General features: G+C 40.3%; 3 protein-coding genes across 5 annotated transcripts in view; 1 reads left to right on the top strand and 2 right to left on the bottom strand.

The window, feature by feature from the left end:
• The window catches only part of ANAPC10 (anaphase promoting complex subunit 10), a 22007-nt gene extending 2133 nt beyond the window's left edge, over positions 1-19874 (bottom strand). The window contains exons 1-4 of one of the 3 annotated variants that reach the window (XM_053460871.1): positions 19845-19874; positions 17924-18044; positions 16936-17026; positions 15807-15927 (exon numbers count right to left, since the gene is read on the bottom strand). In XM_053460871.1, coding sequence (XP_053316846.1) covers positions 15807-15927; positions 16936-17026; positions 17924-18038 — 327 coding nt within the window. In that variant the 5' untranslated portion in view covers positions 18039-18044; positions 19845-19874. Of the gene's footprint in view, positions 1-15806; positions 15928-16935; positions 17027-17923; positions 18045-19279; positions 19381-19844 lie in introns of those variants that run through there. The other 2 variants (XM_053460863.1, XM_053460854.1) reach the window with 2 other exon arrangements.
• Positions 19875-21717: 1843 nt separating this feature from the next.
• ABCE1 (ATP binding cassette subfamily E member 1) lies at positions 21718-30787 on the top strand. The gene is made up of 16 exons (XM_053460807.1): positions 21718-21896; positions 22609-22694; positions 24966-25063; positions 25203-25320; positions 25704-25841; positions 25980-26049; positions 26334-26430; positions 26835-26924; positions 27276-27397; positions 27620-27841; positions 28089-28148; positions 28482-28540; positions 29034-29287; positions 29373-29495; positions 29643-29754; positions 30366-30787. The coding sequence occupies exons 1-16, from the start codon at positions 21794-21796 to the stop codon at positions 30411-30413; spliced, it is 1800 nt and encodes a 599-aa protein (XP_053316782.1). The 5' UTR covers positions 21718-21793; the 3' UTR covers positions 30414-30787.
• A 3418-nt stretch (positions 30788-34205) lies between these two features.
• On the bottom strand, positions 34206-66629 carry OTUD4 (OTU deubiquitinase 4). The gene is made up of 20 exons (XM_053460796.1): positions 66007-66629; positions 57565-57648; positions 56864-56914; positions 56541-56587; positions 54902-54974; positions 50919-51000; positions 49901-50042; positions 49462-49519; positions 48929-49040; positions 47944-48008; positions 45317-45417; positions 44545-44669; positions 44286-44460; positions 42195-42351; positions 41473-41596; positions 41107-41156; positions 40877-40991; positions 39724-39978; positions 36787-36827; positions 34206-36167 (listed from the first exon to the last, which is right to left on the bottom strand). Exons 1-20 carry the CDS (start codon positions 66160-66162, stop codon positions 35019-35021), a joined length of 3162 nt encoding a protein of 1053 aa, XP_053316771.1. The 5' UTR covers positions 66163-66629; the 3' UTR covers positions 34206-35018.
• Between the last annotated feature and the right edge of the window lie 5460 nt (positions 66630-72089).

Raw genomic sequence — 72089 nt, 5'->3', positions numbered from 1 at the left:
ATTTCTCATTGAAACAGACACAGTAGACTAGTGCTGAGAAGGGTGTGGAGTACAAACTGAACAAACTTGGTAGCAGAACTGTTGTAAGGAAGATCTTTACAAAAATTAGGAATCACGGAGAAGGATTAGATATATGGGCACATATATTTTGAACAAACATTGTACAATTAATGCAAACAGACACAATAATAATCTGGACTTTACACCAGAATACGGATAGGTTTCAATTAAAAGCTAGTTCATGAGCACTATAAACTGCCCATAGGATAAGAAGCAATGGCTAATCATGACCAAGCATTTCACATTTAGGATCAAGCAGTTAACACAGCCAACAACGCAAATCATACTTGAGTAAACAGTCCGTAAAATACTAAAAGTTCAGTCTAAATTCTCAAATATGCTATAGAGGATGGTAGCGGTTTAATGTTCAATGTATAACAGCTAATGCAGAGATAATCATTTTTTGCATTGTTTTCAATACCTTCCCGTTTGATTGACACCAATGCATACTGTGATATACAAAAGCAAAGAGTGTCAAGTGTAGAATCAAGATTGAAGGGGTGAAATAAAAAACTGAAAACAAAATTTTCATCATGTAGGGTTCACAATACCTCTATTGTCCACTACCTCCTCTATACTTGACATCCTAAATGACTATTTTACCCATTCTAATTAAATATTTACTACAGCTATTCCCATATTTCTCATCCGGCTTATCCTCGCTACATCTTGCTCCATGCTCTGGTTTGCTATCACTCATTATCTACTACACGCAAATACACCTTTTTTATTTAACTCACAGAATTACTATATACTGGCTATTTAGACATTATGTTCTACCTACTCTCCTGAGTTGTGCACATAAATGAATGCACCATTACAAAAACTATTCCTAGTACTATTAAGTATCCAAACCGCTCAATGTAAATGGGGAAAATATGTTCAGGTTTTTTTTTTAATACTTAGATGTTACATGGAACAGAAGACAATAGGCTGTTGTCATATAAACTTTACAGGCTTGTTAAAAAATTGCTGGGTTATTTCTATTAGATTAAAGCGTCAGACAAAAATCTAAAATGGCACATCTGCTTAAATGTACTTGCTAAAGAGCTCAATTCCTTTTTTGTCTAAGAGGAACAGCACCTTGAACATCAGAAGCATTGTCAGATATCCACAATGTCATCACAGATGAAAATTACAATTAACTGTGCTTCGAGTATTACATACAGTAAAAGAAAAGGGACATTTTGTACTCCCCCCTCCATCCAAAAGTAGTATACCTACACAAAGAGAAAACTAAAAAAAATCAAAATGTAACAATTTAGAGGCATTTTATCCACAGAGTCATGAAAGCAAATGCTGCCCTCTGTCTTAAACTGGCTGCAGGAACCTTTCAGTGGCTTACAGCAGCTGATTCATAAGGCATCGGTGATGTCAACATTGGAAGTAATTAAGGGAACTGCCCTTTTGGCTACTTTGCTAGTGCCACACACAACGCTACATGAAACGTCTGTGTGTGCAGACACATTAAGCATACCCTCATGGTAACTTCTAAACGCATATGAGAACAGTGTCGGGCAATATTACTTGAATTATCTTTTATGGCTTAAGCGAGAATGTCTGTTGGCTCACAGCCTTTTGACTTGGCTGTGATAAAGGAACTGACTTGTTTTGGTGTCATGTTTGGATTGTATAGTCCGTTTAGCTAAATTCTACTACACAAGTATCTAGCACCGCCCAGTGAAATTTTCTGAATATAAAATATCACTCACATGGACCATGAAGAAACACAGATAATGTGTAGTATATACCGATATCTATACGGTTGTTTACATGTAGTACTTAAGGAATTCGCTCCTTGCCCTTAAAGAGCACCCTTAATGTGAAAATATGAAATTATTCATCAGCAGATGACCATTATTACCCCCATCCAGTGTGGAATACAGAAAAATGTGCACTTTTACTTATTTTCTACATTCTCATACTTATCCCAGGTTATTGGAGTTGTGGAAGATCACATTTATTCCAAGAACGTGTACTCACCAAAGCAGGTGAGTTTCATGGGCAGCTGGAGTAGAGGTCTCAGGGCCAGCTCAGCCCTTAATGCAGGAGAAACACATGGGGTTGGTCCACCATGGTGCACTTGTGACATTATAAAAACCATAGAAATACAAAGATGGCCCAAGAATGGATGGGCAGCGTTGATCTTGAAAGTCAGGCAATATCTACAACAGCTCCGTTTTGTGGTTAGCACACCCACAATCTCCACAGTAAACAATACTATCACAGACCCTGTTTTATGAGGATTCCTTTACTAGTAAGTTGGCTGCTCCTGGGTGCTATACTTTGAAACCTCTGCTAATTTATATCAGATGACAAGTAAGTTAACATTGAGCCAAACCAATGGTCTTTAGATCTGTGTGGGAAAATGACTAATGCAAGAGCATGGTTGCCCTGCTGTTCTATGGCTTGCAGCCCGCTTGAGGACCCAACAGACTTTATTATGTGACATCATTGTTTTTTCTAAACAGCCTTGTTCGCCAACACACAGCACACATGTAAAAATATTTATAGCCCATCCAATACAAATATTAAGTAGCCCTGCTCACAAGAATCAACTTAGAGTCAAACAAATATACGAGAAAGCTTCAAAAATCCCAACAAAAGTTATAGCCAAGAGGTGCATCAACCTATCATGTGATCCAGTACCCCCAAGGAAAAAAAACAGACAGGCTGCTATGCCCATATATACATTTTTTCAGGGCAACTTAAGTTATTCATATACCTTATCCATACTTACTTTAGAGAACACTGTGTATCCCCCCCAATTATTTCCTATAAAATGCCAAACAAAACAGTAGAAGTACTGGAAACTTAATAATACGCCCTTTAGTAAATGTATTCAATAGATTGGATAGTACATACCTGTATTTGACAGTACACAGTATAACAGATTATGCAGAGACCATGTAGGGTAATGTATTATAATTTGTGTGTTTTATTTATTTTTCTTACATATTATCGAGTAAGGGGAGATTTAGAAGAGAGATTAGAGGGTACCTATGACATCAAAATCCCTGATCCCTACGTGTCAGAAAGGCCATTTTCTCTAGTATGCTAGCCTGTGGATTTTGCAATAGGTCAGCAGCCAGCATGCTTCCACTTTAAACCCCCCCCCAAGCAATTTTTGTCATTATTTGTTTCTAAAGCTGTATTTTGGCACTAAAATTTGTCCATTTATATTGTCTTAGACTAAATAAAATGTGTTTCCTTAGGCAAAGTATATGTTTATAAGGCATTATTACACCTTTAAAATCTCCCCAGTGGTCTTTAGAACATAGTTATGCACTGTAGATATAGGAAAAGATCTTTACAAATTACAGAAGCAACCTGGACTTTACTATGTAGTTTTTCATTTCAACTGCCTAGGAAGCACTGCTTTATACTTGGTGATTTACAAAAGTGTAATGCTTGTCCGTGCCAACAATCTGTATTCACTGTCTTTTGCGTCTTGGCCACCAGTGAATTAAGTACTTTGTTGAATAGTCCAAAAAAAAAAAGATTAAAATGAATAAAAGGAACATTTCAGTTTCAGATTTATTGTACGTATTTACTGCTATTTACTCTTCCAGAAAATAGGTTCAGGTTTGTATTAATCCCAATTCTAACACCACGGGTTTATTTTGACCATGAAGAACAACCATGCTGGTACTTTATTTTTTACTTGAAGATTATTCAAAATGATTTCTTACCAATAGAATAATGGAACCCCTTTATCTTTATCTTCATGGTATTAATGTTCCAGTCCAAACAATACTATAACCATGGGAGATTACAGAGTCTTCATGACAGAGACCATATCAAAGTATTTACCCTTTGGGATGTCCAAAGTACACATTTGCCATACGGCACTAGCTGCCACAATGTCTGCATTAAAATGACTTTAGTATCCATTTCCAGTACTCTATGTACCCCCTTAAGACTTGACATGTGTCTTCAGACACCTGTGATATTTGCCTTCCGACTCTTGCACGACATTAAGGAGTTGACTCCTCTTGGGCGTAAACGTTAGTAACTCTACCCAAAGCGCCCTCTTAAAACTTACTTCTCTACATCATCTTAACTGATCAACTAACGACATGTTGTTTTCCTGAATTTAACACTTTTAAATTTTAGGTATTAGAAGTATCATTTTTAGTACTCTAGTAACGCCCAATGCCAGCAATAATTCTTTAATCATGTAAAATTTTGACTCATTTTGTTCCCACGAATACCAACCTGTGACGCAAAAGCATGAACTTTGGCTTTTGTCAAAGAAACTTAAATGGCTTCTGTTGCATCTCAGTAATTACATTTTGGGGAGACAGAAAAAAAAGATATTGACTAAGATCCCTGTGCTTTAGCATGCCAAGTAAAACGGCAACTTTAAATACAGCTTATTAATTAAATACATGGGTATATGGTCATAAAAGTATTATAGAATATGGAATTCAAGTAAAAATAATGTGCAAGATAATTTGTTGTAGACTAATTGCTTTACTGCCTTAAAGAAAAATAAATATTAACCAGTAACACAGTTATAGTAAGGGGAATGGTGAAAATGATGCGTGAACACAGCAGGCAATGATGTTCGCACAAGCTTGTTGCATACAGCCCAGCAGGCAAGTTAGCATTTTCATTTTATTTTATTTATTTATTATTATTTTTGGATAATGCTCATAAGACATTGGCACAATGCAACTTAAATACACTGTTTATTACAGTGGGTGCCAATCTCTAAGATAACAGGTACTAAAATGTATGTAAATAAAGAGTGTGATAAAATGCATTCATCTCTTCTGCTCAAAAGATGTGGTTTCTAATCACATTACTTAAAAGACAGAACCGATAAAAAAAAAAGTGCAGAAATAACGTAACGTTCCAGAGGTTCATTTTACAAGGACCTCACACTAAGTTCCCTTTTCTTCCCTTTTTTGTAACTCTTGGTAGAAATTGCATTATTTGCTAAAATGCTAATAGTTGCCAGAGTCCATCAGAATAAATGCAGATCGTACTGTTACGCATTTAAAAAAAAAACTAAATTGCCTATAATATGTATTTAGGATAATGCAAAATAATAAGAATTATGCTACATTTTAAATAAAAAAATAAAAAAAGGAAAAACACATGCCACCATAAACAGTATTTCAGTATCATACTTTCTAATTAGACTCCTTTCAATGGTTTGGGGACACTTCTAAAATAGCCTCGGTTCACATGATAGAACAATGGGAAACTTTTACGAATGGCTGAGCGCTAACCCTGACAAGTGGGGAGAGCCAACTACAATACATTATATAGTAGCGTAACCAGCCACCCACGTTGCGGAGAGAGAACAACTTTCGAGGACATGCACTGAGCTGTTAAACCACAAAATCCCTTATTACACATTGTATCGCTCGGTTTAGGTAAAAGACACCGTTTTGTTTCTCCTACGGTCTCAGCGTTTATTTTTAGTTTGTGTAAGTTTGGGGTCGATTCAATTGCAGTAAAGTAATCTCCAGCTTCGCCTCTATTTCAGACTTGTCTATTTTGTCCCGGAGAGGAAAACAAAAGTATCTTCTTGCAGAAACATATTGAGGTTTGACATCTGCTACCTAATTTTTGCTTTATTTCCTATCGGGCAGAAAGCATAAACAGGATAATATTACAACCACTCGGTGCTCCTTACCGTTTGTTCCAAGCAACTATTTAAGATAATTCAGAAAGATAAAGTATGTATATAAAACAAAAAAAGAGAAAATTAATCTGGTTTTACTACGGCCGGGATGCGATTAACGTGTATTGATCTCAATTTTAGTTGTATCTTAAAAAATGTTACATTTTTAAGTATTTAAGTGTTTATCGCTTACATGAAAGCAGAGAATGCAACAATTACATTTTATTTTTTTTTATCTTTTCAGAAGCTTTCAAGACCTTGACCGAGAATGTTTTATTTTTCTGGCATGAATATCCTGCATCTAATTATGTTGAAATATCTTTATAAAAGTGTGTGAAATTTTCTGGTTAATAAATAAATGTGTAGGTGGTATGCGTGGAACCCAAGTCTAGCTTCCCCAGGATGCCTTTCCGGAGTCCCAGAGGAAAAACAGCCAAAACCGGCTATAAAAGCGTCACTGTTTATGTGAGTCTAATTTAACCAATATTCGCGCATGGTGACAGTACAGAGTGCATCTGGCTGGCAGTTTGTATTGAGTTTATGTGCCAGTGCAGGTGGCCACCAACGTTTTTCACAAGCCAACAAGATTTTTTTTTTTTTTTTTTAAGATGAAAACAGGGAAGCAATACTTAACACTTACATATCAGACAGGAGTACCAAGTATTTGTTAAACATTGCATTACTTTATATGTTTTATATACATTTAGGAACTAGAGACCTTTGATATTAACTTATTTTACCTTTGTTTTAATTTGTGAGCTCAGAAAACTACAGTAAAGTCTGCTGTCAACAAACCGTACTTGCGGAAGTTCTTCGCTAAATCCCACCACTTTTCAATAAGACGTTTTTATAAATGTCAGCAAGGTACCTAGCAAAAAGTGCTATTTTAAAAAAAAAATATTAATTGAATAATTGAAGCAGGAACATTTTTATAAAGTTTTGCATAGGGGGTCCCTAGTTACATTCAGTGTTACAGTTGTGTGTTGGTTTTCCCAGCGGCACTTCGGGAAGGTAATAGCCCGAGCAGATATTGGAAGCACTCTGTGCTAAATCAGAGTATTGCCGCAAATAAAAAAAAAAATCGTGACAGCACCTGGCTTGTGCGAGTATACTAGACCCCAACATTCATGTTTTCATGGTTACATGGCATGCTTTGTCACGGGAAGCAACGAGGTGCCTTGTTCCCATCTCCCATTAAGAGGCTAGCAGGTCGCAATAACTTAATAACAGCTTCACAAACAAAAGTGAATCACGGGTAGGTGACTGCTCATCTGAAACAGAAATAATACATGTATTTATTTTATTATATTACATACTTATTCCTTACAATCACAGAGCAATCTGTTTGGTAGGAAAAACGTTAGGCTATTGGGAGGGGGCAATGTGGGTGGTATATTCCTTATGGTCTACTCTATGTATTCAGCTTGCAGCATGGTTTGATCATTTGAAATTTGCAAGATCCAAGTGAAAGCTCCATGTGTAACCTGCTTACACCATACAGGCAGAGTCAACATAGCATCTTTCTAGCTGGGCTGGGAACTGAGATTTCTCAATGCTAGATTCAATTATGGTTTTATTCATATGAATAATTTCCACTTTAATCATGATAACTAAATGGATACGTTAAAAAAAAGTCAGTGGCAGGGAAGTACTTCCATTGATTACTCTCTTGTCACCGATTGACAGCTTACGCAGCCAATTAGTGTCAGGAAAGTGTTCCCACTGAAATCAATGGGAAGACTTTACACACTTACGTTGGAGTCTAGGACCCGGCACGCAGTGTTCACCAGAGTCAGCCCCGGAGTCCAATATATCTCCTGCAAAGCATTTAGCTGGGGAGGTGGGGAAAGGGGCAAAGGGATTTGTGGGGGTTCAGCAGAACCCCTCATGCATCTGCAAAACAGACCACAACTAATATTTAAAATGAATATGATTGAATATGACTGAGATTTTATAAACACGTAAAATACCATTTGAGGTAAGCTAGATATAAGGTAATCCCCTCTGCTACCCAAAGGGTTAAACAATCGTTTTAGAGAACTTTTAACAGATTATCTGCTATCCTATTAGAGATTTACATTTCAGGGAAAAACATTTGTGTAACTGGTGTATTCTTTGGTTTCTAAGACGTGTTGTAAATGTATAGCTTTGGGTTTAGACAAAGTATTTATCTGTCAGCACACACACTACTCCACCCGCATTACAACATATGGCTTATCAGCCAAAAAGTCTTCCATCCTCAAGTATAAAAAAAATGTATAAGAATAAAAGCATGAACATATTCTGAATTTCCGACAAAATGAAGACCGACTATCACATTTACGTGAGCAGGTTTGACTGCTATATTTGCACCGATGATCACAACGGTCTACCGTCTTGTGATAATGTCATAAAAATGTGTAAGACCATAATGGTAAAACCAATAAACAATTGAATGTAAATCTACGTAAACACAACAAACATCAAATATGAATGATATTTCAACAACACACGTGGAAAATTAAGACTGCTGCGGTTAGCGATTTCTTTTAAATCTTCCCTGGCTGCATGGTCTATAATGACCAGGGAACATAAATATAACAATGGAGACAGGAAAGAAGATCCCATAAATAGGAGAAACAGAATTCATTGGCACTCTATCAGAAACCACAAGGCTGGACTTATTTTGGATTGTCCATTCTCCCACACATATTTTTATTATACATCTCCGAACACACTCACGTAAATGGATAATGCTGTCACACTCAATTTCCAGAAAGCCCATAAACTGTAAATGACTCTGCAACAGTTTCAGAGACCAAGTTTTGGGCCCGTGGAACTGAATATTAAATACCGTAATTCAAATTGGCATCCTGGTAACATAACGCAAAACATAAAAAAAGTTCAATAAAATACTCTACTATATGGTGATGGAGTCTGCCAGGCCAAAATATAATGATTTAATGGATAGTAAGCAGTCAGAGGAACAAGGTCTCAGAATCCAACTTGCTGATCTTTGGCCATGGATTACAAAGTGGATCACTGGAGATCACTGGAAATCACTTGGGTATCGTAAACTAAAGTTGCCTTTCCAAGCTTTAAAGAAATCACATCTAAAAACATTACTATTCTGTTTATCAGAGCTCAAATCAATGTATCAAGCAGGTTACTGCTACAAAACTTTTTCCCCCCTCTCTTTTCACTAAAAGGGGGAGTTGTTGGTTTCACTATTCACTATGAAGGGCAAAGTTCTTCCTGCAGCAGAAGCCAACTAGGTTTGGCCCTTCATAATGAATAGCGAAGTCGAGGAGCTTTCCCCTTAAGGACCAGGACATAGGGGTTAAGTCACTTAAAACTGGTCCTTTTGTGCACCTGCCGGACTAAGTACCACCAGGTGCAAGGGAGCTCAAGCTGTCAAATGAAAACGGGTCTCCGCTCTGAAAATTGAATTCGGCGGCGCTCTGAGTACCGTTACATTAAAAGAGGAGAATGCTACCTACTGGACTGCATAGTGCCTACTGTAAAGTTTGGTGGAGGAGGGCTAATTGGAGCGTTTTTTCAGGGGCAAAAAAAGGTTGGATGGGTTTGGTGTGAAAGAACTTGACTGGCCCACACAGATCCATGACCTCAGCCTCAGCCATCCCAACACCTTTGGGATGAACTGGAAAGGAGATTGCAAGCCAGGTCTTCTCATCCAACACCAGTGCCTGACCTCACAAATGCTCTACTGGATGAATGGGCAAAATATCCAACAGAAACTCTCCAAAATCTTGTGGAAAGCCACTCCAGTAGAGAAGACTGGTATAGCAGCAAATCCGCAAATGGGGGGGGGGGCATTGTCCTATTAGCTCATATAGGTGTGATGGTCAGGTGGCCACATTCTTTTGAAACTATATAAACATATAGTCATAGACTATATGACCAAAAATAAGTCCTACTTGTGTCTAAACAATAAATCTAATAGAGGAAAATTACAGATGGACAGAGACGATAAAAACATCCTGAAGGGGTTAAAACAACGCTTTTGTCAACTCTCTCTCTTTACTGAATAGACCCCTTTTTTTCTCTCTCTCTCTCTCTCTCTCTCTCTCTCATATACAGTACCGTTCAAAAGTTTGGGGTCACACACACAACCTTTTCAGAGTGTCCAGTACGGCCGGGAGGCGGCCTGCTTGCAAGCGGCAGTGTGGAGTGCTGCGAGCCATTGCAGAATCTGCCGGGGGGAGCACGGGTAAGTGTTTCCAGTAACATAAATGCAAAAAGCTTTTCTAATGATTTACCTTTTAAACTTTGATTAGTGAACACAACGTGCTATTGGAACACAGGAGTGATGGTTGCTGATAAAAAGCCCCCATTAGCCTATTGAGATATTCCATCAAAAAGCAGCATTTTCCAGCTACACTGTATTTCTGGTCCATTTGATGCTATTTTAATGGACAAAAATTTGTGTTTCTTTCAATAACAAGGACATTTCTAAGTGACCCCAAACTTTTGAAAGGTAGCGTGTATATATTTTTTTCTTGCCTTCTAACACCACTTTTGATGGCATTATCTGGCGACAAAATGAAACAAGCCATACTGTCGTGTAATGTTTCTGCTTGGCTATAAAATGCTATATGTAATACAAGGACATTGATTTGTAGAGTCTTAAACTTCACTATTACACTTATTCACTCTATCATGCCAATTCTCTAAATGATGCCTGGGTGTAGTTGTCAAAATCCATAGATATGTTAAATTTCAAAAACCTGTGAACTATGGTGAACATGGGGCTTAATGCTCTACTGATGGTAGAGGAGACCAAATCAATATCTTTTATATGACAGATCTGAGGGGTCTTCACATGGGAAGTCCCTTGGAAAAAATATTTATTGAGCATAAAATACAGTGTTGTATACAATAATATAGGTATTGGATAAAAAAAATGGTTTAATCCCCTCTTGTTCTGTGTCATCTGTCATGTTAGTTAAGATGGCATCAGTCATTTATAGTTGTCACAATACAAAAAAATATTTTAGAGATGGGAGAGGGAAAAGGTTTATATGTAAACAAGTGTCTTTTTTTCTTCTTCAAAATTCACTTTTTTCCGCTGATATGCCTATTCTGTTTTAGCCAAGGGGTGCCAAGTAAGTTAGGTCTCCAGAAATTAGGTTTAAATATTGTATCATATTTCATACATGCCATAAGAGTATGTTGTGACCCCATTTTAGCCATAAAAAATCAGAATAATTTATGAATAAACAATATAAAATCAATGAGAGAAGGTGAAGGGCCTTGCTCGTATAACAGTAACTTGTTGCAAAGGAATTGGGTTTCGATCTTGTAAACCAAAGCAATCCTGACATCTAGTGGAGGACAGAGGGGAATGTCCAGCCTCGCTCACTGTCAAATATTTCAAGCAGTATTAATGAGCTTATAACAATATCAATCAGACTTTTAGACAATACAATCAAATATTAGCCCCCTCTAAAAAAGTTAAAGTTGATTAGAAGTAGTAAGTATTGCAGGTCTTTCGGCTGATCTTGAGGTAACCCAAATCTTACTTAAATCATCTGGCAGCAGTTGATCTTGTAGTTGACCACACGTCATAACAAAAGTTTTGCACTTGTATTCAGTTTCTCATTAACAAGATCCGTCTTAGTAAATTTGTCTTAAGGTGAAGAATGATAGACCCACAATGCAAGCAATATCTAAAATGGGAATCACTCTCAGATTGCAATTGATCTACAACTTTCAGCATCCCAAATAAAGGTTCGGTTCATGGGCAGAGCACCATAAGAGTTGAAATTGCTCAAAAGCACAAGAGCTACCTGTTGGCCATCCCTGGTCTAAAGACATTAAGGTGAAAATACAGGAGAAGGGCCTTTTCACCAAAGTACATTTAAATTCTTCCTTGAGAGTGATTCTCAGAATATTGGTATCTTCCAAAGGCTTCCGAACTCTTTGCTTGGTATCACATGACAGTATGAATATCTGTATACACAGACATAACCATTGCCAAATTGGCACCCGACACTGTCCTCTCCTAGTATGCATTTAATATCCTGTAATCCACTTTCTTGTACATTTCATATCTTTGTCTCTTTGCATTAAATTGCAGAGTAATGAATATTACGGTTATTTTTCTCCCCAACCTATACCTAACGCAGTCTGTGTACGTAGAATTACTTTTTAGTAAGATATCGTTCACATGGGCAGGCCACAGCTGTGTGTACCAAGGATTCCATTTGACTATTTATTTTAATACTCTGCGTACGCTGATAAATCCCCAGTGACGTACAAATAACAGCCGGGCCTTGTGATACACCTGAAACGCTGCTTCTTTTCTATCCGTGCAAAAAGTACTTTTCAGGCTGAAAAAAAGGCTTTCCACTCTCTTGTGGCTAAAACATGGTGTTTATGGGCTGGATGAAAATACATAGTCAACCATGAAGCCCCCCTTCCAACAGCGGCTATACGAGTGAGAAAAAAAAATGAAACTGGATTTTTTTTTTTAACCTAGAACTAAAACAATGTTTTGATAGCTGGGCAGTATTGATATTTTCAAACTTGGAGGCCATCTTTGTTAAGCAAATAAAGTCAAATAGCTTGATATTTGCACTTAACACCTTTCTACAAAACATACAGAAACAAATGCTACGATCCAAGTTGAGGTGTAAATGAGACATTAAAAACAGAAATAAGAGCAAACCAGGACAGATGAGCGAAGGAAAAAACAAAAAAGAAAAAAAGAAAATTATATATATATATATACATATATATATAAAAATATCAAAAAAGATGTAAAGGGAAAAGAAGATCTATGATAAAAAAAAAAGTTAAAGGGAAATATACTTAATGGTAATTGTAATAAATTAGAATAAAATGATAATACATTAGGCCTGTAATTTCAAGAAACTTTTAAAGACAGGGTGTCAGACTGGTTATCCTCATTGGTGGTAGTTTATAGGCTTGACATCTATCCTCTCTGGAAATGGATACAAAGTCATTCTATGACCCTGAGACTCCAGTGAACCTCGGTGAGAGCAGTTATCTACAAATGGAGAGAACCTGGAACCATGGTAAACCTTCCCAGGAGTGGACGGCCCACCAAAATTCCTCATCACCTACTCATCTAGCAAGTCACAGAAGAACCCAAACGAACATGTAAAGAGCTGCAGGCTCTTAATGCAACAATAAGAGACTATAAAAACTGCATGAATGTGAGAGTTAGAAGGCAAAAACCACTGCTGACCAAAAAGATCAAAGGCTTGTCTCACATTTACCAAAACACATCTTTGGGGGAACCATGAATTCTGCTTTCTCCCAGTAAATCCTTAAGGAGAATGTCCGGCCATCAGTTTGCGACCTAAAGCTCGAGTGCAGTTGTTTGTGTTCTTCGGATCATTGTCCTGCTGCATAACCCAAGCCTACCTCTGAATGGCTCAAAAGAAACAAAATGAAGGTGTTGGAGTGGCCGAGTCAAAGTCCTGACTTGAATCTGAGTGAGATGCTGTGGCATGACCTTAAAAAGGCAGTTCATGTGCAAAACTCTCCAAGGTGGCTGAATTACAATAAAGACAAGCGGGACAAAAGTGTCTTCCACAGTGACGGAAAAGACTCATTGTCAGGTATGGCAAAAGTGTGATTGCAGTTGTTGAAGCCAAAGGCACAACCAGCTATTAGGTTTAGTGGGACGATAGCTTTTTCACATGGCTGATACAGGTTTTGATTAACTCTTTACCTGAGTGCTTACTCATGTTGTCTTATATTAAAATTATTTGGATGCTCTGAAACATTTAAATATGACAAATAAGCAAAAATAGAAATACCGTATTGGCTCGAATATAGGCCGCACTTTTTTCCCCCACTTTAAGTTTTTAAAGTGGGGGTGCGGCCTATATTCGGGCTCTAGCGCCCGACGCCCGGGACATGCAGTCCCGGGCGCCGGGCAGGCAGCGGGGTTAAGATACAGATCCCCCGCAGCGGTGCAGGGGACCTGCATCCTACTCCCCGATACGCTCAGACAGCCTCCCCTGCCAGCACTTCCCACGGGGGGGGGGTGCCGGCACGGGAGGTTATCTAAGCGTTTTACCTCTGCCCACCCCCGACTTACCGGAGCAGACTCCCGGGTGTCTTGCGGGGCCGGCGGGAGACATTTACGCAATACGCGCATGCAACTTCCGGTACCGGAAGTTGCATACGCGTATTGCGTAGATGTCCCTCGCCGGCCCCGCAAGACACCCGGGAGTCTGCTCCGGTAAGTCGAGGAGGGGGGGCAGAGGAGGACAGCGGCAGCGGATCGCGGGGAGGGAGGACAGCGGCAGCGGATCGCGGGGAGGGAGGACAGCGGCAGCGGATCGCGGGGAGGGAGGACAGCGGCAGCGGATCGCGGTGAGGGAGGACAGCGGCAGCGGATCGCGGTGAGGGAGGACAGCGGCAGCGGATCTCGGGGAGGGAGGACAGCGGCAGCGGATCTCGGGGAGGGAGGACAGCGGCAGCGTATCGCGGGGAGGGAGGACAGCGGCAGCGTATCGCGGGGAGGGAGGACAGCGGCAGCGTATCTCGGGGGGGGAGACAGAGTGGCAGCATGTTTTTTTTGGTGCTTTTTTAAAGAAAAAAAACTTTTTCTTTAAAAAAGCACCAAACTTTTAGGGTGCGGCCTATATACGGGGGCGGCCTATATCCGAGCCAATACGGTAATTGGGAAGGGGCAAATACTTTTTCACAGCACCGTACATCTGGGGTTGTTGGTTCCCTCATGCAGAGGAAATTTGACTTGATGTTGAACTCTAGAAGACTGATGGAGGCATTTGACTTAAATGCTATTTAAATGCTGTTCCCAACCTCCACCGAGTTAGTCTGTTTGGCATATCTTTTCAATTATGGCAAAATCTCTTTAGAATCTGGGCCAATTTTGCCATAAAACATCTCCAAATATATCTGATTATCCAAATATAAGTCTGATTCAGTGACTTAACTCAGCTACAACCCAAGGAAACATACTTGGCAGCAAGCTAAGGCCTAGTTCAACAATTTATATATGTATATAATAGTAAGGTCCAAACATACATTGTAAGTAGTGTACTGGGTCCCAGCACGGCATCAATCATTCATACACTGATGTGAACAAAGAAGCGGTAACCCTCAAAACAGCAAAAACAGGTGGAGTGAAACCTGAGGATGACGGGGTGATAGCTAGAAAGGGATTCAACAAAGGTCCCAGGGATAAGGGGGGAACAGCAGAGAGGGGGCTGGCATCAATTTCCCTCCTCTTCAAGACTAATATTTCAGCGCAGCTGTGACAGAATATAGCATTGGACTAGTTTGGGTCCAAAGTGGTCAGTACCCCAGAGAACTAGCAAACCTGGGACCCTGTACAGGTGAGAGGATGTAAACATATGTGGAATGGGCATAAGGCCATTATTACATTGCATTTTATTTATACAGCAGCTTCTGTAGTGCCATTACAAAAGTAAAGTGAAAACATTAAAATAAACAATATACAACATAAAAACATGTTATGAATATTCATACAGACTGTCCTTGCAAGTTTGCTCCCTTGTTTTCTTGCAGATGTCCCATGATCACAAAGGTCTGATAAGACGGTCCCTTTAATATGTAGCAAAACTCTTGACATTTTGAATTTTACATTGTATTAATTCTCAGGTCACTGTAAGAAAGAGAGGCTACTATAGTGGACATATTAAACGGGACAGCCTTATCAACAGAGAATGCACTAAAAGGCTTTCAACTATATTAGTCTACAAACAATTCTTCAGTCCAGTATTTAAGCAAAATCTATGTTTGCTAACAATCCTATTAGCATGTAAGAAAGCACAAAAAGATATTGATTCACATCATATTTCAGGAATGCCATCTGTTTATAGAATTAACCGGGACCCTACATGTAACATCTAACAGAAGTTAAAATCATCTTCTTAACAGCAAATGTTTTGTCAGTTCTGAGTTGAGTTCCAGAGTATATTGGAAGTGGTTACAAAAATAAAGATTCAGTCCAAACCTCATGATTCCAGGTTTGAAACACTAGGAGTTTACATGTTCAGCAGAGCGTACATTATACTGGTAAACACGAAAAACAATCAGTCTGTGTTTTTGGAGCAAAATCAAAACATACAAATCAACCTACCCGAATCTCCTGAAGGTTGTGAAAGTTGTTTCCCACTCTAACAGAGATTTTACTTGGTGTGTAGCTCTCATCTGACTTGTAGTCTGCATAAATACATAAAGCTTTCACAGTTGTCTTCCTTCTGCAAGTTAAAAAAAATAAAACACTTTGATGATGAATATATATATATATTATATATATATATACACATACACATACATATATCGTACAAAGTTTTGTAGAAAATGTGTTATTTTGTGGTTAGAAGAATGTAACACCTCTCCAATCAATATGATAGAAAAAGACTAAGAGAATCTAAGAGAATCCACTGGCTGTTTTTCATTAATGATGATGTTGTTTGCATTCCTACTGAGTAAAGTGAATTTCTTTTTTTGAAAAATGTCTTTATTCGTCATTGGAAAGAATATAACAGTCGATATACAAGGTTCCATAAGCAGAATAATTCAAGGAAGGTACAATAGTCATCTGCCATACAGTGCAAAGAGATTCACCCAACCAGCCAAGTTTGGCAGCAAAATGAACCATTGAGCTGTGAACACCCACCACATTTTCTACATTTTCGAGTGAAGCCAATTTCAGTTTTCATTGCTTTCCTTGAGTTACTCTACCCACAAACCAAAGGAGGTTTTCGGGAATGTCTTGCACAAGCGGATACTAAGCTGTGGCTCGGTAAAAGCATGTTCTAACAGACCTTGCAATAGTCAGCTATTAGAACCATGATTTATTTTTCCAACATCATTAAAAATATTTTAAAAAGCCTTCTTTTATAGATGCCGTTAGATGTAGTGTAATCAGCAGTAGTAGTATTAAAACGCAATTGGGGCTCTCAGTGAATAGTCCAGTTATTCTGCCCAAAGTGAACACGTTCAGCCATTCATTGGTTAAAAAATGAATAGAAAATCTGTTTAACAGGCCAAACACTACAAAAGTTCTGTTCACAACAAAATAAACCTTTTCATGTCAATTTTGCAAAAGTACCAACCTGGCTTGACCAAGCTTATAAGAAGGATAAAACAGAATTGTTCCATCAACACAACTCTCCATCTTGCATGGTCCTTTAGACGATAATGTGTATTAATCTAGTGGCTTTATAACTTCATGGATATATAAAATAGTAAAAATGCTTTACCTAAATTGAATATTCACTAAATGAGGCTGAGATCCATCCGACTGCCAGTATGTTTCTAGATTGTCATCTCGTAACTGGTCAACTCCAAATCCTTAAAAAAAAACAAAAAAAACCTGAGACCTGTTAAAACGTATCAAGGAAAGTGTTGTTATATGTGTGGGCAATCGCAAAGAGTCGAAATAACTACAAGAAACAATGAAACTATATATATTTTGGCAGCACACTCACAAAAGCATAACGAGTAAACTACACTGCTTTACTGGTTACTTCCTCTTATTCAGTCTCTGAACTTGGGGCTATCAGCCGAATTCAATCATTCTGTAATGCTTGGCTTTCTGCGCATGAATGCACAAGCATTCACTCACTACCAATCCATTCGCTCCTATATACTAATGTTATCTTGTGGTGCCAACAGCACATTAGCCAATTTTGCAATAAAAGGAACATTCATTATAAACATGAATGAATGCACATAATTAACATATAAATGAATACATTGGAACAAAATGTATATCATTTACTGATAACATTGTTTCCCATTTTTCTACAGCAAGCTGAAGGTCTACAAATGTATCAGGACAGTGATAATGTGTAGGTAAATCATTTCTGTATTAAATTTAAAAACAAACAAAAAATAAATAAAAATTCATATTTGAAACGCAAGCATATTCCTCTTCTATGGCTCTAAAAGTAATTAAGGGGCTTGTTTTTGATCATCCAACATCAATGCACAAAACTCTCCATTTTGTTCCATTAATTTCACTATCTTAAATACATAAAAAAACATTTTTAAATGCCATTTAAACAATATATAATTTGTGTGGGTACACTAACTGAAAAAGAGGGACATTATGGTTGAACAAAGCCATAGTAGAAAGACAAAAATTGCTGCTGTCCTGTAGTGTAAAAAGCCTTGGTCCTTAAGGGGTTGCAAATCAATGACATTTTAATAAACTGCTAAGTCTAGTAATAACTATGTTGCGCATACCTGGCTTACAAGATGACAAAGACCATACAGCTTGAGATCCAATTTCACGAACAGTTCCAGTCCTTTTGAGCTGGTTGGGATCAGCACCAGGAGGCGTTTTGTTGGGAGTTGTCATTTTCTACTATTAAAAAAAAAAAAAAAAACCATAAATATATTTTTTGGGTACTTTCTATCCAAATATCTTATCTTCTGAAGATGAAAACCTGCAACAAAAATGTACAGCTGTGTTTCAAAGTATGCATTATACAATGGACTGTTCAATACATGTCTAATACAGCAATGGGTGATCCTGATCTGGAAGTAAAATGGGCTTAATGAAATGCAATACAGAATTCTTAATTTACATTTTTTTATAATATACTATTGGAGGGGGGGGGGCTGTTCATTTCAACTTTTTGAGGCAGTAGGAGGGAATCTATTACAATGGTCCCTTATGTGTGCATTGAGTACAAGTTTAACCACATATGAATGTTGACAGATTTTACACATTTATCAAATGAGGAAAACATTTTTCATGATCTAATGCACTCTTCTCCAGATTCCCCTCCTAGACTTTTAAATGACCAAAGGATGTCTAAAAAGCTTAATGGATCCATTGCAGCTGATTAGCTTCCAGGCCCTCAGTTGGAATATTTGTTACTATCTGTTAATTGCGGGGGAATCTGCTTCTGATATTCACAGGCTTATAACCTCTTAGGAGGGGAAGACCCATGGGGAAAAAATATCTCCTTGAGGATAAAACAAAGGGTTGTATACAGTAATGTAGGTTAATACTGAGAAGGCAAGGAGGCAGCCATCGGTGTCAGTCATGCTCAAACACCACACTGAGAGATCACAAGCAGTACTATTAGATGGGTGTTTGTCTAATAAACAGGACCACGATAACAGCTAGAACGCATGCAAATGGCTGATTATAGAGTTGGTTGGAAACATTATATACTATATTTTGAAACAATATATGATGTTGAATTAAACTCCTGTCATCCACACAATACAGAGGAAGAAAAGGGCACCCAGATCCTCCTAGTATTCAGCCTGCTAAAATAGAGTAGCAAGATTTGGTAAATGTAAATAACTACAGATGCCTGTTTAATAAAAACTTAAAAAAAACTAGGTTTTGCATTAAATCACCTTAATGGAATTATAATTTGTTTTGTTATATAAGTTATAATTTAATTGTTTTGTCAACAATATGTATACCTACAGGATGTTAAAACATCTTATATTTTATGAAATACAAAACCTGTAGCCCAATAATGACATAAATATCTAAAATTAGCATTTTCCCGACGGTCAATACATTTACCCACATCTCATAACACTACTGTTAAAGATTTGTATAGGCTAGGTTCTCACACAGGCGCTTCCCCGTCGTATTTACTTCATCGTCAGGAATGATACATACAGTTCAAACACCCTCCTGCCAAACTGCCGGCCCTCCGTTTCTTCGGCGCCTTCTGATGACGTCGCAGCTTCGGTGCAGTTCTGCGTTCCAGTGTGAAACGCAGCGCTTACGTCGTCTCCCCACGCCAGGTCTGTGGGAGGGGCTGGGAGCCATCTTGACCGGTTTCTCTTCGTGCTGCTTGCACGTTGGCGGTCGGGGAGAAGCGTGAGCGACACCGCAAAGGAAAGGAGAACGGGAGGATTCGGACTTGTCTCCAGCCCCCCTTTCTCCTATTAACCTCTATAGGCATCGCCGGTTGATCTTGCGGAGATCCTTTCCTCCTCGCATCCCGGTAAGTTAATGTAGGAGTCATGCTTCGGCCCAGTTTGGCTTCCATGCCCATCTGGAGTTGGCTTCGTTAAACGAGGCTCCCGTACTCTGTTATCCGGGCGCCCGCTCTGTACTGCGAGCCAGTGCGGGGTGGGAATTACCGCCCTGCCGCAAAATAGGTTTCCAGCCAACACGTGAAATACGTACCGTCTGTTACTCCGTTGGTTCGTTCGAAGCGCCTGCCACGATCTGCATATCACGCTTGTCAGCACTGCAGTCGCGATAGTGTCGCACGGAGCACGCGCGGGCAGTGTTCTAAATGTATGCACTAAACGGCGACCCCATCACCGGAAGAATGGTGACATATTGGACAGGGCTTTACTAAAACGGGGGAAACCCTAAGACATCAATATTTATAGCTTGGAGGAGAGATGTGATGGAAGCATTTAACGAAGTACAGGCGATAACGAGACGCTGTCATCTAAAACAAGAAGGGCAGAAGCGTAGATCTAATGTAAGAGTGTTGTGCTTAGGAGTGATAGATGAGTGAAACTGCCTCCCAGCAGGAGTGGTAGATGCTAACACATTGAGGGAATATTAAGCATACATGGGGATATGTAGGTGGATCCATAAAGATCAGAACAAGATGGAAGGATAGGATTTTGGTGGGTTAGAGGTTTTAGGGTTGTTCTGTGACTTTACTGTATTCTGGGGATATAACCGCTGCTGTTGTGTGATGGGTTAATGCTTGGACCAAATTTAGTGTTTATATCTGGAGCATTGCGTCTGAAGCTCCCCTGTATTCCACGTAGAGTTTTCACTAGGATTTGATGTACTCCTGTCAGTGTCACGCCGTATGGCCGTGCGTTCCCACACCATCCCTCTGTAGCTCTCGATTATAACCATTGGCCAATACGTGTGAAAATGAACATTTTTCTGAGCTTTAGGGGTCTGTATTCCCCGGAATTATGGCCGATGGGAAGGCTGAGTGTCGGATCAATGGGTCAGTGCCTTCAATTCACGTTAAGCGCTTTTCTGAGCTGCTAGCCTGAAAATGTGCAAAATCTACTGAAATACATCATTTAATAGATATTTCTATGTGTTTCCCACTGTAGCGTCACGTAATGCTTCTAAATGCAGTCTGCCGTTTATTTTATGGCATTATTATTATTATTATTATTATTCAGTGGGGGTTTGACATGTTATGCACTTATGGTATGGGTTGTCTTTTAGTGTAATTTTATGTCGTAGAAGTCATCCAGTGTAGCAGATCTTTAACGTTAGTCTTTCATAGAACGTTATTCCGTTTACACATTAAGAAACTAACGTTTGCTGTCTCTCGGTGCAAACTTGGGTGTAATCTGATTGCCTCTCCCGTGGAAATGGTTGGGGTATATAAAGACCAATGTGAATTTTAGACTTCTGGTTAAATGTTTTTGTCCATTGTTCACCTGCATTTTTTAACATACTGTAAAAAAGTTTTTTGTTTTTTTAAAAACCTTTTAGATGTTTGCTAAATATCTGCTGAACGCTGCGCAGTTTCCGATCACGCCCAGGTTTTTTTAGGCTTACAGCAGATAACGTTCAGATGGCTTTTCTTCCCACCAGCCTGGGAGAAACACAACTAGTTCGTAAAGATAAGTTCCTTAGTCTTCCGTATAGATGTAAAACTGCTTAACATTAGCAAAGATGGCCAAATCATTCACAAATTATCTCTATTAGACTGGCGCATTGGGGCTAATGTCCTCTTTAATGGATGTTATCAAGATAGAAAGTACCTTATTCGATAGAACGTGAATGAAAGTTGCCCACCCACAATGGGTTTTAGGGTGATCCACCACATATTACACAGGGATGGTTTAGATCATAGCTTTATTGGCTTTTCAGTGAGGATTGATCAATAGTTACATGGTAAGGTTGACAAAATGTCCCTCTAGTTTATCCCAACAAGCCATTACCAAACAGATCAGGGCGCATTTCCCATTTGTATCTTCTGTACATGGCGATGGAGAGGGTGGCGAATGTCATAAGCTGTCTGTACTCGTCTGGTCGAAACTTTAGTGTAGTTTGATGACTTGCTTTTCCCTGTAATGTCTCGTTCTTCAGGCGTGGATTTTAATTGGTGTCAATAAACGACTGCATCAGCATCGAGCAACATGGCAGACAAGCTCACAAGAATCGCTATTGTAAATCATGACAAATGCAAGCCAAAGAAATGCCGCCAAGAATGCAAGAAGAGTTGTCCTGTTGTACGAATGGGTAAGCAACTACAAGAAGTGTATTCCGTGACTTCTTCCGTACACTGTATGACCAAAAATATGTGGAAACCTCTCAATGTAATATGCTAGATCTGCCTCTATCCGCTGATAAGTGCTGTTATTGTCAAGTGGAAGCATCTAGGAGTAACTGTAGTGTTTGGTCTAGGCCCCTTGGTTCCAGTGAAGGTAATGTTAATGCTACAGCATACATCTTAGTCAATTGTATGCTTCGGGCTTTGTGGCACCAATTTGGAGAAGGCCTTTTCCTGCTCTTGCCTGACTCTGCCCCAGTTGGAGGAACTTGACTGGCCCACATAGAGCCCTGACCTCAACCACATCAAACACCTTTGGGAAGAATTGCAATGGAGATTGTGAGCCAGACCTTTTCGTCCAACATCAGTGCCTGACCTCACAAATACAGTTTTGGCTGAATGGCCACAAATTCCCACAGAAAACTTCAGTCTTGTGGAAAGCCTTCATAGAAAAATGGAAGCCCACTCCATATTAATGCCCAAGGCGGTCAGGTGTCCACATACTTCGTCATATAGTGTATGATCTGTTAAAATTTGTAAACCAAATGTTCAATTTCAATATACAAAAGCCGTGAATGAATGCACTTTATTTTTAGTTCTTGCATAGCGATTATTTCTCACATTTATGAAATAAATACCTGCATACCTGGAAATGCTAAACTTTTAAAATTTGACATGCAGGAAAATTGTGCATAGAGGTGACTCCGCAAAGTAAGATTGTATGGATTTCTGAAACCCTGTGTATTGGTTGCGGTATCTGCATCAAGGTAAGAAACCCGCATTCTGTTGGCTGCTTCGTTTTTTTGTTTTTCTTTTAAGTATCACTTATTGTTTTATTCAAATATAACCTCTAATCTGCAACTTCGGTGAACTTGCCGACCATAGGTTTCATACCCAGAATTCATTGCCCAAACTTGCCGGTATGCAAAATGGGCCTTCACTGTTTATTCCAAGCGTTGCGATTTTGATCCCGTTCTAGCACACCCTTCAGGCTTTTCATCTCTTATGTTCTGTATTTTGAGCAACCAATCCGTTAAAGAGTATTTGTCACACAACTTTAGAGCTGAAACAACGAATCGATAAAATCCATAATAATCGATAACGGAAATCATCGATAACGATTTCCGTTATCGATTAATCGAGTGATCAATTCGTTGTTGGAGCACTCGGCTCCTTTTACTTACCTCCGCGAGCGTTCCCCGCTTCTGCTACACGCTCTGCAGTCTCCGCCTTCTAGCTACGTGACGGATGTGACGCGTTCCGGAGGTAAGTATTCTTCATGTCTATGTGCACGGATCGCACAGAGCCACTCGCACAGAGCGAATCGCTCTGTGCGAATGGAGCCACTCGCACAGAGCGGTTCGCTCTGTGCGAGTGGCTCCACTCGCACAGAGCGGTTCGCTCTGTGCGAGTGGCTCCACTCGCACAGAGCGGTTCGCTCTGTGCGAGTGGCTCCATTCGCACAGAGCGGTTCGCTCTGTGCGAGTGGCTCCATTCGCACAGAGCGGTTCGCTCTGTGCGAGTGGCTCCATTCGCACAGAGCGGTTCGCTCTGTGCGAGTGGCTCCATTCGCACAGAGCGGTTCGCTCTGTGCGAGTGGCTCCATTCGCACAGAGCGGTTCGCTCTGTGCGAGTGGCTCCATTCGCACAGAGCGGTTCGCTCTGTGCGAGTGGCTCCATTCGCACAGAGCGAACCGCTCTGTGCGAGTGGCTCCATTCGCACAGAGCGAACCGCTCTGTGCGAGTGGCTCCATTCGCACAGAGCGAACCGCTCTGTGCGAGTGGCTCCATTCGCACAGAGCGAACCGCTCTGTGCGAGTGGCTCCATTCGCACAGAGCGAACCGCTCTGTGCGAGTGGCTCCATTCGCACAGAGCGGTTCGTGAGTGTGGGTGCAGGGCAGAGTGGGGGTGGGGGTGCAGGGCAGAGTGGGGGGTGCAGGGCAGGAGACTGGGTGCAGGGCAGAGTGGGGGTGGGGATGCAGGGTGTGAGTGTGGGTGCAGAGCAGAGTGGGAGACTGGGTGCAGGGCAGAGTGGGGGTGGGGATGCAGGGCAGGGTGTGAGTGTGGGTGCAGGGCAGAGTGGGTGCAGGGCAGAGTGTGAGTGTGGGGGCAGGGCAGAATGTGGGGGCAGGGCTGGGTGCAGGGCAGAGTTAGAGACTGGGTGCAGGGGCACAGTGCAAAGTGCTGGGTGCAAAGTGCCAGTGCTGGGTGCAAAGTGCCAGGGCTGGGTGCAAAGTGCTGGGTGCAAAGTGCCAGGGCTGGGTGCAAAGTGCTGAATGCTGGGTGCAAAGTGCTGGATGCAAAGTGCCAGGGCTGGGGCAAAGTGCTGGGTGCAAAGTGCTGGGTGCAAAGTGCCAGGGCTGGGTGCAAAGTGCTGGGTGCAAAGTGCTGGGTGCAAAGTGCAAAGTGCTGGGGCAAAGTTTCTTGAACAGTAATAGTCCACCTCTTTTCAGAATGTTTGGGGTTATTTTGTTTCATAAATATTGTGTTTGGGTTCTTGTACTTTGAAAATATTGTTTTTTATTACATCATAACAAAATAAGAATGTTAATGTAAATTTTAAGTTGTTTTTTAACATCCAGTTCATTAAATTCTTTTAAATAAACGAAAAATTTGCATATTGTTTTTTTTTATCCGATTAATCGATTAATCGAAAAAATAATCGGCCGATTAATCGATTATTAAAATAATCGTTAGTTGCAGCCCTACACAACTTCATCTGAACAAGGACAGAAACACCCAACAGGGAAGTCTTCACAATATAATGAACCTTTTTGTTTTTAGCTGCTCTTGGTCCATTTTTCTGTTCATAAAAAAATAGTTGTTAAAAATTCTCACTAGTGGTAAAGCCGATTTTAATGTCCTGTTGCATGTAAAAGACGCTTATGGTAAGATTCAGTCTCTAGAAGGGCAAACATAATGTTTAGAACGAGATACGTCCGTTCCAACCCACAGTATAGCGTAGAAATTTTGGCTGTCAAGTTTTCTTGGTTCTGTCGTTCTATATGCCTGATAATGTTAATATATTTCTTTGTAGAAATGTCCATTTGGGGCCTTGTCCATTGTGAATTTACCAAGTAATCTGGAGAAAGAAACCACTCACAGATATTGTGCCAATGCCTTTAAGCTTCACCGGTAAGCAATCTGTAGTATTTTTTTTCATTCTGACTTTATTTCACACGACTAGATACGTTGTAAATTGTGAGAGTGAACTTGCGCCTCAGTATCGGCATAAGTATCTTCGAACGTGATCAATGGGATGTTTCTGTTGCAGCTTGCCTACTCCACGACCTGGTGAGGTGCTGGGGCTGGTTGGTACCAATGGTATCGGGAAGTCAACGGCATTGAAGATTTTGGCCGGGAAGCAGAAACCTAACCTTGGGAAGTATGATGTAAGCATATTCATCATTTTAGCACGTAATTAAATTATAATCCAATGTCGAAACATCTTGGCGTGACGTCATACAAAGTTATTCTGCTCTTCATTTGGTTTCATTCTGGGCAAGCAAGTTTTAAAATGTATAGTAGCCAATTAGGGCAGGAATCTGTTGGATATCAGGGTGTCATCTGGAGTTTGGCAATAGTAGGTCATAGCTTATCTTCTCCTTTGAAAATGGACCCAGTGAGTCAAAACTGTAGGAACCCCTCTAAATAGCACGTCTTTTTGGACAAAGCCTTGGGTTTGAACAATTAATTGGAACCGCTAGACAGCATACACCTTGCAAGGGAGAACAATTTGTTTTGATGGCTCAGCATCTGTTCTTCATCTTTAAAGGATCCTCCTGATTGGCAAGAAATATTGACGTATTTCAGAGGGTCTGAGTTGCAGAACTACTTCACCAAGATTTTGGAAGATGATTTAAAGGCAATCATTAAACCCCAGTATGTGGACCAAATCCCAAAAGCTGCTAAGGTGAGCAATATTTTGTACGTTGCTAAAATCATGACGCATCAAGGTACACTAGACGTAAATGAATTTGGCATTATATGTTCATAGCTGATTACACTGTAGCAGTGAAACTTTATTTTTTTTTTTATTTCCAATCCATAGGGCCCTGTGGGAACCATTTTGGATAGAAAGGATGAAACAAAGACTCAGACAATTGTATGTCAACAGCTCGGTAAGCAATGTTTTGTTCTCCCTACATTAGCTTTGTAGTAAAATATTTTGAAAATGGTTAGGAAAAAAGTGTTACCCACATAATATCATTTTTTGCAAAGTTGTATAGATAATTGGTTTCACTACCTACCCCTGCCCCTTCATTTGCTTTTTTTTTTCTAAACTTCATTTTGTGCCATTTAAGAATTGCGGAGCCTAAGCATTTTACATTATATAAACTGTATATGTATAATCCCTTTTTACTTTACATTCTTAATTATTCATATAAAATGGTTGCTCTTTCAGATCTGTCCCACCTGAGAGACCGAAACGTGGAGGACCTTTCTGGAGGAGAGCTCCAGAGATTTGCCTGTGCGGTTGTATGTATCCAGAAAGCTGATATGTAAGAAAATATTTTCTTTCTTATTCCCATGTATATAATGGGTGGTCTGTTTGCGCTTTTCACTTTAGATTGTCTTCCGTCGCTTGGACTTTTTAACAGTATACAAATAACTGCTTCCTCTATATAAATGATTCCAAGGTATATAGATGAGGTCTTCTAAGTGGGTGATCGTACATGTAGGTCTCCATTATGATTGCTTTATACCTGTTCAAGCCGTCTCATGGATTTGTAATTTAAAATTAAGGTTAAAATTCAATGGGCTGATAAGTTTCATTAAAACAATAGTAACAGTTTTGGGTTTTTTCCCCCCCAAAACATCCTTTGGATGGTGTGTGATGTGTTCTTTTGTGCTATGAAATGGGGCTATGAATATTAACTTTTTTTTTTTTTTTTTACCCCAACAGCTTTATGTTCGATGAACCATCTAGTTACTTAGATGTGAAGCAACGTCTGAAGGCTGCCATCACCATTAGATCTTTGATTAACCCAGATCGGTGAGAAACATTACTTATTGTATTGTCTACTCACGTTACATACTTCTTGGTTTTGGGAGAAATCTTCATTTTTAGAAGTGCTGGGGGCAGTTTAACTGTTACGCATCTTTCAGAAAAAGATTTGGGTTCACGGTCTAGTTTTTAATACATTGACAAAACATAAAAAGGTATATGACATCAGATATTTGGTTCTGCAGTAGAAGACCTCTTGACTCGTGATACTGCAGGTTTGCTTTGCGTTTGGGGTACATTGTCTAGCAACTTTCTTTACTGTAAATCTTTTTGTCTCTGGCTGAATTACAGCAATGAAGTAAGATGTATATAACAGTTTATACTATCTTTGTCTTTCAGTTACATCATTGTCGTTGAACACGACTTGAGTGTGCTGGATTATCTTTCGGACTTCATTTGCTGCTTGTATGGAGTGCCAAGTGCTTATGGAGTTGTAACCATGCCTTTCAGCGTCAGAGAAGGTATTTGTTTTTCTAGGCTAAGCAGAGTTTGAGGTAAAAAAACAAAAAAAAAACATTTTACAGAATTTAAACATTTTTACAATGTTTGTTCAGTCATGAGCCCCCTCTTCATTTTTGGTGTACTTGTGCATTTCCCCTTATGATATGAGTAGTTTTAAGAAAATGGCTGTTTTGGTGCCATCTTTTATAATTACATAATTACAACTTATTTTTGTACAACAGGCATAAACATTTTCTTGGATGGTTACGTCCCAACGGAAAATTTAAGATTCAGAGACACGTCTCTGGTATTTAAGGTGGCCGAAACAGCAAATGAAGAGGAAGTAAAAAAGATGTGCATGTATAAATACCCCTCCATGAAGAAGCAGCTGGGTGACTTCAAGCTTGGCATTGTGGCTGGCGAGTTCACAGACTCTGAAATCATGGTCATGTTGGGTGAAAACGGTGAGTTTTTTCTGTTCTTAACCTTTCAATAGGCTCTATTATTAGTGACCTAAAGCGAAACGGCTAATATATGTTTAATAGTCCGCTCAATCAGAATTTTTTTTCTAATGTAATGCCGTTGCCTTAAACATTGTAACTTTTTAACATTTTAGTTGTCCTGTTGTATGGTGGATATAGCCCTTCTGCAGAGCCACTCCACGTTGAGATCATATATCTTGATTGTGAGTTTTTATGATTGCTTTAACAGGAACCGGGAAAACAACCTTCATCCGAATGCTTGCTGGAAGGCTGAAACCAGATGAAGGAGGTAAAGTTAAAAATCTCCCAGTGATTAAATATGGTCACAAATCCAAACTGCTTGACACCTTTTCTATATATAGTTTGCGTCCAGCTTGCAGGGCACAGTTCTTAGACGGTGAGGCACGTTGTGACTGTAATAGTTCTGGTTGTCCATCTACAGGGACAGCAAGTGACCAGAAGAAAGGCTGCAAAAGCTATTCAAAATTTTAGAAGAGTCAGCACCTTTTTAGTTATTTTACAAATACATTTAAATATCAATTATGGGGGCGTCATCTGAACAATTAGGAACGGAAAGTATTTTCTGCCTGTTAGCATGTTTAATCATGTCGTGCTGTTTCAGGTGATGTGCCGGTACTTAATGTGAGTTATAAGCCACAGAAGATCAGCCCCAAATCCACTGTAAGTATTTCAGTCCTACTCTTGGGTAGGGGTATAAAATGTGCCGCTAATTCAAAGCTAAGCATGGTCTTGAGTTTTGTTTTTTTGTATAAAGAAATCTGATCTTCAAAGCAGTTTATTTTCATAGTCCAAATTGGTTATTGCACAAAATCCTCCTCTACAGATTCATTGTATTTATATAGCGCCAGCAGAATCCATAGCGATGTTACAGTAGTCGGTAAAATAATTTAAAATCACACAGTATAAAAAAAACTAGTACACAAGGAGGCCCCTGCTCTCACAAGCTTTAAATCTAGTCTGTGATTAAGGAGGAAGTGAAGCAGTAGGTTTGGTGCAGATGCATGGATGTAGACAGTACTGATAACATGCAAAGTATAAATGCAATCGTGATCACACAATCCAGATGCTCCAGGAATATTCATTGATTACTTATTTGAATATGCACAATGTGCTGTTTTTTGAATTCACGTTTTCATTTGTTTTGTTTGAGTAGGGCTCTGTACGCCAGCTACTGCATGAAAAGATCCGAGATGCTTACACGCATCCTCAGTTTGTTACTGATGTGATGAAGCCGATGCAGATAGAAAACATCATCGATCAAGAGGTGCAAACATTGTCTGGTGGTGAGCTGCAGCGTGTGGCTATGGCTCTGTGTCTAGGTAAACCTGCAGATGTCTACCTAATTGATGAGCCTTCAGCTTACCTGGATTCTGAACAACGTCTCATGGCTGCTAGAGTCATAAAACGGTAAAAGGCCTACAATATACATACCATATGGTTCTTGCATGTCTGTGGTGTGGGGAAAATGATTTATTTATTTTTACTTCTGTAGATTCATTCTCCATGCCAAGAAGACGGCCTTCATTGTGGAACACGATTTCATTATGGCTACTTACCTTGCTGACCGTGTCATTGTATTTGATGGTATCCCTTCCAAAGACACCTTAGCAAACAGGTACTGCCCTGATGGCTATATACATAACATTTACATCTGCGTGTTATATTTCAGCAGTAGCTTAAAGAATATGGATTTTTAACTGTATATATTTTTAAACATCAACTTAATGTACATGTTTGTGTCCTTTTTCCTCCCCATCTATAGTCCCCAATCCCTTCTGGCTGGTATGAACAAATTTTTGTCTCAGCTGGAAATCACATTCAGACGAGATCCTAACAACTACAGACCAAGAATAAACAAACTTAATTCCATCAAGGTAAGAACAATCACATTATCGTTTACTAAAACTGCAGTGTTCTGCAGCTTTGAATAAGTTGAAATCCCGCACGCATGACGCATAAGGTTGGTTTCAGTTTAGAAATATACTCTTACCTTTTGCGAGGTTCATGCTAGTAACTAAAATGGTAACATCGTATCTAGCGTGGGCTGTGCCTGCTTGTTTGACACCATGACATTATTGTATTCAGCACGGTGCTTACAGTTGCAATATGCACGGGTGCTAACAATCCAAAAAATATATGCAGCAAATAAAGTTGATGCACTCAGCGGGTCTTTTAGAAAATTTAGAAAGGCTCATTGAGAGCCGAAACGTTGGACCTTCACCAAGTTAATACATTTTCTAAAAGAAGACCTGGTGAGTGCATCAACTTTATTTGCTGTAATTATATATATATATATATATATATATATATATATATATATATATATATATATATATATATATATATATATAACCAGAATTATTGAAATGTGTTTAGAAATAGCGTATTACTCATATGTGAAAAGAGCCAGTTAAATATGTAAGAAACACTATAAATCAACCACTAGCCCTTTTGAGCCATTGATATATATTTTTTCCCCAATTAGGATGTGGATCAGAAGAAGAGTGGAAATTACTTTTTCTTGGATGATTAACACCGTTACAAACTCTCCACCAAATTGAAATAGAAAGCCTCTCGTCTGAAACCTTTCAAGGTTTTAACAGAAGAACCCAAATGGGTCAGATATGCTGCCGTGTGCCGTTGTAGAATTGCACAGTGCACATCCCAAATACATCCTTCTGCCTGGGACGTCTTTCCATCCTCTGTCCTTACCCCACTGGGAATAATATTGGTATGTGGGTCAATAACGAATATAATTTATTCATTTCTCCAGTATGCTGACAAGTTTTCCCAATTTTAGACCTTTGAACTGTATTTCTTGAAATTTTGCCATAAAGATACAATCTTATTTTAAAGAGGGCCCTGAACCTCAAGAGGTTTTGAAAAATAAATATCCATCTAAAAGTGGCTGTTTTGTGTTTTTATTTGTATTGAACACCAGCATCTTTATTCAAATGATGAGGAACCCTCTTTCCAAACTACTTTGCAAGATCTACATTCATATGTGATCTTTCAGTGCAGTGCGCGCGTATCGCTTTGCTCATAACACAGTACACTCAAGATATTTAATACCTAATGCAAATATAATTTTCTTTTTTTTTACTCATCAATGAGGACAACGTTGTAACACCTAGAAAACATTGATCTTTAGTGCATGTGCTGCATCTCCTATGAGTAGGATTAGTGGGTATACTTGACAATTATTCAAACTTGTGAGTACCCCTTGAAAAAAAACTCCAAAAATGAGCGATCAATATTTGCTCGATTATAAGACACCCCCCAAAATCTAATATTATTTTCATAAAAAAAAAGAAAAACCCTATAGGAAGTTTTACTAGTAAATATGAATTCATGTAAACTATTTTTTCATATTTAATAAAAGCTATGATTGAGACATTTTTATTTCCTTTCATTTGCCAACCTGCCCCTCCCAGGCTTGCCCCTCTGCCCCCAGAAATGCCTTATACCCCCCCTATAGGCCACTCTGCCCCCAGAAATGCCTTCTAACCCTCCACATGCCGTTCTGCCTCCAGAAATGCCTTATACCCTCCTATATGCCAGTGTGCCCCATGATATGCCTCTCTGCCCCACTCTGGTATATAGGGGATTAAAAGGCATATCATGGGGCAGAGGGGCATTATATAGGGGGTTAAGGGGCATTATATAGGGGGTTAAAAGGCATTTCTGGAGGGATATATATATGTTGGTAACTGCAATCACACTCCTACCAAGCCCAGGAAGCCAGTACATGCTGGAACCTGGGGACAATAGGAGTGCGATTACAGCCTCCTTATGCCATGCTACCCCCCCGCCCTTACACCTCCAAGCTATCACACTCACACATTCAGAAACATTTAAATACTCATTCCCTTAATCACGCATACTTGCTCATAAACCCTCCCCTATCCCTTACCTGAACTGCAGATGTCTTACTCGCAGATTTCTGCAGGGCCCTGGCTGCTTCCCTCTGCAACTTCTCTGGCCCCACCCCTAGAGGAAGGAGGGGGACAGAGTCATGTGACAACTTCTGGGTTCCTGTTCTCCTGTCTAGTACAAGAGTCGCTGCTCGCGACCAAAGCAGCCTGGCCCCAGCAGGCATTTTTTTCCAGCTATTTGAGGTCCGATTAGATGACCTTGATTATAAGTCGAGGGGTATTTTTCAGAGTGTTTGCATTTAAAAAAAAAAAATAATAATTCTTCTTCAGAAGAGAAACTAAACACCATAAATCAATCAAATTAAACTATCTCGCTTCTTATACGATATTGTGTCACTATAAGAAAGATGTTGCTGCATAAGAGTAACTTGATCAAAAAAACAATTGTTATGGTAAAAAAATAAAGCCAGATTTCATTTTTATTAAATTATTTTGTTCCATTCTTTCAAATATCCAGCTTTCCTACAGTGCGGTTTGGTAATCAGATGGAGCAAATAAACCGGAACCGTATAGATTCGAGACATGGGTGAAAAATGATCAACTCTGTTTATCCTTTTCTAGTTTAACTATAGAAGGCGTATGCTTTTTATAGTAGGTTATTAGATGTTGAATTCCGATGTGCTTACTTGGGCGCAAACTCATTAATTTGTTAGCCCTGAAGATGTTTTTTAATAAATGCAATTTATAAGAGATTAAATAACAGCTTTTCACTGGGGTTATCCTCTAACACAAGAGTTGGCAAAGTTTCAACCCCCTGACACAGACGTGCATTAAGAAGGGCTGAGCTGTCACTGGATAAAGCATTGTTCGATGGGTGAGGGCGTCTAGCGAATATCACTGGTTTACCCGTGTGTTTTACTGGGCCAGACAAGCTAATCTTACAGTAGACACTCAGTGGTTGACCCTTCATAACGTACAGTGGAATAAAGCCACATATAATCCTGCACGCATAGGGGGCATGTGCATTAGACCTGGCGGAGCGTTACCTGCCCGCGGAAGTGCAGCAGCCCCCAGAAAACAAACTTTAAGGAAAACAACTAATCGACTGATGCTACTTCTCTAAGGTATGTATTCATTCCCTGCCACCCTTCGGTCTCATCTGGTCCCCAGTCTCTCTCTCATCCCCTCAGTCTAATTGTTTGTAGCACTAAGTTAATTGATTTTAAATACATTTTAAATGTTTTAAAATCCAATTAATCAAAAAAAAAAAAAAACAGCCCTTATACCACCTGGCACCAAAAACATTAAAGGAGCTTGCTGCTGCTAAGATCTAGGTATATAGGAGATATGATTCAGTGTTTCCATTATGGCAAAGTTCATTGGGTTATTGTAGTCCTGGAATTTGGCATGCAGTCCCCTCACTGCTTTGATACCTGAAAAATGTGTGATTTAACATCCCTTTCAGTTGGCGATTAGTGAGATTTTCTCTTTAACTTTTATATAATTTTCTAGGACTGGTATCTTCAAATTTGTGTTTGATGAGCAGTTCAGGGTTCATAGAATAGAAGGAACTGTATGTACAAGATAGGAGCCTAAATAACAGGGCAATTGTTTTTAATACAAAATGTAGATTCCTCCATAAAACTATTTACTTAGTAGCACTGGAAAGTCTCTGAATGTATGAAGCCACCTCTTCCAGTCATTCAGGACAGTATTTTTCAGATATGTGATTGTTATTCGTCAGGGTGCATGTACAAGTGAAAATCTGTTTGCAAGGGCACAAAAACACCAATCACACCCATGGATCAGTAGCTCTAAATTAATTTTAATGTTATGGATATAGGAAATAAAAACAGACATGTAAACATAATGACAACTAGCCATTCCCTAAACACACTGCACTCGGCAACAACTTATGCAACTATAAAGAAAACCGATCAAGTATAACGTACAGAAATTGTCAATGATAATGAAAACAGTGGAGCAATTACATATGTCACCATGTATACACACACACAAAAAAAAAAGCATGAAACTCGATACAGTTTAAAAGGCCAATAACCAAACGAGGAGTAATAAACGGCTTTGTCGGCACATTGAAAAATAAAACACTTGACGTGCTTTAGACGTCTAAGAAAACTCAGTGCAAAATACAGTATTGCCTGCTCAGCTTCTCTCGTTATGTGCGAGAACAAGAAGCGTGAACGCTTTATTGTAGTATTTATGTTGCCATAGCCCTGCAAACAGCATGGAGCATAATATGGAGAGCATTAGTGCCAACATAAGCCCTTAGCAGGGTACCACAGAAGGATTACGCATAATGAAAGGGAACAAAATCGGCATCCGGTATAAAGCCAGTATGTAACTGGAAACTTTGGGTAGTCTTCTTCTTGGGGTGCTTATGGAAGCTTTAGGCTACGGGAGCACCCTAAACATATAGCATATTCATGGTTATTGGAGATTTCAACCTCTTCAAATTTGGATTTCTGTACCAGAAGCAGGGTGATGGCTGCCTCCATCGCTCTATCTAAGAGGGGCTAATATATCATTTGAAAAACAGCCTGACATATCGATGAGAATGGTGGCAGCAAAGACTATGCATAGCATGAATATAATATAACCCCTTTACTTTTCAGATACTATTTCCCTTTCTGCTTTTTTTTTTTTGTTTTTTTTTTTTTAGATAGACATGCGATTCACTTCAATTATGTCCACTGAGGATATACCAAAACTGTTTGCTATTAATCACATCTGCTGTAAGAAATAAACTTGCAGATTCAAAAGCCTGTGAAACGGAAGCACATTCAAGAACATCGTATATACCAGAACCGGCAAAACCATAAGGCATTTTTATATGCCCCAAATTAACACTTATATTTGGCGCAAGAATTCATTTTCCGTTGCAATAACATTCAGAGAAAACATTTTTAGTGCTTAAAAAAGTTTGCAGCAGACCATTGCTGTCCCCACACAGTAGATAAGTATGACCCGTCAAAATAGAAAGAGGACCTTTGCTTTATATGGGAGAGAGAAAAAGACCCCCACATTCCAATGTCCTGTTTGCCATCATATAAGTGCTATGGGAAAATATATATAAATATAAACCCAGTCAAAAACCACAGGATATATAGTCCAGGAGTATATGCTGTACCCTTCTTAAACCTTTCCCAGAACCCAGTTCATTATATCAGTTTTATCTTCTCTGGGAAAATACTCCAACTGAATAAATTAAAGTCTGTTTTGCAATAGCATAGGAAAGGCCACTATTCGTGCTGTGCTCTGAAATTCTCCCCCATCGATCGTCTTCTGTATGGTCTGCCTCTGAAACCTCTGTAATGTGGATAGCCATCCTCTCTTCCTCTTTGTCCTCTCCAGGCATCCTCATTACGTATGTGTTGGTAGCCTCCTCTGCCGGGCTGGTAAAACTTCTCATTTCTAGGCCTCCTGACGCCATATGTCTGGTTGTAAAAGTTCTTTGATCTGCCACTATTCAGCATGTTGGACACTTCCCTCTCATCCTCGGAACTCTCCTCCCTTGCCCTCGGAGACTTTTCGTCTAGACGGTTCATCTGACAGCTTCCCATAGTCAAGCCTTTCTCTGCCGACACTTTACAATCTGCCACAGCGCTGCCAGCTTCACTAGTTATGGCTTGTGTTAACATAGGCGTTGCACTATTGTCAATCATCTTTGCTGGAGGATCTTGTTGGCCAGCCATAGTTAAAGGAACGCTAGTGGTTATCATTTGTGCCTCCTGGGAAATGACTGAACCAGTCTGATTGTGTATTGCTCCAGCCAGGGTAGGGGGCACACCAGGTTTGGTTGGACTCCCTGAATCTACTAGCTGCTTTACTGCTCCTTGAACGGACAAATTATTTTCTATAGCCCCTCCTGATGAAATATTCTCAGGCACTACCCTGTCCTGGGAGGTTATGAAAACATTATGCTGGACAACAGGATTCTCAACGTATGCTTGATATGGGTATCCATACCAAAAATGAGGGAAAAATGAAGGAGCCATAGGAAGAGTTCCCATGTATGCACCTTGCCCGAATGCCGGCTGTGGGGTCATTGACTTGGCCACACTTTCAAAATTTCCACTTTGAGGCCCATCTTGATTCTTCATCTTTGATCCAGGCTGATTAGGTACTTGCTCTGCTATTTCAGGGGTTTCCAGTAATGCAGGTACCAGTGTTGGGGGGACAGTTGCTGGCTGAGGGTGTTCATCATCTGCCCTTAATTCCCTTTGGATAAGAACCGGAGGATCTACTTCACTCTGTGCTACGGGAGCCTCTGGTATCCAATGGCCTTGTGGGTACAACTGAATATTTGGGTACACCCTGTACATGTTTACATACGCTTGCTGGAGAGGGTACAGGTATGATTGTGGAGGCCACATGTTATATGTATATGCCTATAAGAACATTGACATAAGTGTTAGCGGCACATCACTTTCTTAAACTGTATGCAATATACACAGGAAATAAACTGAGATTAACTAACTTGCAACCTTGGATGTAGTCATTCTTTAAATATACAAAGATTTTCAAGTCAACAGTAAAAGACTGACAACTTACCATTAATGCTTCAAAATGCAAAATTTACCTAAACAGCAACACTTGTTGGCAGGTTGGAACCGTTTGAGCCCACCTAGTCTGTCCATTATGCCTGCTGTGCAAACCTAAAACTAGTTATTTATCAGTCTTTACTTATATTCAGGATGATGTTACGCCTATGCTGTGCATGTTTAAATTCCCTCAGTGTATTTATCGATACCAATTCTACTGGAATGGTGTTCCATTTATCTAGCAACTTCTTGGTGAAGTGAAATATCCTTAAATTTTAGCTGAGCCTCTGGTTGCTGGGGGTCATGCATACAAAAAAAAGTAGGTTCCACTACACTGTATGATTTGCATTAAACTGCATATTACAATATGATGTATATTAACAGTGACAAATATTCACATTTGTATATTTAACCACCTTATAAAACACCAACAATACAAAGGAGAAAAAAAAATATTAAAACTCACCTTTAAGCCAAGGTTGAAAAAGAATCGTAAAATATTTTTATCTGTATGATTTAATAAAAAAGAAAAAAATGTTATCATTGAAATGTGAAAGATTTAGCAATAGGAATAATATCAAAAATATGATAAATATATAAAACAATTAAATCATACTTTTGTATTTAATTGCAGTGCTATATTTAACCCCTTTATGACCAAGGGTTTTTCAAATTTTAACCTTTTGTTTTCCATTTTTACTATGTTTGTCCAATCATGACTCCCCTTTTCCTGTTCTAATATTGATTAGCAGTAAGATTTTAAAACACTGTGAGCATGCTGAACATAAATTGGTCCAAGTAACCTCCCCAAGTACAGTAATATTTCACGTCTTGGCTGGCCAAATGCTCCCATACATAGACTACTTTTTATATATTTGTAAAACGTTTAGGTTATACATACATACATACATACATATATACATACATATATATATATATATATCAAATAACAGATGGAATAAGTATCTTGTGATAATACCTTTTTTATTGGACTAACAGAATTTAGGAATGACAAGCTTTCGGGAGCTCTTCTCCCTTTCTCAAGTCTAAAGCATATGCTTTAGACTTGAGAAAGGGAGAAGAGCTCCCGAAAGCTTGTCATTCCTAAATTCTGTTAGTCCAATAAAAAAGGTATTATCACAAGATACTTATTCCATCTGTTATTTGATATTGACACCACTGGACTAATACGGCTACAACCTCTACTATATATATATATATATATATATATATATATATATATATATATATATATATATATATATATATATATATATATATATATATATATATATATATATATATATACCGTATTTGCTCGATTATAAGACGACCCTGATTATAAGACGACCCCCCAAAATCTGAATATTAACTTAGGAAAAAAAGAAAAAGCCTGAATATAAGACGACCCTAAAGGAAAAAAGTTTTACCAGTAAATGTTAATTCATGTAAACTATTTTTTTTAATAAAAGCTATGATTGAGAAAAAAATTTTTTTTTGTTTTTATTTCTTGTATTTTCCAACCTGTCCCCCAGTTACGCACATCTGCCCCCAGGCTTGCCACACCAATATGGCACTGTGGCCCATGATATGCCTTTTAACCCTCTATATGCCACTGTGCCCCATGGTATGCCTTTTGACCCCCTATGTGCCACTCTGCCTCCAGAAATGCCTTATACCCCTATATCCCATTCTGGCATTTAGGGGGTTAAAATGCATATTATGGGGCAGAGTGGCATATAGGGAGGTATAAGGCATTCCAGGAGGCAGAGTGGCATTAAGGGAGTTAAAAGGCATTGTATAGAGCACTCTGCCTCCAGAAATGCCTTATACCCCTATATGCCACTCTGGCATTTAGGGGGTTAAAAGGCATATTATGGGGCAGAGTGGCATATAGGGAGGTATAAGGCATTTCAGGAGGCAGAGTGCACTATTAAATGCCCCCTTAACGCCACTCTGCCTCCTGAAATGCCTTATACCTCCCTATATGCCACTCTGCCCCATAATATGCCTTTTAACCCCCTAAGTGCCAGAGTGGCATATAGGGGTATAAGGCATTCCAGAAATGCCCTACACACACACACACACACACACACACACACACACTTACACTTACCGGTGCTTCCAATTTCCTGCTGTATTGCCGGGGCAGCGGGTTGACGTCTCATTCCGCGGCAGCCGGAAGGAGGTGGAGTTGGCAGCGGGGGTTTGTATGCGTCCGTCGCAAATACCTTCCCCGGCTGTCAGAGATCAAAGTTCCCCGCACCGGTGCGGGGAACTCTGATCTCTGACAGTCGGGGAAGGTATTTGCGACGGACGCATACAAACCCCCGCTGCCAACTTCACCTCCGGAAGCACCGGTAAGTGTGTGTGTGGGGGGGGGGGCGACGACAGGAGGATCCAGGTCCCCTGCAGCGGTGCGGGGGATCTGGATCTTAGTCTCATAATCAGACCTCTATTTGAGGTCTGATTAGAAGACGACCCCGATTATAAGACGAGGGGTATTTTTCAGAGCATTTGCTCTGAAAAGAACCTCGTCTTATAATCGAGCAAATACGGTATATATATATATATATATATATATATATATATATATATATATATATATATATATATATATATATATATATATATATAATTTCTTTAGTTTTTTCCACTCGTTTCCCCTGCTTCCTCTGATCACGACTGTAGCTTGTCAACTAGTGATCAAAAGCAGGACTCAGCTCTGCCCTCCTGCAGTATGTGTGATCAGCCACAAGGGGGAACGGGCAGGCACATGTGTCATTATGTAGATCCACTATGGCAGGCATGTCCAAACCTTTTTTCGAAGAGTGCCAGATTTGATGAAGTGAACATGTGCGAGGGCCGACCATTTTGCCTGACATTCTTTGAACCATTAAAATTAAATTCAAGTTAACTATTTTATGCAAAGTTTATTGAAAACGGCATACTTTTCATTTTGTGACTTGGATGACAAATCTAAACGGGTGTTAAATCACTCTGCCTTTAATATCAAAAAAACAGATCTATATTTGGGCAACTTATCTGTGGGGCCTTATCAGTCCGGAACGCGGGCCGCAATTGGCCCTCGGGCCAGACTTTGGACATGCCTGCACTATGGTCTCTACTACTTGGATCTGTGCAGAAACATTGATGGCACATTCTAAAAGTGTACCGGCACTTGTTCTGATCACCACTACACCAAAGCGGACATTTGGAAATCAGAGATGCTAGCTCCAGCTGACAGAGAACCTCCTCTGTCAGCAAGACAAAAAAGCTGGATGTACTATTTCAAAAGTGTCATCTTGATACCAAACAGCCCTTAAGTGATAATGGACAGGCAAGTGCCATCATGAAATTTCAACAACATAATCAAAACTTTTAAAAAAGCAAAAAAACTTACCCATGGGAAGGTCTTCCCCGGTCTTGCAAAATGAATAGGGAGGTAAAGTGGCACTTTCACCCTTTTCATTCAAAGGGAAGCCAGGATAGAGAGGGTCCTGAAAAGCACTCAGTGCCTGAGGTATAGGCAGTAAGGGTTGGTTAACAGCTGGTACTGAAACTGGAAGCTGCGTGAATGCAGGTGATGTTACCTGAGGTTGTAACACACTAGAATCTGGTCCTGCCCCATATGGTGCAGGTGTGGGTGCTGGAATACCTGAAATGTGAGACACAACAAAATCAGACGGGGTTATCAGAAATGTAAATGTGCGTTTACATTACTTATAAAGACTTCCATTGTTCAAAGATACATATGTATTTATTAGACAGGTATACATAGGAGCCATTTATAAAAGCAGCACTTTGGAACCACAAATCACCCTGGGGTCCCCAAGGGAATTGAACAGGAGGTCGACTTGACTCATCTGAATGATATCAACGGGAAATCCATATAGTTAGATATTTATGCCGTATTTGCTATTTTTTTCCCCACAAAAATACCCCTTGTCTAATAGTCAAGGTCGTTTTATAATCCAACCTCAAATAGAGGTCTGACTATAAGACTGAGATCCAGATCCCCCGCAGCGCTGCAGGGGATCCGGATCCTCCTCTCTGGCAGCCAGTGGACGTCTGCCTGATGTGCACAGACAACCTCTGCTGCTGAACCTTCCGGCACTCCATCAAAGAAGCCCGGGCGGAAGTGCGGGGCAGCAGCAGAGGTTGTCATATTCAGGCTTTCATATTCAGGTAGTCATATTCAGGCTTTTTCTTTTTTTCCAAAATTTTGGGGGGTTGTCTTATAATCAAGCAAATACGGTATGTTAAAATTGGGCATGTGTAAATTCAATTAAAAAGTTAACACAATAAAATGTAGTAGTTTATCATTGCTAAAAAAAAATAAAAATAAAACAATACATACTGTTCTGTATACTGAAACAGAAAATACCTAAATGTTTATTATAGGTAACAATTCTACCTTAGTAAATATAAAGTGTTTTCTTACCAAATGTATCTGATAAATCAGGCAAATATGCTAATTGTTTCAGAAAGTTATAACTACTTTGGAAGGCTGAAAATACTTATGTGGTGGGCCGTCAATGATACGCCAGACTAACCTGACCATTCCGTTTCAGCCGGGGATGCAGAAGGCACTGTGGTTGGAGTAGGAAGCTCAGCAGGGGATGGAAGAACAGAGGCAACGTCTGAGGTAGCAGGTGTCTCAGTTACATTCTGTGAAGCAGACATCACTTAGTAAGAGAAGTTGGTATGGGATTTGTTAAATGCCAACGATGGGACATTAAGATGCAGAGAAGTATCGCACATTTAAAAATAATTCTGGGCTCACCTCAGCTGCTTTCTGATCCTTCTCTTTTGTCGACTGAGCCAATTTGGAAGCTGAAACGAGAAATAAAACTGCTTCCAGCAACACTGCTAAAACTCTGTGCCTCTAGTTGACACTCTAGTTTCATAATCAAAGCATCTAGATATATACCGAATGCCTGGAAAATGGCCAACGCACAACAGGAAGTACAACTTGTTAATGCCTAACAACTAGACTCCAGATTAACACAACTATGCGAGTGGTAACAAAGTGTACGAATTTGGTACCTTGGCATTTTTCCTTACAACAGTCTGTCGTTCATTGATTAGTTGACAAAATGCGTGTGACTAGTGTGTCTAAGAAACATATTAAATAGAAAGTCTTAAAAACCTTTCTGTTTGTGATCTTCCCCTTCAGATGTTTTCTTCGTGCTTTTTTCTGGGTTTGGATTTAGGGCTTTTTTTGCAGGGAAGCCCTCACTACACTGAACTGCAGTCTGGTCCAGAGAAGGAGCCTACGATGGAAGAAAACAGATCTTCAGTCAGACCAGGGCCCTATACAAATAAACCCAACTAATGCACAGTAACAAACTGAAGATGGAACAGTAGCCAGACACACAATTTGATAACTCATCTACATCAATTTACTCTTAATTTAATTAGAATTTAGGTTGCGATTAAAATTAAAAATGATCATAAGATATCTCCTAGCTGTGTCCAAAAAGGCAAATTTGGAGGACTGAACAATCTTGGGACATGGAAAACACAGCTGAAAATCCTTGATTATGTTTTCAACAACAAAATGATTGCTTCAAATCAACCAGCAGGGATCCCCGTCAGAACACTTATATTTTTAAGCAACCGCAAAGCATTAAAATAAAAAACTGAAAATAAATGTATTTAAAAAAGGTGTACATTTGTATTTACAATTTGTATTTACTATGCAGAATAACTACACAACTTTCATCATTATCCAGAGATCCAAGTGAAAACCTCTTCTCACATGATTGCAGGCAACTGGGGTATTTTTCTTTCTAAGCAAGATTTCCCTTATTATACAGGGTTATGCCTCTTTCCTATAACAGAATTTCAGTATCCATTCACAGGGCTTACCGAAAGGGCCGGAAATGCATCCTGGTCCCTGCTTTGCAGCTCGTACAAAGACCTTGACTCCTCGATGACTTGTCTCTCCTGACGCTCTTCTGGAGTCAGACCAAAATGGACACTCTCGCGTTTGAAGTAACAAGATTCTTCAGTTCGCTCAAGCTTCCTGTCGACAGTGATCGAGGTGATTTAAAGCAGACCATGCCTGATTCATTCACACACATGCCCAACATCTTTTAAAACTACAGGGCTTTCTGTATTTTTCTTCCAAAACCATTTTTTTCAGTGGCTCTGATAAGTAACTTAAACAAAAAAATAAAATATTAATTTACTATTAATATTATTAATATTTAATGAAAAACAAACTATTCTACAATAGTACCCTTTGTTTACCAGCGTAAAGAAGAGTTATATCTCCGTGTACATTACAAAGTCTTACAATACTTCATGCATTTTACAATTCAATTTATTCCAGTCTACTACAGCTGCTTCCAAATCTCATCAGTTACTGTCATTTATTCTTTGTGAACAAATATACAATCAGAGTGGTGCAAAAATAATTAAACATGAACATCATAGTGTATATTAATCAGATGTGTAACGCACTCACAAACACAATGCGATAAGGAAGCCTTTCAAACAGCAGATGGGGTCAGATCTTCTCAAAAATATTATAAAAACAAAAGTGCAGATGCCTGATCCAGAAAAACACGTTAAGAGCCTGTAAATGTACTCATCAATTCTTTTATCTGCTGTTCTGTTACTGTGTGATTGATTCTATTACTCTATATACTGCCTTCAGTGCACTTCTTATTAAACTTAAGGGTGCAATAACATCTTGTGAGTGACTCCAGTGTTGGGCGGCTTTCCATTCCTCCTTTAAGAAGATTTTATCCCATCTGCTGTTTGAAATGCTTCCTTATCACATTGTTTTTGCGAGTACATTACACATAATTCATATTTTATCGAATTAATACGCTACACTATGAAGCATTTATGTTTTAAGTATTTCAGTGATTCTGCGCCACCCTCATTGTATATATATATATTGAACTTTGAAGCATAATGCCAAGTGATGTAGGGGGCAGCGTTTCACAGAGCAGATAGCAGCCTTCAAATTCCTCCCAAAGGTGTCCAATGAGGTTAAGGTCTGGGCTCTGTGCAGGTCACTCGAGTTTCTTCAACCCAAACTCATAAAACCATGTATTTTTGAACCTTGTGCATAGGTGCGTGGTCATGCTGGAAGAGGACTGTTGCCACAGTTGGAAGCATACAATTGTCTAAAATGTATTTGCTGTAGCAATAACATTACGAATCACTGGAACAAAGGGTCCCAAACCCTGAAAAAACAGCCCCAAGACCTTTATCCTTCCTCCACTCGTCCATCACACTTCTAGAAAGTGATTCGGGATTCGGCATCCGCTGAGCTACAGTCCAGTGGCGGTGTGCTTTATATCGCACCAGCCAACACTATGCATTGTGCATGGTGATCTTCAGCTTGTATGCGGGTGCTTGGCCAAGGAAACACATTTCATAAAGCTCCCAACGCACAGTGCTTGTGCTTATATAGCTTCCAGAGGCAATTCGGAACTCTTTAATGAGTGACGTTACAGAGAACAGGTGATCTTTATACCGTTCAGCACTTAGCAGCCCCACACTGTGTGTGCGTGGTCTACATCTTTGTGGCTGAGCTGTTACTTCTAGATGCTTCGACTTCACAATAATAGAGTTTACAGTGGACTGGGGCAGCTCTAGCAGAACAGAAATTTCAGAAACTGACTTGGGGCAAACAGTGTCGTGTTTAAAGTCACTGAGCGACCTATTCTACTGCCAATGTTTGTCTATGGAGATGGCTGCCTATGTGCTTGATTTCATACACCTGTTATCAATGGATGTGGCTGATAAACCTAAAATTAATAATACTACTACTACATATGGTTGTCTAGTGTATTCTGTAAAAGTGTTTTCCAAAGATAAGTTTAAGTGTCTCTGTAGACAAGTGCTCTGATTTCAATGGCTGTGATCTGACTCTTTAGAGGCACTGATTTCCAAGCAATCATCATTAGATGTTTATAAAATAAAAAAATATAATGCGTTTACCTTCCAGGCACTTTTGGGGGAGTCCTGCTCCGTTCCTTGCTCTCACACTGGGCTGACTGATCTGATGACTGCAATGACGAGCCTTTGTTACCAGCACCTTGCTGAGGATGGGGAGATGACGCAGCCTGTGGCTTTATCGGTTTGCTGGAGCCCCTTTGTCCTCTGTGATCTTTTACTGAAGACGGATAAAGCAAATGCATATTTTTTTCATTCAGCCAACAACTCAAAGTAGAAACATACAATGGAAACAAATGATTACCAAGCTGCACACTTGAACCACTTCCAGGGCCCTTCTTTATCTTTTTTCCAGATACAGTGCTCCAGCCATCTGTGTTACCGATTGTCAGTGAGACCGGTTTAAGGTTTTTCAGTTGAACATTATGCCTACAAGAAAAAAGGGAAAAATGAAAGGTGGCAGGGCGATGTTTGAAAGCTCAAATTACCAGTCATATGTTTGCCACATCTGTTATCACTGGGACAGGAGGCTGCAGTATCAAATTTATATATAATCAGATGCTTTGCTGTAATTGTCTAAGGTGTTGATTAAGTAGAGTTTAAAACACTGAATGAAGGCAAACATGAACAGGATAATAATAAGGTAATTCTGAACAAAAAACAAATCACAAGTGGTAGAAGGAAAATAGAAAGAAGAAAATGAGTAGGTAGCCAAGATAAACAGTTTTTAATGGCAATTCAGTTCTAGAATCATTGTGATCTCATACTACTAGAACGAAATACCTCATATTTTTGTACAAGAAGAATTGTGGCTTGGGTGATCAGGGTAACTACAAAAATAATGGCCATTCTGCCCAAAATGCAAAGATCCAAATTGATAGCTCACTGAATATCATGACAATGTTTTCACATGTCCCTGTTTATGGGCTTGGTCCACCACATAGACAATACTGTGCTGGTTACTGTGTTTTATTGATGACATAGATGTATTCACTCATATTAGTTACAGTGCTTATAAAAAGGTACCCAGACATCACAGAAAAGATTTATTTCCAAAAGAGCATTAACAAACTTACTTCTTCCCCAGCTCTTCCACAAACACAACAACGGGTCCGTTCTCCACACTAACTTCCTGAATGTGGCAATTATAAAACTTTCCACCAGGCTCTAAGCGAACCTTTAACAAAAAATATTAAGTTTACAAAAGCACAGTAAAAAATATGTAATATCTTACAGGCTAAGGCTCTGTTTTAACATTTCTACGCTGCTCGTGTTTAGCTGTAATTTTCTTCTTTCCCGTTTACTGAACCCACACACATTATATATTGTTTTTTTCAGGACAAGAAGGGCTTTCTTTAGATGACATTGTTTTGATTGTATCGTATTATTTACTATTAAAAAAAAGTATAAAATATGGTGAAACATTTAGAAAAAAATGACTGTTTCTAACTTTTAGTTGAAAAATCTTTTACTCATCTATAAAAGGTAATAAAAAAACCTGCTAAATAGATTCTACTATTTGTCCTGAGTTTAGAAATACCCAATGTTTTTATGTTTTTTTTGCTTTTTTCTACACATTATGGGGCAATAAGTACAGGTAGCGTTTTGCTATTTCAAAGCCATTTTTTCCAGATCTGGTAATTCTTCCCCCCATGTGCCATTTCGGGTATCTTTGAAGCCGGCCAATGCAATTTACCCTATCAAGTCATATATTTTTGAAAACTAGACAGCCCAGGGTATTCCAAATGCTAGTATTTTAACCCTTTCCAAGCACTTATTCTACCATCAGCCTTTGTCAAACTTTATGGTAGTAATTTTTTTGCATTTGTTTTTTCACACACATTTTACTTCAGGTATGAATAAACAGGTTCTGGTATATGTCACTATCACAAAACACCCCAATATTTGTTCAGCAACATCTCCTGAGCGCAGTGATACCCCACATGAATGATTTTGCCTGGCTGTTTGGGGGCAAAAGGGCCACATTTGGGGCATGCACATTTTTCAATGTTGAACTTTGGCATTTGGGGATCCACTGCCCATGCCCTATTTGGTACATCTTTGAGTCTGGCCATTTCAGTGTGCCCAACAAAACCATATATTTTTGAAAACTACACACCACATGGTATTTTAAATGCTGGTGTTTTAACTCTTTGCATGCACACATTTTACCACCAGCATTGTTTCAAAGTTTGCAGTAGTATTTTTTTGTGTGTATTTTTCCCACACACACCTACTTTATGTATGAATTTACAGCTCCTGGTATATGCCACTGTCACACGACACCCCAATATGTGTTCAGCAACATCTCCTGAGTACAGTGATACCCCACATGCATGGGTTTGTCATTTTTTTGGGGAACTAAAAGGCCACATTTGGTACGTGTGCATTTTTTTAAATTGGAAATTAGATGTGTGGCCATCCTTCCCCCGGTGTTAATTGGGACCTTGTTGAACCTGGCCAATTCAATTTACCCCATCAAATCATACATTTTTTAAAAGTAGACACCCCATGGGCATTTAATATGCCAGTATTTTAACTCTTTCCATGCGGGAATTGTTTTAAGCTAATATGCTAATTTTAGGACTTGCTCACAAAAATATATTTTATATATATATATATATATTTTTTTTTTGCCTTTTTTACATTTTTTTTCAACTTGAAGGTTCCCCTGATAGTGACATCAGTGGGAAATTATTTTTACATTTTACTGTTTTTTTACTATTTTTTTCTAATTATTATTAATTTTATTTTATTTTTAATGTATTTTTACTAATCACACTGTGATTAGAAAGCTGAGCTCCATTGACTTGCATGGTTGAATGCAGTACCTGTATTCAACCTGCAAGTGGAGCCAGAGTTCTCTAGATGGTCTGGAGACCGTCTAGCGAACTTTTTAGTCTTTATTGTTTTTTTTTTACAGGGCAGCCGCCATCTTGCTTGATGGCGAAGATCACCTGCAGCGGCGGCTGTTATGGCGGATGTTGACGCCCCGGGGAGGGGCCAGACATGGCCCCTGGTGCCGATCGTGGCGTTGCTGAATGCCTCGAGGTCGAGGCATTACAGCAACGCCGTTTCGGTGCAGAAAGCGAAAATAGTTCGCTTTCTGCACCCGTTTAAAGACGTACCGGTCCTGGCATGTCAATTGTCATCAAGGGGTTAAAGACACAAAATCCTACAAATAGAACAACATTTCAATAGCAAATTTCAACCACATGAACTCATGGACAGAAAACACTGACTGGATGAAATTACAAGCAAATATCCAATGTTTTATTTTCTTTTGGGATGAAGAAATTATTTCTACTCATTAATGCATAAAGTGCTTGAAAAAACACATTGAAGAGCATTTATGAAGAGTGCCTGCACTAAATCTGGATCACAGTGGTTCATAAAGGGAAAAGCCTTCCAATGAGTCTTTTAAGAACCATTAAACACGTATCTGAAATCAAGCGCCAGAGGTTAGTCTAGTGGCAACGTTAAAAGCTGGTCAGCAAGATTTCCTTTACCGGCTGTGCAGATCCTGAAGAAGGCACATATGTTGATGATACTTGAAATGGCACAATAAAAAAAGCTTAATGTTCAGATATGTTTCTGATACACATATTACGGTGCATGGGGTGTTTTATCTGACCATATGCAGTGCAGTATTACAGATGTGTGCATTGTGCTTTACACAACCCATGCTAAATGTCACACTCACCTGGCATTTATCACCAGCAGAATATTGCATCCCAGCAGCAATGGAAAAGTCAAGTTTTTGTTGGTCTGCGGGAAAAAACAGCAATATGTAAACAATTAAATACAAGAGATTATCAATACATGATAAGGCACAGAGGAACTGAAGCAGTAAATCAAATTAATATTGCCTCTTGGCACATAACATTTTTTTTTTATACTATTCCTGGTTACCTGTTGAGAAAGTGTTATTACATAGGGATGCATAGAAATGAAAATTCTGGACTGAAACCAAAAACTCTGGATGCACTTGCCAAAAATGACTGCCCCCTTTTGTATTGCCACCTCCAGCCAGCACTATGTGTATTTATGCCTCCAGCGAGCACTATGTGTATTTATGCCCCCAGCCTGCCCCTCGCGTAAGTAATGATTTATGCAATGGCCCCAGCTAGCTGCCCCCCTTGTGTATTGATGCTGCTAGCAGATAAAATGCTGCCCTGCAGGATGGGGTGCACATCACTTACAGCCTCCCTGTGCCATGCCCCCCCTACTTACACATCCGTGCTTTCACACACATTCATTCATTCCCTAATTCACACACTCGTTCATACACCCCTCCCCCACCCCTTACCTGAACTGAACCCAAGGGGAAACAGGAACTTGCAGGGTCATGTGACAAATTCACGTGACACCACTGGATTCCTGCTTCCCCTTGGCAGGACAAGAGACGCTGCTTGGACAGTGTGTGCGAGCACTTTTTTATTTATAAAATAAGAGGACACATTTATTACGAAAGGTAACAGTGTTTCTGTATCTGCTCAGGTGCACATATACTGGGAGAGGAGGTCTATGGAGATGTTCGATGGTAAGCTTTATCACATAAGGCAAGATGAGAAAATACCAAAATACAGATATTTATGCAATTAATACCAATAGCATACAATAATTAAAAAAATAGTTTGTTTGTTTTTTTTTTTACTAGAATTGACACACTGTTAGCTTTAGGTTACCTTTCTGTGACCTCAGCCAAACTTCATATTCAACATTTCTGTAAACTGCTGGGTTAAGAGATCGCAGGACGTTCTGATGAACCGAAGCATCTCCATCCTTTTTTTGAGGCCACTGCATGTTAACAAAAACTCAGAAATAGTATGGTAGCATCTATAGACTTTCCTTACACAATCCAAGCCTTCTTCCTCAAGCATAGAATAGCATAGCAGAAGGTTATGAAGCAAGGAAAGTTACATTTACTGCCAAAATAACATAACATTCAGATTGCCTATAATTCACACAGATTTTTCTTGTATGGTAATCACACCCGTGCTAAGAAAATGGGATTGCGCTAGAAAATGCGACATTATTCTGCTTACACAGGCACTGGAAATCTACACTTCCATTAGAAGATACTTTTATTTTATGCAGGTCAGTGTCTACCATTTCAGATCAGGCAAAGCAAATGAAGAATATGAGTAAAATAAACATTTCATAAGGACTTTTGAGGACTAAACATTGCGTGACTCCTAGGCAAAGCAATGAGACATACCTTGCCAGCTTTATGAGCCTTATATCCATTCATGTCAGCAAAACTCGCATTTTCACTCCTGAAAAGGGGGAAAAAAGTCACAGCACCATTCTATTTGACTTGAAAGCCACGTGCATTAAATAAAGTGCATTACTATATTTGATTAATATGTCACATAGTCATGTAGTGGGACACATAATTAGGGTGGCATGTCAGTGACAATATCAACTAATAAGCAACAAAAAGGTCCCTTTAGAGCAATGCCACCAGGAAAAAGTATTATACTTTCGTAGCAACAGGATTTTCACTGCTTAAACAGCTGCTTATCATCAAATTAGCTTAATTGCCAAAAACACTGCCTAGCATCTTGAGAAATACACTAAATCATGCCAAATGCTTTGAAGGTGATGGATCCACTTCAAATAGTTTTATATTTAACTAGATATAACTTTATCCTTACCCAGTAACTTCCCCCTCTGATCCAGATACGTCACTGTCGTAAACCTCTTCCTCTGTTGGCATTTCACAGGAGTCCATTTTTAACACACATTTCGTCACATCAACACCCAATACTTTTTCATAAAGCAGCTCATACACTATAGCTTTAAGAACATGAAAAAAAGAACACACATAGGGTAAGTCATGATTCCTAGCAATCAATTCAGACAGGTAAGGATCTACGCCAAGGGTGTCAAGTACCTTGGTAATTTCCTGTTCTTGACAAACTGTCTGAAACTGCTTCTTGGGTGGCATCCTACTACTAGAGTCTCAACACCTCCAAGACTGAGGCTCTCGGTATTCCCCAGGCCCCTCTACCCCAAATTCATGATATCTACATAACTGTCAATAATTCCACAATGTACCCAAACGCCCAAGTTTGCTGCCCTAGGGTTACACTTCTACCCGCTCACTCCTTCAACTACCACTCACCAAATCCACCTGCCTTCACCTGCAAAATATCTTTCCAATTCATACTTTTCACCTACAAGACAAGACACTACTAAATACTAATTCCCTCCCTTGTGATAAGCAATTTGAATTACTGCAACTTTCTAGTAACTGGCTTCTCCTCTTCCCCTTCACCACATTAACGCATTCTGAAACAATGCTGCCAGACCAAGTGTTTTTATCCCATCACACCTCATCCAACACTTCACTGTGCCAGTGACTACACTGGAAATGTGTGTTCATGTTACTTTCAATTTTTTTATATAGTCAGTTTTATTATTGTCGTCACTTTTCACTCTGCCCTATAGTAATATATATCGCTACAGAATCTGCTGGCGCTCTGTAAATAAAATGTAATTTAAAGTTAACCAAGTAATGACAATAAGAAGAGCTTGTCACTGTGTGTTCATTCTTGGGTGACAAGAAACAATTAACATGTCGAAAGCAGAGTGGTTTCTGAGTACACCAGTGGGGGGTAAAAAGTGTAAGAACAGCACTCAATTTGGCTTTAAAAACACAGCTATACTTACATTGGCACAAGGATGCATTTTCCACAAATCCAATGGGGTAGATGATGTCATAGTGATTTCCATTAGAAAAATACAGCAATATCTAAAACGAGCACAGAATAATACACTTTAAAAGGATCGTAAAATAAAGCAATCGAAAACAGTACACATCCAGCTCTGCTTTGGTTGCTTTTTATGTAGGACTAAGCACAGTAAACCATCATTTTAGAAGACGCATCTCACATATCTGATGTCAGTACAAATATACACCAAATCACTTCCACACTACTGGCTTAAGTCATGTTAATTGATGGATCATGACAACAAAGAATGTTCTTTTAAGAGTCACTACAAACCATGTTCTGAAACAAACAAAATCAGATGATCTTCTAAAATAATTCAATCACAACCAAAAAGCTTATTACTTGGATCATGAAAACAAAGAAGGTTCTTTTAGAGTTACTACAAACCATGTTCTGAAGCAAGATCTGATGAGCTAATAATTAGCTGATTCTAAGGTAGAAAGCCTCCTGGTTTGGACAAGACATTAAAATAAGAAAAATTGACAATCAAATGTATTAAAATAATATCAGTAATCTTTAAAGAGACTAGCTGAACTGTAAATCTGCTGCGGCTAGTGGTTGGGTTTATATTACGGATCCAATTTCCCCACTAAACCAGAAGAGCTTCACTTAGAAAAGTGTTAATTTAATTTTAAGGGGCTGCTTCCTGCCTTCAGACTGTGTTTATTGTCCACTTATATGCGTTACTTAGTCATGCCGCACAGGGACATTTAGATACCTACTTGCTACTACATACATAAGAAAAGGTTACACATACGTAGGAAAACACTTACTGCCCCTCTACCACGAGAGCCAAAAATCCACAGAAACGTTGTTTCTTCAAAGAGGATCGATCACCCCCCTTAATATCGTAAGACTCCTACTCTCCCACTTAGGCTACAACTACAGGTTTCTCTTAGTCACAGCAAATACCCACCGTAGTTAAACGGATCCAATTTTCTTTAAAGCAGCAGCAACATTTCTAGAGTTTTTTTCTTAAGCAAACATTGCAGAAAGACAAAAAAAACAAAAAAGGACAGTTGTGAAGTGCTCAGTGACTTAAAAGCACTGTGTTTAAAGCCATCCACCTCGCAGGCTGCCAGGCAACAAGACAAACAGTAGTAACGTTCGATCAAAAACAGGAAGAAGGCAAAATATTGCACCAAGACATCTAGCTCTGCGACAACCGGTCACCGATTTCTCTCACTTGAAGCCATACTATTCTGTACAACAGGTTCTTCTAACAGCTCCACTGTAATGGAATGTGGGTGCTTTTAATTGCTTAATCAAAAATGCTTCCTAAAGTGGCCATGTTATGCTATTTTTGAGGCAGTTATTTTCATTCCTTAGCCATTGCAAGGAAGAATGAGAAGTCGGGCTCAATGTAATGCCAAGTGCAGTGCACAAGCAACAACGCAACCTTGAAATTATACACCAGTTACCAGACCAGAAAATAAAAAAAACTAACAAAACCCAAACATTACTCTAAAAAGGCCACCAAATTTGCCTATGTAATCTACATCTATGTATGGACTGTATCCACATTGCCAAAGGGTTAAATTAAGGAGGACTACACCTAAAGAATATTTTCAGTGCATAATGTCTGCATAATGATCCAATACTAATAAACATAAAAGTAATCAGGGAAATCACAATTCGAAAAAGACGGAAGCGTACAAGGCCTTGCAAAAGTTTTCACCTCCTTTTTGCATTTAAAATGGATTTTTTATTTAGATTTCATGTAATGGACATACACAAAATAGTCCACATAGGTGAAGTGAAGAAAATAACTCTAAAAAATCTAAAAAACAAACTGAAAAGTGGTGCGTGGATACGTATTCACCCACTTTGAATACTCCTATGAAGCTCCTAGATAACATCTGGAGCAACCAATTACCTTCACAAGTCACACAATTAGTTAAGTCCACCTGTGTGCAATCCAAGTGTCACATGATCCCTGTTATATACACACATATATATATATACACACCCAACACAACACCCAAAGTCTGCAACACCAATGAGCAAGGGGCAGCACCAAGCAAGGGGCCCGATGAAGACCAAGAGGCTCTCCAAACAGGTCAGGGACAACGTTGTGGAGAAGTACAGATCAGGGTTGGATTATAAAAACATATCTGAAACGTGGAACATCCCGCAGAGCACCATTAACCTCTTCAGGACCGGCATTGGCAAACTGCGTCTTCCCTTGAAGGCCGCAGTTTTTTTAAAAAATATTTAAATTCCGTGCTCGTGATTCGCTGCAAATTGATCACGTGCACGGAATTGAGGGGGAGTGGCTGCTACGGATCGCTGGGGACACCAAGCGGTCAGTAGCAGCCGCTCCTCGCGATCCCAGCGTCCATAGCGACGCTGGGATCACGCATCATTGATGATGTACCTGGTACGTCCCGGTCTGCCGGTGACCTTTGACCCGGAAATACCAGGTACGTTGGTTAATCAGAGAGGCAACAAAGAGACCAAAGATAACTGAAGGAGCAGCAAAGCGCCACAGCAGAGATTGGAGTATCTGTCCATAGCACCACTTTAAGACGTACACTCCACAGAGCTGGGCTTTACAGAAGAGTGGCCAGATAAAAAAAAGCCATTTCTTAAAGAAAAATAAGCAAACATGTTTGCTGTTTGCCAAAAGACATGTGGGAGTCTGCACAAACATATGGAAGAAGCTATTCTGGTCACATGAGACTAAAATTTAGCTTTTTGGCCATCAAGGAAAACACTATGTCTGGCGCAAACTATACTGCCGTTTGAGTAAAAGCATTTTTGGTTATTCCATGCAAATCTGTCACATCCAACATTTTCTTTTTGCTTCCATCTGTCTCAGCGTAAATAAGAATAACCTTGAATAGGTTACAACTCTAAGGACTTTTTTTCTATAATGTGTAATGATATTTATTATTCCATAAAGAGAATCTGGTAAGTACATACCCGAAAGAAAAAAGCCTACACCATCACACACAAATACAATCTTTATGGATTTTCTTGATGGCTCAATTCACGTATAACAGACTTGAGTACCTATATCATGCAATTGTGTGTTATGAAGCTCTTTTTGCCTAAATATTTGAGGACTGGTGAACCTTTGTAGTGTTCATGGCTTGTAACCACCTCTCTTCAGGATAAAAAGAACAGATAAGACTTCTTTTCTGACATTTCTGTGTGTCTATAGTGATACTCTGAAACGTGAGTACTTCTCCCATTCAAACTAACATGTGCCATTGTTCTTTTCCTCCCTGTAATGTTATTAGTCAGGAGACAGATTAATGTTTTCTTGTCAGAGGTACATCCTTATTTTTATGTGGTAACTTCCTTCCTGTGTTTGCAACAACTCAGCTAAGCCATCATTCAAAACTATCCATCAACCAACCAGTCAAAACAGAAGGTGTTCTGGCATGTTCCAGATAAACTCCATTTTTCTGCCTTCCTTGCAGGTATCGTTTTCTACTGGTCATGTATGTGCTTATGGGTACTAAGGGCCAGTCGTGTATCGGTATACATAGAATTGTAGCAGACAACCTGTCATAGAATGCCACCTTTTATAAGATATGCTTTGTGTAACAATAATTAGACATGTAAGCATGGAAATAGAAAAACTGTTCATTATAGAAAATACAACACAGACTAAATTTACTATTTGTACACACCACATTTCTATAAATATAAGCTCGCACCTTCCTACACAGCTACTGAACAAAATGATTATTATTTATTTTTAGAAGGCCGGCTTATTTTTCAAAACATATGAGGTTTATATAGGGGAAATACAAAGCAAGATCACCAAGGGTCTATCATCTGTTCAAACTTAAATTGCTTTTATTTCGTGAGCAGGTGGCACAATGGCTTCAAAGCAATCAGTAATTTAATACAGCACTGCATTACATTAAGAGTCATACGAATGTAATAACGCAGCATAGAAAGAGTTACCTTTTCTGAGAAATCGTGTTCAGTGACATAGGCTGGAGGAACATTGGGTTCTTGATAAATCACAAAATCTCTTCTAAAACATGAAGTGCAGGAGAAATAAAAGAAAGAAAAAATATTAATTCTTCATTATTGGATTCATTTGTTACAAATACCTTAATGATTGGCATAACAGGATTTTTTATATACACCATATGGCCAAAAGTACCGTATTTGCTCAACTATAAATCCAGGTTGTCTTTTATTTAGACGTCAGGTCCGCTGCGCAGCCGACTACTTACAGGCCAGGATCAACCAGTAATTTTCAAATGTATTCGTGTAGTAACTGTTGTGGTTAAACACCACAACTGTGAAAATCAGTCACTGTGATCACACGCAGCAAAGTCTCTCTCTCTTACTGACACACTTTGATCTTGTGTCTGACAGAGAGGAGAGATACTATGTCACTGAAAATAAAGTAATAGGAGCAATACAACCATTTTTTTCCATTTTCACATTTGTTATTGCATTTTAAACAGTAATAAGGCACTAAACAGTAATTAAGGCACTAAACATGGCCTAAAAAAGCCTGCACATCCTCTACTTACACAAATGGCAGAGTGTACGTCTATGTATGAGTGTGTGGCAAAAACATCTTAATCTTATTATCAGGGTCTTCATATAATTGAGCAAATACGTTATGTGGACACCTGAACATCATAACTATATGAGCTTGTTGAACATCCTATTCCAAAACCACAGGTGGTAATATGGAGACCCTCCCACCTTTGCATTGTAACAGCCTCCTCTCTTCCGGGAAGGATTTCCACAGGTTTTTGGAGTGTTTATGTGGGAATTTGTTTTGTGCAGGGCACATTTATGTTGGAACAGGTTCCACAAAGTTGCTAGCAAATAACTAGGGGGCCTATCCCAAACCCAGTAGACTTCCAGCGAACATCACGCCAGAAAGCATGTTTCTACTGCTACTGAGTCCAGTGGCTTTACACCACTCCAGCAGACGCTTGGCATTGTGCAGTGATATTCAGCTTGTGTGCAGCCCATTTCATGAATCTTATGACACACGGTGCTGCTTCCAAAGGCACTTTAGAACTCTGTAGTGACTAATGCTACAAAGGAGAGGCTTTCTGATGCACTATGCACTTCAGCACTCAGCAGCCCCACTCTATAAATGTTTTTGTACACAGCCTACCTCTTCGTGGCAGAGCTGTTAACTCCTGAACGCTTCCACTTTACAACAATGGCGCTTACAGTGTACTGAGGTATGAACTAACATGTGGCAAAGGTTATCCTATCACAGTGCCACATTTAAGCTTTCCGGTACAACCCATTGTACTCCCAATGAGTTGTAATGAAACACTCGGTGACTTTAAATGTGGCACTGTGATAGGATGCCACCTTTGCCACATGTTAGTTCATGATTTTATACATCTGTTAGCTAGCAATATGCATGGCTGAGACCCAATAATGAGGCATGGTGTATATATATATATATATATATATATATATATATATATATATATATATGTATATCTGAATGTGGTATGTGTATGTATATGCATATAATATCAAATTAATACAGAATGACCACATTGTGAATAATACAATGCAAACAATAACAACGCAAGAAAAATGTTTGCCTTACTTTAGCATCAGTGAAAGAGCACTTATTTCTACCTCGCCAACCCATTCCTGGAATACAAGAAAAAAGAAAAGTTATTTGGCATCACTCCTACTACACAATTCTCCTACTATGCTTTTAAATTACCAATTTAAGTGAATAACATACCCTACAAGGACACAGAGATCCAGAAATATATATAGTGGTGTCTCTATACCTAAGCCAATGTGCTGCATACATTTGTTTTGTTTAGGTACTATTACAGTCTATACCAAGCTTTAATATTTTAAATAGCACATAAAGAAAATAAGCACAGGGACAAGTGTACAAAACATACAATACAATACCTGCGGGTTTTCCAATCTTTTTAAATATTCTTCAAAAGGCCCCTCAATGAACTACAAACCAACAGAGAAATACATGTTTACCAACAATGCGAAAACTGTGGTTCTGTACATTTCTAGGCTGTTTTGAGAAATGGCTTAAGTAAAGAGTGCAAAAATTAGTACATTACAAACATGCATACAAAACAAAGAAAATAATGAACCAAAGTTTAAGGTTTGCGTTATTACATTCACTGGCTTTAGATCATTGTATATGATGAAGAGTAGAGATTTGCACCCACAATCCAACATATTCTTTATTTGGTACAAGGATAATCTGAGACTCAACAACTTTTTTTTATATATCTATTTATTTTGTCGATTTATATGACTAGTTTGTGCAGTGACTTGTACCACTAAGAAAGGAGTTATCACTGGAACATGCACAGTGGTTTGGCAGAGACAAGAGTGGCGTTTAAAGGGAAAGTTTACTGTCAATGGCAGCTCCACAAAAGAAGAATGTATATTAAAGTACTTTATGAGAACATCAATGAAGCGTTTAAAAAAAATACTTAGCTTAAGGAAAATTGGTATCCAATCAGAGGCAAGAGGCACTGTGTGCTGAAACTGCAGCGAAAACAGAAGCTTCTCAGCCTTAGCTAAGCTACAAAATCTAAAAAGTAACCCTAATTATGCATACATGAGAAAAGCAAAGTTGTATTTACCGCTTCATATTGGCTTCTATTTTCACGCAGATAATTTATACAGGATTTCCTGATCTCCAGATGTTGTGCCTGGGAATGCATAACCTACAAGTACAAATAGGAGAATGTAATGTCTCAACTGTGTAGCACAATGTTATGACTGAATGAGAATTTCTAAAGAAGAACCGTAAAACATCAGCCGTAAACCTGATCATTGAAAATACCCTTGCTTGGACATTGGTCATTAAAAGAAACCGGAAACAGCAAGGGAAAAACTTGGCTTTTTAAAAACATATATTGAAATATCTTATATCATTCAAATAATGAAGAATGTTATTGGGAAAAAAAGGAAATTAAATTACAGGTAATATTTCATATGCAAAAGCATAATTTTTGTCAGTCACTTGCAAGACAATGTTTGTGCATATAAACTCTCACAAAGGCTCAGTCATTGATATACTCTTTAATCACATGTGTAGACAAAGGAGATTCAAGATCCAAGAACACAAATATTTTCCTACAAATATGGAGGCAATATGGAGAAACACGCAAAGTCCTTAAAATGCTTATAGTGCATTCTTTTAAAGCGCCAGTATAAGGTCCATGGCAAGTGCACCACAAAGAATGCTATTGAAGTACCCCAATAGGCTTTCTTCAAAATGTTAAAAAAATAAAGAACTGAACGCGTCCTCCACAGTCCAACATTTCACGTCACTGACTGCTTGATGGCAAGGAAATCATTTCAATGGGGGTGCTTTCTGTGCATAACATAAGAGGTCATCCCAAGTACAATGAAAGGTGCTGTGCCCCTTTAAGAAATGGAGCACAGGGATGTGACATCAAAAACCTATACTGAAGTCTACGGAAGTTGTGCTGAACTGGCACAGCCTCCCTGGCATAAATAGGCAGGTCAGGAATATCAAAGATCTCCCTTGTAACTTGTCCATTGTAAAGTGGGACACTGGGAGCGCAAAATGCTCCCCCCCCTCCCCGTTTTGTTCCAGGGAGATGCCTGCAGCTGAGGCCAGGATATGTCACTAGTGGCAAGTATATAACGTGCCAGGCTACATGTTCAGTTGAACACATCTCCTGCTAGAGATTAACACTGGATGGCACCATGTAAATTTAAAGGGGCCTCTCATCTGTCATGAATTAAAGTGCATAAGATGCCTGGAGTGTCCTCCACAACGCAACGTCCCCTGGGACATGTTTACCTATTGCATCACGCGTTTCTGGCATTCAGAAGTACAGAAACACACCTTAACAGTCAGGCATAGTGTACAGAAAACGCTATTACTGAAAACAGTGCTGGCCGACACTAATCCAGATTCGTCGGGCTGCTCTGACCTAAGGTAAGGGTGTGCAGATCCGGAACGCTCCTGCAGGAGACTTCTCCATCTGTTCAGCAGGCAGTTCCACTTGCAGCTGGTCTAGCAAAATACCCAGTAGGTTCCATAGTAGCCTGTCAGAGAAGCCGACCTCAACATGGCAGGTGCTGCCCTGCAATACGTGGGGCATGTAGCAGAGACAGTCCATGTGCATTTATACATCCCACACACTACAGGCCAGCACTTTACATGTAGTGGTGGTCAGCATGTGAAATGTTCCTCTTAATAAATGCTGTTATGCAACCTTAAGTTAGAGTTCCAAAAAGAGCAGGGTTGGGCACAAAGCATATTTGGTTTCTACACTGTGTGCACAATTATTAGGCAAGTTGTATTTTTGACGATTAATTTTATTATTGAACAACCACAGTGCTCTCCATCAATCCAAAATGTTAAGAAACCTTAAACTTGAATATTTAAGAAAGTAAAAGTGAAGTTTTGGTTTTCTTATAGAATATCTATGTGTGCAGAATTATTATTATGCAACTAAATGAAAAACGATAATTTTCTACTAAACAAACAACTAAAAATTTACAAAACCATTTGTGACATTTCCAAAATCAAATCGGTGACCAATATGGCTGCCCTTCTTTTCAATGCGTCATAAGCCTTCCATTCATGGAGTGTGTCAGTTTCTTGATCTGTTGACGATCAACTTTTTGTGCAGCAGCAACCACAGCCTCCCAGACACTATTCAGAGTGGTGGTTTCCTTCAGCATAAATCTGCCATTTAAGAAGGGCCCACACATTCTCAATAGGGTTTAGGCCAGGTGGGGAGGGGGGCCGTGTCATTATTTGTTCATCTTTAAGGCCTTTACTGGCTAGCCACGCAGTGGAGCGCATGGATGCATGCAATGGAACATTGTCCTGCATATAAATCATGGTTTTCCTGAAAGATTCAGACTTTTTCCCATGAAGAAAGTGTCTTCTAAAAACTGGCAGTAGGGTTGGGAGTTGAGTCCACCTTCAACTCGAAAGGGTCCAACTAGCTCATCTTTGATAATAGCAGCTCATACCAGTAAGCCCTCCTCCACCTTGCTGGCATCTGAGTCAAAGTGGAGCTCTATGCCCGTTACTGATCCAGCCACAGGCACATCCATCTGGACCGTCAAGAGTCACTCATCTCAAACGAGCAACTTTTAATCAAACTTTGCTACTTTTGAAAAATTGATTTGAAAAATCCGTCTTCAGACATTTCTTGGCCGAGTCTTGATGTTTCAACTTATGTGTCTTGTTCAGTGGTGGTCGGGTTTCAGCCTTCCGTACCGTGGTCATGTCTCTAAGCACTGAACACCTTGTAATTCTGGACACTCTAGGTAGGTTGCAGTTCTGGAATATGACAGCACTGGAGGATAATGGGTTCCTGGTCCTTTCAGAGTCAGCTAAATCTCTTTTTCTGCCCATTTTGCCAGAGAAAATGAAGCTCCTTAATAATTATGCATACCTCAACATAGGGTGTTCATCTCTTTAGGCCGCACCCTCCCTCATTACACAAATAAACAGCACATGATATGCTTAAATCCAATAAGCATTCAAGTTTATACAGCTTGGAGTTGGAACATATGCATAAAAACGATGATATGCTCAAAATACTTGTCTAATAATTGTGCACACTTTAGTTAATAGAACGTATAGAAAGACCGGCATGAACGTTACTACACACTCTGGCACATAAAATGCCTTTTTGGTATGTTTGTTTATAGGGCCTGGTCTTTTAGTCCCACGAGTATGTCCATTAGAACATGAGAACAGAACATTAAAACACAAAGGAAATCAACCAGATGACCCTAGTTCTACTGGGTGATTTTTTATGGTTTTATTTTCACACATCTGGCTATTACTCTAGAGTCTTGAGAAACAGAGTCATAGGACCATTAATAGTCATTTATTTTAGGCGAGTAAACACTGCACAGTTATCGCTATATATATTGCTGCTTTGAGGGAAATGGAGTTATATAGGCTATATAGAGCAGCTTACAGGAAGCTGTGTGACCTAACACCACTAAACATAGACCTGCGATGTTCAATTTAATTTCAAGAATCACTTACGATTTAGCATACGTTTCTGGGGGAAGATTTTTTTTTGTTTGTTTGTTTTTTATTATTTTTCATAACTGGTGATTTTATACAGTCAAATGCAGGGTCTGCCATTATTAATGGGGCTACACACAACTACCCGTGGGCCTCCAGATGGACATCATATGTAATTCAAGGCCTTGTGGTTCATGTTGAAGTAAGCAAATTCCTGACAGATCACTGAAATGTTAGAGTTGCATAAGGCAATGACACGGCGAATTCACACAAGTGAATTAAATAGCAACATGCCTTAAAGGCATCAAAGGAGTAGACACTTTGTCAATAGTGCAGAGCACTAATTCGTGTTAAAAGATTTCATATTTTTAAGGAAATGCAAAACTTTTTTCAAACCAATCGAGTAATTGGTGCACTGTATTTGCAATAGGATATATTACTTTGTAAAAGCATATTAAAGGCCAATAGCAGGTCTTCCCAACACAGCCTACCGTTCCGTATAGAACAATGAAATAGGGGCTCCTCATCTTTTAAGATTTGAGGAAGAAAGTCGTTTAAGAGCCAATTCCCCCTCTATTCCCCACCCCCACTACTTAACTTGTAAGAGATTTGAGAACTGTCTGTAACTACACCTATCTTTGCTTTCTATTAGTACACCATTAGTAGCCATGTTAAAAGGACACTCCAGCCATCTTATCATTTTAATGCATATGAGAAATGAGAGGTCCTTTTAAATTTTTGGTTTCCCCCTTGCAAATGAATAAGGGGATTCTGCCCATTTGATTTCCCTCAGTTATTTTCCTAACAGGAGATGCGTTCAGCCGAACATACCTCCTGGCGCTAACGTACGTCAGCCCCAGCACTGGCTTTGAAAATGCTCTAGTCCACTGAGACCTCTCGCATACACGGCAATCGCTCCCACTGATTTTAATGAGCGCGTTTCTGCCAGTGATTGGCTGTTTCAAGCAACCAATCAGTTGCACACAATGTCAGGACACAGGTGGGAAGATGCAGCCCTACAGCTACGCCCTGAGGTAAGCCCTTTTTTCTTTATTTTTTTTGTCCTTTAGCTTTAAACAATGCATGTGAATGTATTCGGATAGGTAATTTAGCACTGTGTAGGTACTTCCTGTTGTACAAATCAGCTCAAAGGTACCATAGAGAAACACTTGTTGAAATGTTTGCCTGAAAGCGAAGAAATATACTGCAAGCGGGAACAAGCAGGTTCACGTTTTTTAAGCATTCCCCTGAGGACGGTGAGTGGAAACATATCTAGTTACAATGTTAAGGGGATAGTTGAGTGTCCCATGTAGCCTCACCAACAAGCAATGTATATTAAAGTTTTATTTTTTTTCAACCCGTTAAAAAAAAAAAAAAGTTATTACTTTACTAAGATGCAGAACTGAAGGACAATACCACCTCCATGGTACCATTTTCCCATCACTGACTGGCTACTTATTTCAATAGGAGTGACTGGTGGTGACCACACCATGTTGGCGCAGACAGCAGGACACATATCCTGCAAGCTAAGTAGCTGGGAGAAGGGGAAAGGCAACTGCATGGATGGTATTGGGGAATTCTGTAGAACCCCTCCATGTACTTGCAAGGTGGGAAAATTACAACTAAGACAGTAGACATCAAACCACATCATTAGAAACCAATCTGAGGTGACATAAAAGGCTGAAGAAACCTAATGAGAACCCAGATGAGCATTTAGGAGCTTGTGGGATTATGTTTTCAGGAGCCAAGAAGGTTCCATTTATAGAGACTGTGATTATTTATGCTGACCCAGGGCACTGTCTTCAGCAGCCCTCACAGCCTAACTTCAGCAGGATCCTGTAGTACCGCACGTTGTCTCTGCTAAGCCGCAGGACATGGTGATTTCCTGTTGCCCCTCATCATAAGGATACTTGACACAGGAAAGAGATGCTGCAGAGGCTGTGCCAGCTCGACATAGACCCCTGCAATGTAAATGTGCCAATTACAAGGGACATTTCTTATATTCCCAAACAGCCTAATGAGCAGCAGCACATTGGTAAGTCTGGTTGTTCAAAAGGGTGCTGTGCTAGGTAATGCATCACAGGGGCTGCCCCCCTCCCATATATATAGCTGTACAGATTGTACTTTGATTAATATACTATGGACCGTTAAAATACATTTTTTTATATAATAAATATTTCACATGTTGGGGTTATCAGTATATTTATTAGCGCCTGCTGTGGTTCAATAAATTACCTGCATATATGGAAAAAAAAAAAAATCTACTCCCACTGTGTTATGTTAATTACGCAAATTCTTAGGCAGAACAGTATGTGGAATCTGCAGATACTTTATTTATTTTTAAAAAGGCCTACTAATATTTTATTACCAATAACAGATACTGAATGCTAAAGCACATTACTCAGTAATTAACAGTGTGTATCGGGGCCTGACCGTCACTTTAAGGCAGGTGTCCTCAAACTGCGGCCCTCCAGCTGCTGCAGGACTACATCTCCCATACTCCTCAGCCAGCCCCTTAGCTGAAGGAGCATTATGGGAGATGTAGTCCTGCAGCAGCTGGAGGGCCGCAGTTTGAGGACCCCTGCTTTAAGGCCAGCGGCTGCATGCTATGGCTTTCATAGAAACATAGAAAGTGACTGCAATTAAGAACTATTAGGCCCATCCAGTCTGCCCAACCTCTGAGTACTTTCCTTTAGTACCTGCCCTTATCCTAGATCTAGCTTGGCCTTATACCTATCCCACGCTTGCTTAAATGTCTTTACTGTATTAACATCTACCACTTCCGCTGGAAGGCTATTCCATGCGTCCTCTATCCTTTCCGTAAAGTAATATTTCCAGATGTTACCATGAAACCTTTGCCCCCCTAGCTTATGACTATGTCCTCTTGTTGTGGTATTATATCTCCTTTTAAATAAACTCTCTTCCTTTCATACTCATGTAGGGTGTGTGTGGTCCGTCATAGCCAGCTGCTGGCCACATGCTGAAAACCCCTAATCTGCTGCTAAGAGATGTATGGTGGTGCCGCTGGCCACACGCTGAAGCACCCAACCTGCTGCTAAGAGATGTATGGGGGTGCCGCTGGCCACACGCTGAAGCACGCAATCTGCTAAGAGATGTTACGGGGGTGCCGCTGGCCACATGCTGAAACACCCAATCTGCCGCTAAGAGATGTATGGGGGTGCCGCTGGCCACACGCTGAAGCACGCAATCTGCTAAGAGATGTTACGGGGGTGCCGCTGGCCACATGCTGAAACACCCAATCTGCCGCTAAGAGATGTATGGGGGTGCCGCTGGCCACACGCTGAAGCACCCAACCTGCCGCTAAGAGACGTATGGGGGTGCCGCTGGCCACATGCTGAAGCACCCAACCTGCCGCTAAGAGATGTATGGGGGTGCCGCTGGCCACATGCTGAAACACCCAATCTGCCGCTAAGAGATGTATGGGGGTGCCGCTGGCCACACGCTGAAGCACGCAATCTGCTAAGAGATGTTACGGGGGTGCCGCTGGCCACATGCTGAAACACCCAATCTGCCGCTAAGAGATGTATGGGGGTGCCGCTGGCCACACGCTGAAGCACCCAACCTGCCGCTAAGAGACGTATGGGGGTGCCGCTGGCCACATGCTGAAGCACCCAACCTGCCGCTAAGAGATGTATGGGGGTGCCGCTGGCCACATGCTGAAGCACCCAACCTGCCGCTAAGAGATGTATGGGGGTGCCGCTGGCCACACGCTGAAACACCCAATCTGCCGCTAAGAGATGTATGGGGGTGCTGCTGGCCACATGCTGAAACACCCAACCCGCCGCTAAGAGATGTATGGGGGTGCCGCTGGCCACACGCTGAAGCACCCAACCTGCCGCTAAGAGATGTATGGGGGTGCCGCTGGCCACATGCTGAAACACCCAACCTGCCGCTAAGAGATGTATGGGGGTGGCGCTGGCTACATGCTGAAACACCCAACCTGCCGCTAAGAGACGTATGGGGGTGCCGCTGGCCACATGCTGAAACACCCAACCTGCCGCTAAGAGATGTATGGGGGTGCCGCTGGCTACATGCTGAAGCACCCAACCTGCCGCTAAGATATGTATGGGGGCGCTGTTGGCCACATGCTGAAGCACCCAATCTGCCACTAAGAGATGTATGGGGGTGCCGCTGGCCACATGCAGACGCACCCAATCTGCCGCTAAGAGATGTATGGGGGTGCCGCTGGCCACATGCTGAGGCACCCAACCTCCCACTAGCCACATGCTGAAGTACCCAATCTGCCGCTAAGAGATGTATGGGGGTGCCGCTGGCCACATGCTGAAGCACCCAACCTCCCACTAGCCACATGCTGAAGCACCCAATCTGCCGCTAAGAGATGTATGGGGGTGCCGCTGGCCACATGCTGAAGCACCCAACCTCCCACTAGCCACATGCTGAAGCACCCAATCTGCCGCTAAGAGATGTATGGGGGTGTCGCTGGCCACACGCTGAAGCACCCAACCTCCCACTAGCCACATGCTGAAGCACCCAATCTGTTGCTAAGAGATGTATGGGGGTGCCGCTGGCCACATGCTGAAGCACCCAATCTGCCGCTAAGAGATGTATGGGGGTGCTGCTGGCCACATGATGAAGCACCAAATCTGCCACCAGGGAAAATCACGCATTTGTCTGGGTGCTAGATGTGCCTTTGCTAGGAAGGGAGAGGAGCCCCAATTTGTGTTGGGTAGCACACATCTCCCAACATTTTAAATTGCCAAAGTATGATGCCACTTTTGTTTTACGGGGTTTTATGTTAATTTATGACCGCTAGAAAGTTTCTTATGTAAGGTATTTTACTTGCACGTTTCCTTCTGTTTCTATACACAATATTCTAGAATTCTTGCGTATTCTTATGCCCTATAACTTTTAGGGCTCTAGAATACTCAAACCCAGCAACATTTTTGGGATAGAAAAGAAGAACATAGGGGGGGCTGGATTTGGGGCCAAAAGATGGACACTTGGATTTAGGATATCATGGTCTGGCCAACATAAATAAATGTAAGGGTTTATTTGTATACCGTACCTGCTCTGCCACAGCCCTGAAGAGACATGAGCCATCCTTGGCAATCCTCTTCCTGTACAGCCCCTGAGATCTGAGATACAGGTCCATGGCAGCCTCCTCTTTGGTGCAGGCATTAGAGGCTATGTGGGACGTGCCCGATCCTCCGTGCCCATCCATCCCTGCCCACCTCCAGAAAAACAAACAGTGGAGCCGAAGCGCAGACAGGCGAGCGGCTGCTCCTTATCTAACCCGCATGACAGAGGGAAGCCGCCGTGAGTCATGGAGCCTGTGTGTGGGGAGCATGAGGGGCACGCACGGGACTCCACGTGCAGTACCAGCGAGTTGTGACAGACAGGGCCCCCTGCTACTGAGCAGTGACAGCAGCGGTAAGCGAGGACCCGCCGGGCTTTGCCGGTGTCTGACGGGACGTAGGGCCGCCTACTCACAGGGATGACTTTCAAAACAGAAGGCTGCGGGAGAAACGAAAGTGTCCGCACAGCCCACGGAAAACAAAGTTTTGTTTTCAGTTTTTTTTTTTTTTTTGCGACTTCGACTTCGGGAGGGAGGAGAGCTGAGTGTGCGGGAGGGGGAGGAGCAGGAAGTGCCGTGTGATCATCTTGGACAGGCGCACAACCGCGCGCTGCGAAGACTACAAGTCCCACATTCGCCGTTCGCGCACTCGCACAGGGCACACCCAGTCTACATAATCGTCGTGACAGGAATACCTTTGTAAACACGTAAAATAACGCAGAGCCAGCGGCTACTTCAGGGGATGTGTTATTAAGCGGTTTTACCGCCAATATTTTTTGCCAGGACACAGTTAATTTTCCCAGGTTGCTGACAGCTACCTCTAGTGCTACTCTAAGGGGATGTATTAACTCAACGAAGGCAATCAAATAATCAACTTTATACACCCCACATAGTGCAGGGAAGTATGTTACAGGTACTGCCCAGTAACAGGTGAAAATGTTTCCTGGAAATATGGGCTCATATGCCAACCCTACTGGGGAGGTGGGCAAGACCGGGATAGCCATGCATTCTAAAACATGCCCGGGCAACTTAAAAGCAACAGTGCTCACGAAAACAGCCTGTTTACCAAATTCCACATATCTATGTCCAGCCATTCGTCTACATAAAGTAATGTCTCAGGCCTACAAAAGCCTTAGGCCTACGTTCCATGACTAAGTCAATGTGAGACTCCCACTGGCCTTCCATACGTGGCCAACACATGATCTGACCATTCTCCTGCTCATCAAGTGTTAGGATGATAAAAAAAAGAGGGAGTATTGTTTTTACTAATAAGGTGTCTGAACAGATAATTTCCCCTGTGAACATCCATGGGACTTAATAGAAACTAATTTTAACTACTACTAAGCAAACCAGGTTGACTGGCTGCACATTAGCGATAGCGCTTGTAGTCTACCCATTTTAACCTTGAGCCTCTCTTGGTTCTTAGGTTTGTGTTCTGTATAGCTTTACAATATTTCTCTACTGTATGTACCCTCTACTACTGCTGATGAATGATGTTCTACTTATCCTCTAGCCTTTAAGTTATCATCTTCTATATTTAAACCTTTGTCAATTCAGGACACTTTTTATTAAATTTATTTTGTTCATTGTTGAATGGTGGTTATGTCGCAATGGCCCTGCTGTGCCAATTTTGCATTATTGCCTGGGTAGATAGACACAACAACCAGTCTACAGGACTTAAACTCACTTTCTGGACTATTAAATCCTAAAAGGCAAAAGCCCCCAAATGTCCATTACTGTAGCAACAGGCTACTATTACTTTGCATGAATATTAAAAGTTAATACATTTACTACACAGTCCACTTTGGTTCACCTCTGAAATTTTTTTCATCTTGAAAACATTTGGGAGTCTCTTGTGGCTGTGTAACTCTAACACATCACACAAACTATATGGACAAAAGTATTGGGACGTCGGCGGCCAGTGGAAGACTATGTCACTGAATTCAGAGGCCTTGCTCTGGAGACCAATTAAAACGAGCCTGCTCTTCACGATCAGTTTCGCTGGGGTTTGTCAGACGCCATAAAGGACGAACTTGCTCGTACCTCCATTCCCTCAACTTTGGAAGAGTTCTTGCAAAAGAGCCTGATTTAGGGACAATGCAGCGACCTCAAAGCAGAACTCCATGATATTCTGTGATCAGAACAACATCATAAGAAACCGTCTGGACTTAAGCATTTCCCGCAGGCCTACTTATTGGAGAAACTCTTGAGTGAGGGTCCTGTGTTTAAGTCCCTTTGTTTTTAAGAACTGTTTGCTGTTTTATTTTTCTTTTGTATGTCTTGTTTTTTTGTAATTGTGGCACTGTGTAATCTTTGTCTTTTTGCTATTAAAATATTCATAATCTAAGTCTGTCTTTGGGCTCTAGTATTGATATTCACACACCCTAAGAGAGGATAACACGTTACCATATTGTTATTAAGTTCTAGAGGATATATATATATATGTTGTTTGCCCGGGGTGGGTTGATATACCGTATTTGCTCGATTATAAGACGAGGTTTTTTCCAGAGCAAATGCTCTGAAAAATACCCCTCGTCTTATAATCGGGGTCGTCTTCTCAGACCCCCCAAAAAATGTCTGCTGGGGCCATGCTGCTTACCGGTCGCGAGCAGCGTCTCTTCTGTTAGAAGCAGGAGGACAGGAAGCTTGCAGCGTCCTCACAGAGCTCTATCTCCCCCTCCCTCCTCTGGGGGCGGGGCCAGAGAAGTTGCTCTACAGCCGGTCCCCTGCAGAAGTCTTCGAGTGAGAGATCTGCAGTTCAGGTAAGGGGGTGGGGGAGGGTTTTTGGGTAAGTATGTGTGATTAATGTGTGAAGTATGTGTGATTAATGGAATGAATGAGTATTTAAATGTGTTTGTGTGTGATAGCATGGATGTGTAAGGGGGGTGGGGGTTGTAGCATGGCATAGGGAGGCTGTAATCCCACTACTATCATCCCCAGGTTCCAGCATGTACTGGCTGCCTTGGCTTGATAGGAGTGTGATTGCTGTTAGCAGTTTGATATATATATATCAAACTGCTAACAGCAATCACACTCCTATCAAGCCAAGGCAGCCAGTACATGCTGGGTTAAAAGGCATATCATGGGGCTGAGTGGCATATAGGGGGTTAAAATGCATTTCTGGACCTCCAGAAATGCATTTTAACCCCCTATATGCCACTCAGCCCCATGATATGCCTATATACCTCCAGAAATGCATTTTAACCCCCTATATGCCACTCAGCCCCATGATATGCCTTTTAACCCCCTATATGCCAGAGTGGCATATAGGGGTATAAGGCATATCATGGGGCAGAGTGGCAAATAGGGGGGTATAAAGCATTTCTGGGGGCAGAGTGGCATAACTGGGGGGGGCAGGTTGGCAAATAAAAGGAAATTTAAAAAATATATTTTTCTCAATCATAGCTTTTATTAAACATGAAAAAATAATTTACATGAATTAATATTTACTGGTAAAACTTTTTTCCTATAGGGTCGTCTTATATTCAGGCTTTTTGTTTTTTTCCTAAATTAATATTTTGATTTTGGGGGGTCGTCTTATAATCGGGGTCGTCTTATAATCGAGCAAATACGGTATATATATAGAGATAGATGTTCTAATTCGGATTTCTCACGAATCCGGTATCAAAATCGTGAGTGGTGGCAGAATACCTGGGGGGATACAGGCTGGATTTGGGGGTTATGTTGGTATAACTGATGTCTTGTTAAGGGTGAAGTTAGTAAATCCAGAGGCCTGGTGCTATTAACCCCTTCATGCCCACGCCCTCCACACAGTCACGGCTTGGCAAGTAGTCCTGGCCGTGACAGGGACAAGACAAGTTACCACAGCTTGCCCTACGAAGAAATTGGGGCCAACATACATAGTTCCTTTCCTCATCTCCCAGCTCATATCCCCTTTTGCTGTGGAATTGAAACTACCTAGCACCATGTCCCTTCATCCCGTGTTTCATGCATGTCTCCCTCCTGAAGCCATGGACTGCGAACCCATTTCCTGACCGACATCCCAGTCCTCCTGCTCCATTCCTTGTCAGCTATGTTGAGGAATATGAAGTGGAAAAGCTCCTGGACTCCAGAAGACACCACGAGCAATTGCAATACCTAATATGTTGGAGAGGCTACCACCCCAATAAGGACTCCTGGAAACCTCATCTCTGCCTTCCATCATGGTCATCCTGGCCTCTCGGGAGGGGGTACTGTCGGGATCCCCAGCCGAGACCCCGACGGAGTAACTCACCTGAGTAGTATGATGCTGCTCCGGCTCCCTCTTCATTTTCTGGGCGCATGGCTGGCTCTGGGCACGTGCGGGGGCAGAGCTCCCCCTGGCAGCAGGTTTAAAAACTAGCACTACTCAGTACTGTTATTGTGCCTAATAGAGCTTTTCCTTTTCTTGATATTGATTCCTGTTGTTAACCCCGGATTATCCTTTAACTATGCGGCTATTTTATATTGGACAAAGCTACCTCCCATGACCCAGACCCCAGCCACGTTACTGGACTTTCCTGTATTTAGTCAATCAGACCCTGCCTTCACCTCTAGTATTAGGTATATCCTGCATACGGACTCCTTACCTGCACTCCTTACAGGTACAGTAGAGAAGAATCACGGGGATCAAGCAAATTCAAATTACAATAAGCAACATCAACAGGAACAAGCTGGATCTTGTACCACAGAGTATACAAGGAACTTACTTACCTGTAAACCTTAGTGCATAATTACAAAAATATATATTTAAATATACTCAGGGGATAGTGTAGTTTAAAAAAAAAATTTTAAAATATCTTTTAATATTATTTTAATATCTTCATGCACTTTATAGTTTTCTATAGTATGAAAATACCGTATGTTTTTGGATTTGGTTTTGTACGTGAAACTTCATATTTTGTCCCATGATGGAGAATTCACCTCAAGTCAGCTTCCAATGAAAAGCTGAACTTCTGCTGAAAAAAACAATATATCATTTTCCATGGGTCATTACAATTACTATAATAGTTAAACAAATGGATGCAAAAAATGTCCCAGCCTCCAAAGAGAGAATAAAATGGCCAGCCCAGTGGAATTCAAAGGGTTAAACCCTGAAGCTACAAATTGAAAGCAAAGACACATAGAAACCTCCTGTAACAGTAGAGTTTTACTAGACCCCGCTGGGCACCTTGGTTACTGGCTGGGAGCAGAACAGGGGGGGAGCATGGGGCCTGAAATGGGGCTAAAGGATGAATCAGAGGGCAGCTGCAGAGACTTATGGCTGGAGTATATTTGAGAATCACAAGTTCCTATTTGGGACTGCCCATGAAAGCACTTATTGCTTCAGCCCCCTTAGCCCATCCCTAGTGGCACCCCTTAAAGAAAGATTATTGCACACCTTCAGGGTGGGGAAATGGACTTACCCCCTGCTTGAACTCAGTGGGGTGCTGGGTCCACTGCTGCCTCTCCTTGAAGGGAGGACTCCTGGCAGCTTCCCCTGGGCACCATGTGTGACATTATGACATAATTTTTCCATGAGTGATATAATTTGGCATGGGCATTTTCCCTCTTATGACTATTTAAAGATCCAGCTACTCCAACATTATTACCCTTTTATTGTGTTTTTTTGTCATGTGAGTTGTTAGCAGTTATTAAAAGGTATCCCTGCACTCATCAGTATTTTGACAGATAACAAAAATCCTGCAATGCCAAGTGATTGAATCCTGACAACGGTGGGCTCTTTTTCTGTCCTAATTATATAATGTGTTATCGTTCAGGAAACAAATATGTTAAAGCCGATGCTGTCTGACATGTTTACTATTATCCAGAGTATGGACAGTAAAAATTACGCAATTGTGCCTGCTTACCATAATTTGGCTTCTGTTACCTTCTCCTTGCTTTTGCCTCTTATGGACCCTATACTGTAAGTTTTACTCAAATTATTGTACCTTCTGATGTTCCTTCTGGGAAATTGTTGTGCCAAAGAGATCCTATCCATGAATCCTATCCATGACTATTGCTTGTCATCCAAGGATTGCATGGACGCTAATCCTGGTTTCTAGAAATTTCTGGTGGCCTACTCTTCGTAAGCCACTGATTATGTTGCAGTATGT

Source organism: Spea bombifrons, chromosome 1 (genome assembly GCF_027358695.1).
Source record: "Spea bombifrons isolate aSpeBom1 chromosome 1, aSpeBom1.2.pri, whole genome shotgun sequence".
NCBI lineage: Eukaryota > Metazoa > Chordata > Amphibia > Anura > Pelobatidae > Spea > Spea bombifrons.
The sequence above is the reverse complement of the archived record's forward strand: the minus strand, read 5'-3'. Positions and strand labels throughout refer to the sequence as shown.

Coding starts and splice junctions, on each gene's coding strand:
- ABCE1 (XM_053460807.1), top strand. CDS start 21,794: ATGGCAGACAAGCTCACAAGAATCGCTATTGTAAATCATGACAAATGC. Junction 25,321..25,703: donor CTAACCTTGGGAAGTATGAT/GTAAGCATATTC, acceptor TCATCTTTAAAG/GATCCTCCTGATTGGCAAGA. Junction 26,925..27,275: donor TCTTTGATTAACCCAGATCG/GTGAGAAACATT, acceptor TTTGTCTTTCAG/TTACATCATTGTCGTTGAAC.
- OTUD4 (XM_053460796.1), bottom strand. CDS start 66,162: ATGGATGGGCACGGAGGATCGGGCACGTCCCACATAGCCTCTAATGCC. Junction 56,588..56,863: donor AAAGATTGGAAAACCCGCAG/GTATTGTATTGT, acceptor CTTGTATTCCAG/GAATGGGTTGGCGAGGTAGA. Junction 44,461..44,544: donor TGGTTCAAGTGTGCAGCTTG/GTAATCATTTGT, acceptor ATCCGTCTTCAG/TAAAAGATCACAGAGGACAA.